The sequence below is a fragment of the Megalobrama amblycephala genome, linkage group LG7 (genome assembly GCF_018812025.1).
Source record: "Megalobrama amblycephala isolate DHTTF-2021 linkage group LG7, ASM1881202v1, whole genome shotgun sequence".
NCBI classification, from domain to species: domain Eukaryota; kingdom Metazoa; phylum Chordata; class Actinopteri; order Cypriniformes; family Xenocyprididae; genus Megalobrama; species Megalobrama amblycephala.
In genome coordinates this window covers 57,990,226-58,062,314 of record NC_063050.1, presented here as the reverse complement: position 1 = coordinate 58,062,314, position 72,089 = coordinate 57,990,226, and the positions used below count along the sequence as shown (strand labels likewise).

At 39.7% G+C, this 72,089-nt stretch overlaps 2 protein-coding genes and 1 long non-coding RNA gene across 3 annotated transcripts; 2 read left to right on the top strand and 1 right to left on the bottom strand.

Moving 5' to 3' along the window:
* Nucleotides 1-18,019: 18,019 nt before the first annotated feature.
* On the bottom strand, nt 18,020-20,711 carry LOC125273061. Its single transcript, XR_007185998.1, has 3 exons — nt 20,584-20,711; nt 18,234-18,273; nt 18,020-18,088 (listed from the first exon to the last, which is right to left on the bottom strand). It is a non-coding gene; the product is annotated as an uncharacterized LOC125273061 (long non-coding RNA).
* Nucleotides 20,712-22,981: 2,270 nt separating this feature from the next.
* LOC125273056 (E3 ubiquitin-protein ligase RNF19A-like) lies at nt 22,982-24,910 on the top strand. The gene is made up of 4 exons (XM_048198317.1): nt 22,982-23,159; nt 23,256-23,356; nt 23,967-24,137; nt 24,241-24,910. Exons 1-4 carry the CDS (start codon nt 23,081-23,083, stop codon nt 24,682-24,684), a joined length of 795 nt encoding a protein of 264 aa, XP_048054274.1. The 5' UTR covers nt 22,982-23,080; the 3' UTR covers nt 24,685-24,910.
* A 16,976-nt stretch (nt 24,911-41,886) lies between these two features.
* On the top strand, nt 41,887-44,625 carry LOC125273178. Its single transcript, XM_048198440.1, has 2 exons — nt 41,887-42,382; nt 42,874-44,625. Exon 2 carries the CDS (start codon nt 43,783-43,785, stop codon nt 44,623-44,625), a length of 843 nt encoding a protein of 280 aa, XP_048054397.1. The 5' UTR covers nt 41,887-42,382; nt 42,874-43,782.
* The last annotated feature ends 27,464 nt before the right edge of the window (nt 44,626-72,089 follow it).

Genomic DNA, 72,089 nt, shown 5'->3' with positions numbered 1-72,089 from the left:
AACAAAGCAGCAGCATTGAAGAATGTGTGATGGATCCTAAAATCAACTTTTCCTTCTAAAAAGATTTAAACATTAAATTATTTACCACCTAAAAATAGTATAAACCTTAGTAGTAATAGTTAGACATACCTCCATGTCGTCGCTATAGTCATGAGTCCGTCCGCATGCACAATCGGACATCAAACCCACAAAAAGGCAGGATTACAGCAGACGCATGTAGAGTAAGAGGGCAGCTGTTATGAATGATTGTTCATCTGAAAACTACAATCCAAATAAAACCAGTTACCTCAGACACACATCTCGATGCTCACTAGTTAGCAAACACATACCTGAGAGACAGGAAGAGCCAAAACCGGAATGGGCGGGCCTCGGGCAGTGACGCACAGCGGTGAGCAAACACACAATAGTGCTTTAAAAGTCCCCTTTTATATAGCCGTGAAAGTATATGATTGGACAACTCATGCATTAGTGGCCAGTTTAAAGAACACATCCAGTTCATCCCACTAGACATGTAAACATAGCCAGTGTGTTCACTTTGCTTCTGGCGCTCGCTCTTGGATTTGTTTAAAGGTGCCCTAGAACCTAATTTCACAAGATGTAATATAAGTCTAAGGTGTCCCCTGAATGTGTCTGAAGTATCAGCTCAAAATACCCCATAGATTTTTTATTATACAATATTTTAACTGCCTATTTTGGGATGTAATTAAATATGCGCCGATTCAGTGCGTATCCCCTTTAAATGCTCGTGCTCCCAGCCCCAAAGCTGGCAAGAGTTGCAACTCCATAATACATTGTATAAACAATAGAATAAGTTCACAGAGCTCTCTCAAAATGGATCTTTACAAAGTGTTCGTGATGCTGCATATCAGATCATGTAAGTATGGTAATTATTTTTATGGATGTTTACATTTGATTCTGAATGAGTTTGATAGTAGGCTATGCTCCGTGGCTAATGGGGCTAATGCTGCACTTCATTCTTTATAAAGAATGAAGATGCGTTTATACAGACTGCAAGCATTTAAAAATTAAAATAACGACATGGCTCTGGTCTCTGTGAATACAGTAATAAACGATGGTAACTTTAACCACATTAGCAGTACATTAACAACATTCTAACGAAACATTCAGAAAGACAATTTACAACTAGAAGATAAAGTTCGTAAACAAACTTTGATGTTGGCTTGGCACAAGCCTCGATGGGCAGCCTGAGGAAAAAGAGCCAACGCACATGTCTGTTCGGCCACAGAGAAATAAATAAAGAAAGAAGGCATTCCTTGTATTTAGTGCTGTAACAAACAATTTACAACAATTTCTCCTTAAGAGGAATGGCCGCTTTAAGAGGCGTGGCTCGTGAGCTCTGAATGGATAACATCATATCAGGCGATCAACTATTCTGTTCAATAAACTGTGTAAATCATGCAATCACTCGAGAAATACTGATATTGTAGATGGCTTTTACTTTATATTTACATTTTCTCATAGAGGGTTTGTGGAAATCGCTCCCTGCTGCTCTCTTCTGTCTCTATCTATCTGCTCATGCTGGGGGCAGCAACGGCACCAGCGCTTATGCCACACATTATTTACACAGTAACATACTCATACACATAAACATTCAAAGAAAGAAGCTCTTTGATGTGTTCTCATTTGAATGAGATTCGCCATGTATTTGGGACATGATGAAGCAAGAATGGACGGGCACGAGCTTCACACGATCGGTGTCTCATGTGCAGCCCCGCAGGCCCTGCCTGGGTTACATGAGACTCACAAGAGTGTCTGTACTCATTAAAGTAAGCATATTTTAAGCATATTATATATTTATCTACATGGATATTAAAATCACCAACAATAAGGACTTTATCGGCAGAGAGTACTATCAAATTCTTTGATAAAGTCTGTATGGTGTCCTGTATACAGTAGCCAACACAAATGTCAAAAGGGATTTGTCACTTACATTACACAACGTTACATAAAGCACCATCAATTCAAATGAATTGTATTTGAAAGACTTATGAGTAACACTGAAAATATTACTATAAATTACAGCAACACCTCTCCCTTTGCCTTTCTGTCGAGGATTGTGTCGATAATCATAACCTTCAGGGCTAGACTCATTTAAAGTAATGTAATTGTCTGGTTTTAGCCAGGTTTCTGTCAAACACAGCACATCTAGATTATTGTCTGTGATAATAGCATTTACAATAAGTGCTTTTGAAGAAAGGATATAATATTCAGCAACTCAAAATCATTTGTTTATGAGAATTATATCTGTTTTTTATTTGCTGAACATTTTTACCATTTAAATGGGTTTGGAAGTTTTTTGTTTTTACTAAATCGGGGTACAGACAGGGATGGGCAGTATTTCTGATACATGTATTTCAAATATGTATTTCAAATACAAAATAGTATTTTGTAATTTGTATTTGATAGGGCTGATGAAAATGGCTTTGTATTTTGTATCAAAATACTTTAGTGTTTTGTATTTTTGTATTTTTAAAATACTGTAAAATATTTTGTAAGAATTCTACATAATGACATCATAAAATTGGTGCTTACTCAGTAGTTTGAGACTTGTTGAGATAAGAACAGAGAATTGATCCAAATGGAAGAAGGTGGTCAAGAAACGTCTCAGGTTACGTATGTAACCATAGTTCCCTGAGAACCAGGGAACGAGACTCTGCGTATGATTACGCAATGGGGAACGTCACGTGACCCAGGTGTCTGAAAGCAACTATCCAAAAACTCCAATCCTTATTGGCCGGCGACAGCCTATGACGTAATATGGCATGACCCGGAAGTATAAAAGGAGCGCCTGGAGAAACAGAAGACATCTATCGTCTTGAGGGACTGTTCTGCAGGCAGGCAGCCCGAAGCATGGCAAGGAAACGCAGAGTCTCGTTCCCTGGTTCTCAGGGAACTATGGATACATACGTAACCTGAGAAGTTCCCTTTCGATAGGGAACTCGCTCTGCGTTTGATTATGCAATGGGGAACGATATACCCACGCCGCCATGCTTGAGGAGAGTGCATGCCAAAAAATATGGCTGACAAACGTCAAGCAGTTTCGAAGGAAATGCTAGCAATTCACCCTCGGGTCACTCCAGGCTGTCAGTGACAGCATTCCCTATGGCCAACAGCCCAAGCTGAGCCTACAGAAGGCCTTCCAGAGAGAGAAGGCCTACTAAGGCCGCTAGAGGCATCTGAGACCAACTTTTCCGCAGACAAAGTGGTTTCTTTAAGGGAATGAAGCCAGGGAACCGAAGGGAACCCCGTCCAGTCACTAGAGGGGAATGAAGTCACCCCCAATGCCACCAGGGAGGCCGACCTGGTCTGTCAAACTTAGTCTTGGCCAACCCTGTCTGAGTACAGAATCTCCATAACGCATTCTTCGTAGAAGAGAGCAGGTAAGAGTGACTGCAGAAAGGCAGGAGCAACTCAGACCCACGCGTAGAGACGGGCATCCTGGAGAGCAGAACTCAGCTGAGTGCTATGAACCCTCCTATTGAGGGGAGATAATCTGCTCATCCTAGGATCTACTCAGCGCTTAACGCACTAAAGGAGGCTGTGCGCTAAACACCTGTTCATACAGGGGAGCACAAACCAGCCTAGGGCTGAATCTTAGGAGGAGGCCTGATAAGGGCCTACCACCATGATCAGCTTAGGGAACTAAGCACTATTACGTACATAACCCAAAAAGGGAAGTACCAAGCTCACCTAACAGGTAAACCATGCAATGGGCACATAATCATGGAGGCCAAAGAGGGGCCTACAGCATGAAAGTAACTGAATATGATACAGAAGTATATTCAGAAAGTGGCCTGGAGGGGCCACCCTGAACACCTGTCTTGCTGGCAGCAGACAGGCAACTTCAATGGCAGCATAAGAGGCGGCAAAGCGCCCGCATGATAATCTACCCAACACAATCCAATGAGCAGTGTACTCAGTAAAAACACCTTTTTACTCTTTCAAGCAAGAGGAGTACAACATACGCCAACACATAGTCGAGGAAGGCCCGTGCGGGCCTATCACCTCAACAAACACGTGGCATCAGCTCATGGCAGTGTTCTTAGGCACCGAAGAACGATAAATAACCGACACAAAGGAGGTTAAATATCATCTGGGCCCCTGGCCAACCAGAAGTGTATATAAGGGTTCTCAGAGAGAAATACACGTCAACATATACCACTATGTTGAAAAAGGCGGCCCATAGGGCCTAGCAACCTTTAGACATATGGCATAAGTCCAGTGGCCATCTCTAGGAGCATTGAATAGATCCACCTTAGACATCTAGGTGGCTATTAGCTCAACTAGCGTAAGATCAGGCTCAGGGAGACGGATGCAGTTCAAACCAAACCTCAGTAAGGTTTCACCACAGCATACACCCTGAGGGGCTAGCCACTCGAAGTACTCGGAAAAGCACCATAAATTCTCACAGCGAGAAGAGTACACAGCGAGAAGAGTACACAGCGAGAAGAGTACACAGCGAGAAGAGTACACAGCTGAACTCCAAATGCTACACATGGAGGCCGAGAAGAGGCCTACCTTAGTAAACATATGGCATCAGCAAGTAGCTGCCATAACCAGCCCACCCAAAAGCCATGTATTTAGTATTGAAACTTCCTCAAAAGAAATACATAGAACGCTGCCACCCAACGTGACCAGGCCTGATTAGGGCCTATCCGTCGAGGTTGGGCGTGGCCTTTTTAAGGTGGTCAGGTCTTTTCCAAAGCATCCTGCCAACAGATGAACTAAAAAGGAGGCCTAGTGGGGCCTACAATCTCAGTGACAAGTGGCGTTCAGCAACTGTAGAGCAAAAACACAGACTGTGCGCTAGAAACCCTGATACAAGGGAGCACAAACCAGCCTAGGGCTGAACCTCAGGAGGAGGCCTCATGGAAGCCTACAACCCATGATCAGTCATACTGTGGGCACATAATCATGGAAGGACATTCAATGGTGGCTTGTGAGGGCCACCTTGAACACCTGTCTTGCTAGGAGCAGGACATATGACTCAATGACAGTAGTTAAAACTGCAAAGTGCCCACATGACAACCCATCCAGACTCAAGGAGGCTGATGTAGTTATAACCAAACCTCAGTAAGGTTTTACCACCAGAACTCACCCTGAGAGGTCAGCCACTCAGAAACAGTACTCGGAAAAAGCACCTTTTTACTCTCAAAGCGAGAGGAGTACATAACTGAACTCCAACATGCTACGCAGGAGGCCCATAGGGCCTACCTTAGTAAACACGTGGCATCAGCAGGTGGCGACCATAACAATACCAACCATTAGACCATGCATTCAACGATTAGTTTCTAAAAGGAGTGCATATTACACCACATACTCCAAGAGAGGCCTGCTTAAGGCCTACTCAACAGAGGTGGAGCGTGGCCGATGGTGGTATTGGATTCACAAGCATCCTGCCAGTATGTCAGCTAAAAAGGAGGCCTTATAGGGCCTACAACCTCAGCAACAAGTGGCATTCAGCCCGTTTGTCCATATAACACACACTGTGCCAACATGTAAACTAAAAGGAGGCCTTATTTGGGCCTACCGTAGTAAACACGTGGCATCAGCTAGTCCAAGACCATATCAACCATCCGGCCATGCATTCAGTGGAAAACCTTTCACGCACTACTTAGAGAAGGAGTGCGCATTACGCCGCCATACTCCACGAGAGGCCTGCTTAAGGCCTACTCAACAGAGGTGGGGTGTGGCCGATGGTGGAATGGGTTCTCAGATTCCTAGGCATCCTGCCAACAAGTCAGCTAAAAAAGGAGGCCCCGCGGGGCCTGCAATCTCAGCAATAAGTGGCGTTCAGCCTGTTTGCAGAATAAAACACAAACTGTGCCAGCATGTGAACTAGAAAGGAGGCCTGTTGGGGCCTACCATTCTAATGACACGTGGCTTCAGCTCGTGAAACACTTGTAAACTATGTGAGCACACTATGATCAGCTAACAGCACTTGTTAGAAATACAATCGCTAACTAGAAGGAGGCTAATTAACCATAAGAGCCTACAATCAAAGTTATATGCAATATAGCTGTTAACAAGATCACAAAAAGGGAGCTAATAGAAACCAGCTTTTCTCAAAAAGTGGTTCTATAGTACCCTGAGTATGCAATCCAACAGGTGATGCACTCAGTAACACCAATAAACCTACTAATGGGGAATATTAGGTCACCAATGTCTCCAAAAGCAGCTACATGAAAAAGCCTGCTATTATGAGAACAGGTGCTAACCTGTGGCAGCATAAGTAAGCTCACATACAATGTAGGGCAAAAAGTCTAGAACTTCAAAGCAAATGCAGCGCTTTGATGTATATGCCATTTTCAAAGAGGAAAATAATTCTCTCCATACAGATTCTCAAAACTGTACTGAGCCATAGAGGACAGATGCTAAACACTAGCAACGTCAACTCAAACTTGATTAAAGAAAACAAGTGGCTCAGAGGAAAAAACACATTTTCCATAGCATAAAAGTAGGGCTGGACAATAATTCAATATCAATATATATCGCGATATAATTTTTTTCGATAACGGTGATATGATTTTTAAACAAATTTCCGGTATTTCGATATTACAGCATTTCTCACTGACTTGAGGCGCAGCGGTTAGAAAGAGCAGAACGCGATTGGCTATTTGCGTGATGACGTACACCACAGAGACACGCAGCCATCAGCCAGTGCTCAGCGTGTCTATTGGTTAATATGGTTTGTTTAAAATAGCAACGTGGAAAACAGACAGACAGAGTTCAGATAATGTATGTTTCAGTCGATGGATGCGCAAAACGTTACAACAACGATAATCAAAAAGTGTGGACAAAACAGTCACTCTTTGTAAACTGTTAACAGCTAGTGCCGTCTGCTCTAATGTCGTCATTTACGCCGTTATCACCCGGGTGTTGATAGCGCGCGAGCGCAGGTGAGACCTGGGGGGTATTCCAGAAAGCAGGTTATGTGACATACCTGGGTATGTTTAAGAGTAAGTAAGCGGATAACCTCAACTTTCGGTTCCAAAAACGGAGGTGACTTTTAGGGTATGTAAGTAACCATAGCAACTTGCTCTCTGAACATAACCTGCTCCGGAGCAGGTTATGTTCAAGGGTTAGTTAGCTTAAGAGGAATTTAGATGTGTGTTATATTATCAATATGGTTATATTAATGTATCTAAATTTGTTATATAGTTACAGTTATATACACAATGTTATATTATACAATATATAAATGTTTATTCAATTCTAATATATGAATTTTATTGTCATAGCACACATGGATCTACTTCTTAATCTTTATAACAGGACATTTTCTATGCTATAATTTCTATAATAAAATACATATCATATATGTGATATTTTATTAAATAATTAGCATCAACCAAACAATATTAAGATTAAAAATTATTGCACAACCACCCAATAGGTGGTGATGTGCACCAAGTAGGTTATGTAAATCGCCATTAAACAAAAGAAGAAGAATGAAGTAGAATGGCGCGCTTTTTCTTAGCGTCTGTTTCCATGGTGAATCATCGATTCGTCGCTCTGTTGAGAATGTCTTGTGTGTTAACCGGGAACATACTCTGGGTTGGCTGAACTTATTCCCGGATGCATTTTTGGAACCAGCATACCTCGAGTAAGCAAGGTTTGGGTTAATCAACCGAGAGTTCAGGGTATATGTGACAGTAAGTTAACCCTGCTTTCTGGAATACACCCCTGAACGGCACACGATGCTATCTGTGTTTAAACTAAACTCATTTAAGCCTTGCTGATTTAAACTTTCAAGAACAAGACGCGAAAGAGAACAAGACGCGAAAGAGAACTCGCGCGCGCTGTGAGAAGATTTGTGTGCGCTCATCCGAAGCGCGCACACGCTTATTTCAGTCAGCGCGCAAATACTGAGTTCTCTTTCAAGTCTTGCGCTTCGGCGGACAAATTCATACAAAAATTATGTCAACATGCCCGTCTTGTCGAGTATCCTAGCAAACATAGTCAGTTATGTCTTAAGTGAACGTATAACAGTCGAGAAAGAAAGCGCATGTGTAACAGTATATGTACTGGACCGTGCATGTCTTAAAGGGGGGAAAAAAACTATTCCTGCTGCCTGTTTTTAATGTTAAATCAAACAACAAATAACAAAGAAATCACTCACTGCTCTTGACTGAATAGTTTTTGTAACTTCAATAATGATTCATCTTTATTTATTTTATACAGTAAAGATAATATGCAGTGTTATTTTATATTTGATTACTTTATCCATTTTCTGTACCTGAAAACTACTGTTAGATACCTGAAAAACCTGAAAAGCACTGTTTATTTTATTTGAATATTTGCTTTATTGTACTTATTTGTGATGTTGCTTGTAGTTTGATTGTTTGTTCTTATTTTCTTTATTTTTATTTGACAGTAGTCCTATTTTTAGGGTCACGGTTTCGGTACGGTTCAGTATGTGCTAATAGCACGTACCAAAACCGTGACCCTAAAACCGTGATACGAACCAAACCGTGAGCAATTTGAACCGTTGCACCCCTAGTGTCATCAACACTCAACAACGTCCCTGCCCCAGCAATGTGTTTTTTTCTGTTTTTACTGTTCACAATCTTTATCTTGGCTGAAGCACTTTTGTTTTAATCTATATTAAGGATAATAAAATCAGCCTACATTATAGTTTAATGTTAAAGATATTAATATTACTAAAGTGATTGAGTCTTATGTTTATTTTTTATGTTTGTATGAAGGCTAAATACAAATAAAAGCTGAACATAAATTTATTTGTACTGTTTTTTTTCTAAAATATTATATAGTTTTATAGGAAGAGATTTCATAGATTTGGCAAATTCTTTTTTCAGACATTTGTAGGTACAGACATCCATTGTGGCCGTTCTTGGCAGTTTTTCTGAGGCTATTATATAGTTCATATCGATATCGGAATTATATCGTATCGACCGAAATTAAGAATTATATCGTGATATAAATTTTGGCCATATCGTCCAGCCCTACATAAAAGTTCTAAAAAGTGGGGCCTAGCACACACAGCATGACTTATCTACGCAAAGATAAGGGCCTACCACCTGAGATAACAGCATCAGGAAGTCTAGAAACAGTCTACAACCTAGCTGTTAAACTCACCAATTGCACCTACAAAACAAGGGGATAATGGGCATACGGCCTAACAACTCCCTCGGGAGGAGGCCAGAACTAGGAACTATACAACCTGACAAGGGATAGTATACATAGAGTTAAATGTACATAACACACCTAACCTAGCTCTAGCCTGGCCGCTAAGCTACGGGCCTTCTTACAGGGCCACAAGCCTAGTGAGGCCTGGGCTTCACCTCCAAATTTCATGGATAAGAGAAAGAAAGTGAAGCTCACAAGCAAACAATGTCATGCGGCCGATTAAGGCCGACCGAAACATGCATAATAACTGAAGTGACGAGTGCTATCTCAAACTACTCTAGAAAACAGCAGATGAGAAGCTACTCTAAACAACAGGTGGCTAAGAGGTGGCCGTTTTGTGGCCTGCACAACATATACTCTAGCCAGTCTGTCAACTTCAGTTTGCCCAAAACCCCCCCAAATTTTCCTGACTACATGCTCAGAAAACTATACAGGAGAATAAGGTCTTATTTTAAACACATAAAATATAGACCCTCCTGCGGCTCAAAGACCGAAGACTCCTAATGCTCCTTTTTTTTTTACATAAGGATGGAATCTAAGGCTCTTTTAAGCCTAAAAGTTCCTCTTAAGGCGGGCGTACACGGTGCGAATTCTGATGGTCGGAAGATCATATGTCCACGCACACGTAACGAGTGAGTTTATCTGAAAATCGTACGGACGAGGTGATATACCACACGATTTTTCGACCTGTCGATTTCCGAAGCAATCGCACAAAGTTCCGTGTGTGTGTGTGTGTGTATATGTGTGTGAGAGAGAGAGAGAGTGCGCGCATGCGAGCGCGAGCACAAATCAGAATACCCTTTGTGACATGCTGGATAGAAAATTAGCCTATGTGAAATAAGTTTTTTTTTTCTCATCGACTAGTTGTTCAAGCCATTAGTTGACTAACATTCAATTTCTTAAATACTGGAGAGAATAAACTATTATAATTAGCATCTATATAGCACTCAAGCGCACGCATAAAGCTTGCCATAAAGAACCGGCAAAAGAAACGATTATGAATTTGACAAAAAAAACCAGCAAGGAGACATTTTAATTGTTTTTTAATAATCTAATGCTTTCTAAATCAGTGGCAGCTGCAAAGATGAAGTTGACATTGCTGACTGTCATCATCTTCACAGTGGATGTGCAGAATGCACTTTTCACTCGGATTACATAATCAGAGAGTAGCCCATTTCTTGACGTTTTGAATTATTTAGTTTAAAAGACGACATTTCAAGCTTTCTATAGATATATTTCTCATGTCTGCTGAGTTTCAGTTCATTTAGCCTATAAGACGCGCTCCAGTTCAGGCGCCAGTGATCGCGCCAGTGCATCCATGAATATATTTGCTTCTTATTTATTAAATCAAGGCAGTTGGTTGATGAAACATTGATTAAAATTAAGATACAATTTTTACAAAACGAATTTCACTTTAAAGAAAGGCTTTCTACAAAACAAAACTTAATGAACTGATCAAAATCATGTGTGACCCACTCCATGCCTCCCGATATATTGCGCATCTTATGATGTATTCTATCATGCTGTTCACTTGTCTTAATCAAATAGATGAAATAAAAAAAATGAATAACACGATAATAGGCATATTAAAACATAAATATGAAACTAAATAGGCCTATGTTTTCTTTAATGGCTACCAACACGTATAGTACAGTAGCACAGAGAAATTATATGTCGTGATCAAGAACGGATCATGAGTCGAGTCGGATCAAGCATAATTTATTTTTTAACCTGATAACTGTAGCTCCTGGGCGATCCGCTGTAAAATATCATCTCGGACGACCCTGTCATTGCTTGACACATCATACAGCGCTCGCCCAAAATTCAGCGAGTTTATCCTCCTTTTCAAATTCGCCATGGCGCTGTCATCTTCATCTTTCTTCTTCTGTGGTTTTTCTTAGCTCCTGATTGGTCAACTTCAGATAGCTCGAAAAATTGGCTCGTTTAACCGCACACGTCACAAAATCAAACCGATAGCTCCCGAACTTTTTTGACATGTTTAAAAATAATCGGGAGGTCGGGAAGCGCTCGTAACACACTCTGCTCGGCTCGTAATTCCTCGCACATGATACGAGCCGCGACCATACGAGCATACACGATTTCCACACGATTGAGAGAGGAAAAAAAAAAAAAACGCATGCGAACTCGTACGACAGCAAAAACCGTGTACGCCCGCCTTTACTATCAAACAGAAATAGCGGGCCAACAGAAATTACTATGGGCCCAGCCATCAGTCTGACCATAAGAAGCATCTGAGCATGATGATGTATGTATGTATGTATATATATATTATATATATATATATATATATGTGACTGTGTGTGGATGGAATAAATTCACATGAAGAACAGGTGGATGGTCACTCGGGGTTGCTTTACTGTATCTGGAAAAACAGCACCAAATGGCTTATCAGCAAACAGTATACAGCGCATCAATGTCACAGTATAAGTCAACAGGACGAGCTATGAGATTCTGATTATATACATTTTCTCAAATTGAGCGTGAACATATAGTGGAAAAGTTCTTAATAAAGCATACATCCATGAAAATAAAATATAAAACGCTAATACAGACAATTCACATTAATACAGTGAAAATATAAACTCAAGTAACCATCATTTTATATAAAAGAAATGGAGAGAGAATAACGCAGTCCTTAGATGGCGCAGTTACACAGCAGAGCACGTGCGAGCTTAGAACACACATGTGCTAATAGCTAACACTCAGCTGGGGCTAATATTTTAACATAGAACATGACAAAAACTCGAATAAAACACATGCCTGGAAAAACAGCACCAAATGGCTTATCAGCAAACAGTATACAGCGCATCAATGTCACAGAAGTTCGGAGACCACAATTAGGCCAATCAACACACACTTCATCGTAGTCACAAATAACACACATTTGACTCAAACAACACAACCAGGACTTGACAGACAAAACGAGTAACCTTCTATGTGGTTTACAGTTCAAACTTGGCCCTGAAAATGATCCAAACTTATTTATTAAGACGGAGCAAACATTGATGCGACTTACCAGCAGGACGAGCTATGAGATTCTGATTAAATAGCTCCGCCCCACAATATCATGTGCACTAACGCAAGTGACGCAACAGCCAATGGCGAGTTTCCCAATTTAATTACAAATCTGAACGGCTAGGGGTTTTTCCATGCCCTCCCGATCTCAAACGCGGAGATCAGAAGGGAATGGAAAGTCATGGAAGCTGCTGCATTAATGGACAGAAAGGAACCGCTCGTCGAGCCGTCCGCGCGTGGCCCCTTTCTTAACGCACTCTCCCGGCAGCTGCAGCCCGCTGAGAAGCGCGTCCCAAACACACAGCAACTCCGCACACACACAACAGCCAGAGGAGCGCTCGCGCCGGACACGATGACGTCAAACGCGAACGTCATCATCATCCAGTCATCCTCATCAGCCGCGGGGAAGCCGAGACAGACAACTTTTCTCAAACTTCCCAACGAGCTCATCTGCGAGCCCTATGATTGCAGCCACCGTTTTGCCTCAGCACAAACGGGGCCAGAATCAACAGGCACAGATGCAGACAGCTCTTCCCTCGGGAAGAGTGCCGAACGAGAACGGAGCGTCCTGATAGGGAGTAGGGCTGGGCGATATATCGCATGCGATTGTCACGCACATTTCGTCAGTAAAGCCGGTTCCCTGATTACCGCTAAATCGCCATCACCTGCTTTCAAATGGAGCGGCATTTAATAGACAGAGCCGTAGATCACTGACAAGCCACGCAATATCGCGTTTATTATTGAAGGCGATTCATCTGCGATAATGAACGTGATATTGCGTGGCTTGTCCGTGAACTACGGCTCTGTCTATTAAATGGCGCTCCATTTGAAAGCAGCTGATGGCGATTTAGCGGTAATCAGGGAACCGGCTTTACTGACGAAATGCGCGTGACAATCTCATGCGATATATCGCCCAGCCCTAATAGGGAGACGCTCACAGTAAACAGACACCGCACTCAAGCACTGTCTAAGCGCGCTCCTCTCCAGACAGAAAACGCCCAGAAAATGTGTATATCAAGTGTCAAACCCTGGGACACGGATAAACACACTCTCTTGAATGTTTGTAAGGCATATATATAAAAACCCTACCGGAGTTGGTATAGTCGAAATCAGACAGAACAGGACCGAAAGACGATCAGATGTCTTCTGTTTCTCCAGGCGCTCCTTTTATACTTCCGGGTCGCGCCATATTACGTCATAGGCTGTCGCCGGCCAATAAGGATTGGAGTTTTTGGATTGTTGCTTTCAGACACCTGGGTCACGTGACGTTCCCCATTGCGAAAGGGAACGTGCAGGCTGACAGCTTTCCATCAATTTTTTTTTTTTTTTTTGCCTAAACTGCTATATTTTTTAAGAATTCATATTAAGTTTTGGTGTTCGTTTTGGTAGCCTAGGCTAAATAGTTTACCAATTTACATAGGCTGCGTCCGAAAACCTAGGTAGCTGTCTTGCTGCCTCGCTGTCTTATAAGAGAATGACTTGTACGGCAGCATTTGTGCATGAAGGCACCTCACGAAATTGATTTCGGACAGACTTCTGAGGCAGCGTAACAGTTTAATGATCTACAGCAATATAGCGCGAGCTTTGGTGAGAACTAAACAAATATTTAATTACTACAGTAGTAATTTCTCGATAGAAATGATATCAAAATTGAAATATGTTGATCAAAATCGTACATTTATACACAAACTGAGCAGCAAACGCAACTTTCGGACGCCATCTTTATTTTTTTAGCCCAACTGTCACAGAATGGAAAGCACAGGATTGTGGGATATCAAAGGCAGCTAAGGATACATCTATGCTTCCTTCAAAAATCGATCTGAGGAAGGTATCTCATGAGAGAGGAAGTGAAGCTAACACTGGATTCGGACGTGCCTTGATGCCTTACTACCTTGAAATGTGTCCTCGGAAGGCAGCATTTTCCAGTTTTCGGACGCAGCCAAAATGTTCTTGAAAAGTATTTTTATTTTTATATTATTTGCTATTATTATTTTACCCCAGTGCAGCTCAAGGATGTGCTGATCGCCTTTCTGATATTATTAATTTTCTCAGAGAAGAAGGAAGCAAACTCACAGCATTTGCTGTCTGAGAGCATTTCACTGGGGATCTGACTTGGGGGGTTTGTTAGTCTCTCTACAGTAGCAAAAAGAGTGCGGGTGTTGTTTAAGTTTCTGTTTATAATATTTGAGAAGAAGGTCTGTCTAGCTTTGCCTAATTCCACATTGAAAGCATGAAGAATATCTTTATAGATGTTATAATGGATTTCAAGTTTTGTCTTTTGCCACATGCGCTCAGCTTTTCTGCATTGTCTTTTCATATTTTGCACTGCTGTTGAGTTTCTCCACGGTGCTTTTTGTCTGCCACTCTTCTTCCTGACTTTCACAGGAGCAATGTTATCAATAACATTCTGTACTTTTGAGTTAAAAGAATCAAAGAGAAAATCAACAGAGTCTGCGGATATGCTTGGTGTTAAAGATATAGCCTTCATAAACAGTGCACTAGTATTCTCATTTAAGCATCGCTTTTTGACGGAGATAGATCTAGCTTCAACAGTCGGAGAGATCAATAGATCAAAGAAAATACAGAAATGATCAGATAGCGCTACATCCTTAATGACAATGGATGAAATGTTTAGACCCTTACTAATAATTAAATCTAGAGTGTGTCCACGATTGTGTGTGGGTCCATGTACATGTTGAGTCAGATCAAAAGTATTCAAAACTGTTAGGATTTCTTTTGCCATATTGGATTCTGCATTTTCTATGTGGATGTTAAAGTCCCCAGTAATAGCAAAACAGTCAAACTCAGAGGAAATTGCTGATAACAGTTCTGTAAAGTCATCCACAAAGGCTGGAGAGTATTTTGGAGGCCTGTAGATAACTATAAGTAGAATGCGAGGAGCACCTTTTAACACAATACCCAAATATTCAAAAGACAAGTAATCACCAAATGACACTTGCTTGCATTGATAGACATCTTTAAATAGAGCAGCAACACCTCCACCTCTCCTAACAGCTCTACAGACAGTACAGGGATATCCTGGACGAAAACCTTCTCCAGAGTGCTCAGGACCTCAGAATGGGCCGAAGGTTTACCTTCCAACAAGACAATGACTCTAAGCACACAGATAAAATAACGAAGGAGTGGCTTCACAACAACTCCGTGACTGTTCTTGAATGGCCCAGCCCGAGCCCTGACTTAAACCCAATTGAGCATTTCTGGAGAGACCTAAAAATGACTGTCCACCAACGTTTACCATCCAACCTGACAGAACTTTTCTTTTTTAATAAATCTGCAAAAATGTCAACAATTCTGTTTTTCTGTCAATATGGGTTGCTGTGTGTACATTAATGAGGAAAAAAATGAACTTAAATGATTTTAGCAAATGGGAACGGTGCAAGGCTGGTGGCGTGAATGTTAACGAGCGTCAGCTGCATGTTGCACCAGTTTCAAATCTCTCACAGAGGACCTCCGGGAGCATAAAAGGGGAGCGAAGACAGTGAAGGACGAGAGAGGACCAGGGCTAGATTTTATGTTGTGTTTTATTATGTTTGAATGGCCGGCAGTTGTCCGTGAGTGACTGCCGGAATTACTTTTGTTTTGTTCTTGTTTATTTTATCTATTAAAGTTTGTTTGAACGTTTGCTGGTTCCCGCCTCCTCCTTCCTGTATCGATGAACTGTGTTACATTGGTGCAACTCGTTAACACATCGCGCCACCGGCCTTGCCCTGTTCCCTCACCGTTCTCACCCGCCCTGCTCAGCACAGCCTCATCGACACAACAGCCAGTGCCACAGATCCTCAACAAACTGTCCCATACCGGCGTGATTAATCCAATCTTCAACTAGATGGAACTGGATTAAATATTTTGACTGTTGCAATCCCAAATCTGACTTTGTGACCTGTAACGCTGCCTGAATCATAATCATGCACTGAGAATGGTTTCTCCCAAGGTTTTTTTGTCCATTTTAACAACTGTTTGCCACCTGATGTCACCTGAGTTTGGGTTCCTTGCTGCTGTCACCTTTGGCTTGCTTAGTTGGGGACACTTGACATTTGATATTCAACAGTGTTTTGATCTGCCTGCATTGACACATTAATATCTATTGATTTTTACAATGGAATGAATCATTACTGAATTTGTTTAAGATGGATAATGACACCATTTTCTTTAAGAGCTGCTGTGAAGCCAAAATTATATTCCAGTTATCAATGTAAAGCTGCTTTGACACAATCTGCATTGTAAAAAGAGCTATATAAATAAAGGTGACTTGACTTGATATATAGGCTGGTGATGTCCTCTGTTGGGCCAATGGTGAGCACTGATCCATCATTCACCAGCACTTACTGCACAAACACAACGAAGCTCACCTGAGGACTGGCACCCGGCAGGCATGCTTTCTTTAACACATTCAGGCTGGTGTAAAAAGATGCACACAGAATGGTCAGGATAGTTTGTGTGGAAGGCCAGTTCTACAAATTCTTGGGTGTGGGAGAAGAGCACAGCCCTGGACAGCCAGTAAGTCCAGTTCTGTTTTTTCCATAGTCAAGTCAAGTCAAGTCACCTTTATTTATATAGCGCTTTTTACAATGCAGATTGTGTCAAAGCAGCTTTACATTGATAACTGGTACATAATTTGGCTGCACAGCAGCTCTTAAATAATAGTGTCAATGCAGGCAGATCAGAAGCGCTGTTGAATAAATGTCAAGAATACTATTGAATATAAGTAGAAAAGGGAAGGTGGCGAAAGCACTTGCGAGGCAATCATTTGTGTTTATAAAGCATATACATTTTTATTTTATTTTAGAAAATGTCCGATGTTTTCTCTAGATAAGACTCTTATTCCTTGTCTGGGATCATGTAAAGCTCTTTGAAGCTGCACTGAAACTGACATTTGGACCTTCAACCGTTTGGAGTCCATTGAAGTCCACTGAAGAAAGAAGGACATAGACATCTTGGATGACATGGGGGTGAGTAAATTATCAAGAAAATTTTATTTGAAAGTGAACTAATCCTTTAACAAATAACAAATTCACCAAGCATATAATGAGAGAGTATGTGATTTCTAATATAAATAAATGGCATTACAATTACATATAACATTAACACAATCTCTCACAGGAGAGATCAATTTTATTCTCAGTAGGTGTTCAATCCCAGTATTGAGACACACATTATGTTTTTCCTGACATTTTCCACTGTGTCAGCGTAGGATTAAGCCAAAAATTAAAGAACATGCTGGATCTATTCACAGGCAGCATCTTTTAATGAAAACAAACTCAAATTTACAGGTAAACGGGAAACAAAACTCTGATAGATAGAACAACCACAATGTAGACAAGATCGGACAACTAAAGAGACGAACACAGGGCTATAAATACTCAAACTAATCAAGGAAATGAGACACGGGTGCAGGGAATGAACCGACAATAAATCACCATAGTAATAAAGCAAACCTAGGAAACAGAACAGGAGAACAGTGCAAAACCACATCAAAGTCAAACTAAAACTCAAACTCAGATCACCTGTAACCCAATTAACTATTACTGTATTTTTTTCTTATGCAGAACATTTTCCTTTAATTTCTAAAGTGTGCAGCTGTTGGATTTTTGATGGGAAATGGTTTTACCTGAATGTAAGGACTCTTTTAGAGCAGTTTGATCAGTGGTGAGGGTACGGGACTTTCCCTCACTTAAGGCATCACTGCTGTTATTAGATGCATGGGAAATCAGTACACTGTCAATGTTACAGAACAGACAATTACATCTAATGTCTAAGAAGATTAATTAATGTGTCATCAATAAGGCCTTACCTTTGCCTGAAGGGTGGCCATGAGAAACATCTTTTCAGTGTTTTTACATCAGAGTCCAGGTTGAGACTTCTTCAAATATTTGAAGGTATAGAGCATACAGTGTAAGATTCTGCTGCATTATCCAGCATTTACCATGATACCAATCAATATGGGAGTAGTTCCTTCACATTTTCTCTATTCATGTTTTAGATTTGTCTAGTTAATTATCACTTACTGGTTTAGCACAGCTGTTTTTTCTTTGGACCTCATTTCATCTGTAGAATAAGGAATAAAATCGCCTTAGATTTAACATACCACAATAAAGTTTTTTTGCACACACACACACACAAATATATATGTTTTTTTAACTTTCATTCTGACCCTCTGTCTGAAATGATCCCTTTTTAAGGTGCAGCTTCTTTAAGTCTTGTCAGTAAACAGGCACTGTTATGATTGGCTAATGTCATTGCATAGGAAACTCACTATTGTACGCGAGTAAGTGTTCTGAAAACATTATCTGTGTAAAACCGTCATTTACAGAGAAAGCATTATGAAATAATTTTCTTATGGTTTGTGATGCAGCTGCTGTCAGATCCAATATTGTTAGCTGCTTCAAATTTAAAAAAAGGTTTCTTTACCAACACTCCATTACACTGTTCCTCATTTACAAAACAAAATGCTCCGAACAAACATATAATCATCTGATACAATCTGGGATGCCATTAAAATAAACCAAACATTTGTTTGTCATGCTGGGAAGTCTGTAGTCCTTGTAAGTCTTAAGCTGGCTTCTGCTGATGAAACTGCAAACTATTCTTCAGTAAAATTTCTTCAGTTTTATTTTTTTAAACTCTGACTCCAGGTCTTCATTCATCATATCTGGTCTTTGGGTCTTTAACTGTAAAATTCCCCTACACTCTCATCTCCGACAGCGAGTTGATACACAAACAGCCTCATTTAATTTGCTCCAGATGAATATTATTGGTGTTACAAGGCTTGGGATTGTGCATATTGCACATAATTTTACTCATTCCCGCAGATTTTTGTTCACCCAAAGTGCGATAATATTAAAAATATCTATATGGCAGTTTTTTCCCCATGGTATCGATGTCAAAATTGTGGGCAGTGAAAATGCTGAGTGGCTGCTGAACAAAAAAGTAACTATTGCTCGATGTTTCGCTCTGGAGGCGGTCATATGCAAATGTGTTTGTGATGTCACAGATATCGCAATATCAAAACAAGCTGTTATTTGGAGCTTGATTAAATAAATTCTTTGTTTAAAACGAGGGGATTGTTTTAAGCTCTGAAAATTGCAGGATTTTCTAATGGTATAAAGACATCTTGTATGTCAAAAGATCAAGGCAAATGTTTCATGCCATGACCCCTTTAAACCAGCTACCATTTCATTTTAATGTATTTTATCTTGTTATTTCTTTTATATATTTTTAATGCATTTTAAATACTGCTGTCTGTTTGAAAAAGTTGGGAGAATTAGGAAGAAAGCATTTGTGATTAGGTTAAAATTTGGTAAATTTGGACAAACCATGGGGAAATTTGAGCTGTGATGGATGGTTAAGATATCTCTGGATTACAGTCAGGACACTTTCCAAAGGGGAAATTTCCAAAGGGGAAATTTGAACTGTGTTGCATAGATAAGATATCTCCGGAAGGGGGATTAGGGCTGTGTGGCGCAGTTTGAGGTGTCTTGGCAAAAGAGGAGATTGAAACTTTGTTTATCAGTTTGAAGTGCCTTAACAGGTCGCTAGAGAGCAGTCCTGTCGTGTGAGGTTTAGATCCACTCTGACGGCAACAACAACACAAAACTCCCTAAGACTTCCTAGCTCTTCCATCCAGATAGCAAAATTATCTGTTTTACTGTTATTCCTTATGTTTTATCTTTATTATTCTTCTTTATGTAAAGCACTTTGAATTACCATTGTGTATGAAATGTGCTATACAAATAAAATTGCCTTGCCTTGCCTTGCCTTACCATCTGTATCTATCTATCTATAGGCTATATATTCATCCTTACAATTGTTTACGTTCTAGATGCAATGCAAAAAGTCAACAAAATCAAAAGCATGTAAAAATTAGCTACAGTTTTCAGAAACATTCAAAATGACAAACATTCAGTAAAACTGCACGTCAAATTCCATTTAAATCTAAATTGTGTGGTTGTTGCTTTCGTCAGGTCAAATGAATTTTCCTGAATCTAAGGACTTTGAAGGAGCAGGTTGCTGAATGCTGGGATGAAGGGATTGTCCCTCACTGAAGGCAACAGTATTCTCAATTGACGCTTAAACATCGCAACGCAAGTTAAATAAACAGAAATTGCTAAGTTTACAAAATATCTAGCATGCATGCGACCTATAAAGATGAAAGCATCAACTTTCTTTTATATGAGGAGTAGCAACATGTAACTTATTTTCAGTGGAATGACATCAAATATTTTGGAATACATAAGGTCAAAATGGAGGACAGGTTATAAACAACGCAAAAATCTACTGTTGTCGGGCAAAGAAAATGTTCACCGCAGACAGACTTCGTTTTAGTTAGCATAAGAACAACGCTAAAACAACACTTACCTCACACACAGCACGGAAAGAAACAACGAAAGCCAATAAGCAGCCTAAGGTATTTGAATAAAGTCAGACCATCTGACCGTGTAACTCACTTTTATCAACAGATCACCAACATGAAAATCGAAACTACAGTTCGACCTTTGACTTAGAAAAACAATAAATAGTTTCAGTTATGGAAATAGTTCCCACCCGTCAGCAGGTGTTTGAACATATCCAATGAAGATCTCAAATCATGAATTTAGCTTTCGTTTTCACAAAAACGCATTGCTTACATGGAGAAAAAGTCCCCAGAAGAGGACGGGTTATTTAACTGCTTATAGTTGGACGACAGAGAATACACACCCAGGACCGGTTAGTATGTTCCCCAAAGCGATGTCTCATTCTCAAACAGAAAAAGCCTAGTACGTACCGTATACCGCCGTATACCTCTCGTGTGTTTCGTCTCATTCAGTTCGTCAGTTCATTGGCTCGGAAATGAAAGTGTAAAGCCCAGATTCCAAACAATGCTTCGAAATCACGCCTTTGATACATACGTCTAACGTTGTTTTACGCTTTAGGCTGTCTCGAGAAATGCGTCTCCCCAGCACGAAAACACAATCAATCATGAGCATTTTTATATAGGCGCTTAAAGTTGATAAACATAGCAAAATAAATAATTCTGGTGTTTGAAAGAGGGGTTTAATAACTTAAAAGGGACCCTTGGAACTGCACATTATATATTATTTCGAAGATAGCTGCGCAGTTTTGAAAAATAAAGGATTCTTCTTACCTTTATGTAGGTGTCTATTATTTTTATACCATGATAGCGTTATTCGTTAACTTCAACTTCTATCTTTGATTGAGGAAAATGTATTTTATTTAAAAGGTTTCATATTTCATGATTTATAAGAATTATGTGTCTCTTAATTCAATTCAATTCAATTCAATTCAATACACTTCATTGTCTCTGGTGCCCACAGACAAACACATACACTAACCAAAAACATACAAATCTATAAACCATGCACACATGCACATTATAGATAATTAAATAATTAGCAGAACAGGGAAGCAGAAAAAGTGGGTGTGACAGGCGAGACACTGTGTTGACTTCCTATTTGTTTCAAAACATTTATTTATTTATCTACAAACAGGTGAAAACTGCACAAAATCAATTAGGAAAAATCTGGTAAAAACTAGGCTGTATATCAGAGAGAGAGAGAGAGAGAGAGAGAGAGAGAGAGAGAGAGTTGTGACTGTTGATACATTTAGAAATCTTTATCAACAAAAATAATGTTAAGAAGAAACAGTTAATCTGTTGTAATGGCATCATCGATCTCAGAGGGAAAGCATAAAGTCTATATTTGTAGTTTATGAAGATATGAAGATGAATATACAGCAGACTTGTCTCTCCTTTGAATCTGACGACTTCTGGTTTATCTTCCACCCGGCAACCGAAATATAATGCAGATAGTGGCTTTATCCTTGATCCCATGGTCAGAAAACTTGTCTGTGTCATTTAGTTGTTTACTGGTGTAGAGTAATCGTAATCCAGACGGGTCTGTGAGGATTAAATGAAAAGTTAAGTTATAGCAATTACACCAGTTAGCGTCATAATGTTTATGATTCAGCTCTATTGCTCCTCATAATCGAACAAAATTGTCAAATCAGAATCACATTTATTGCCAAATACAGTGGTTTACATGTACAAGGGATTTGTTTTGGTGTAGTGCTTGTGCTTAGCAATAAGAGTTAAATACAAGAATAAAACAGCCTAATATTAATAAGAAAAACATTGTGAGGTAAGATAAATGTACACAGTACCTGATGCCTCCTGTGGCAGTCTTTCAGCAAGCTTTTTTTTGAATTCCGCGACTGTCATGTTGTTGAATTCTTCCTCTGAATTTGCGACGTCTATAACTTTCTTCTCGTTTTGCATTCCGACCACAGTCACTTGATATATTCTCCCCATATCTCACAGACACACATAGGCACACGTACTGATGTTAACTGTCAAACTCTTTTTGATTGCATGTGAACGAAACAAGTTTTGAAGGAGTGTCCTTATCAAAGTGAAAGACATTCAAGGTATTGTGGAAAACTCATATATAAACTCATATTCAAATAGCCCTCAGCTGATGTTTATCAGAAAGAGTGTGATTTCTCAGAAGTGCTTCATAAACAGAAAGTAGGACAGCTCGTGATATATCGAAGATAGCTGCGCAGTTCTGAAAAATAAAGGATTCTTCTTACCTTTATGTAGGTGTCTATTATTTTTGAACCATGATAGCTTTATTCTTTCACTTCAAATTCTGTCTTTGATTGAGGAAAATGTATTTTTCTTAAAAGGTTTCATATTTCATGATTTATCACAGTGATGGTTTCACTTTCTTTTTTATTCTGAACTGAAAGCGAAGGCATTATTTGTTCACTTCGTAAGTAAGATATCAGTCCACTTCCCAACTTTCTCATTCATGCTTGTAGTTCTTCTAGACGAACTGAACAAGGAGCCTTCATCAAGATGCAAGACAACCAAAGCAGTGGACAGTACGACGTTAATGATTCAACGCTGAAATTTGTCAGGCGGAAAGACGACATTAGTAAGTTTTTTTTTTTTTTTTTATGGGTAAATGATCTCTCAGGTTAAAACAATACTCAGAGAAATTAAAACGTGAAACTGGTTTATGAACTTTCAGCTTTAGATGATGACCCCGACGTTCTGAGAGCAGAAATGTCTTGTGGCCATGCTGTGTCCCCACAATCACTAACTGCCTGGTGTCGTAGTTTGCTGGACCAGGTAGGTCAGAAATACTCTATAATAATAATAACAGTAATAATGTAATATTATTATCATCAGTTTAACACGATTTTGCCAAGCATGTGTGTGGATCAATCCTTGTTGGGAATTTTAGAGTCAGGTTTAGGGTGAATCTTAAGGGCTGGGCGAGTTGATTACCTTGTTTGCCTCAGTTTTGTTGGTGTGCACAAACCTGTTAGACAGTACACAGTTAAATCCGAAAGCATTTTAATGTGACCGTGTGCCACCATCTGGCTAAAGAAACCAATCACAAGCTTCTGAGTCTATCTGCTAAATGTCAGCTCTGGGTGAAAGAGTGTTATATGCTCTTGACTAATGGATGGATCTTCAGTCTACAAAAAGACCCTCTTTGAGAAGTGGTCTTTTTCTCTCTAGATGTCTTTTCACGTTACACATTGCCAAACTAAGGCAAACATATTTGATTCTCATGCAATTTTTAACAATTATCAATAACTTGGAGGCAGAACTCGGCATCCAGAAGCCTATCATTCAGTATTTTTCAGTCTAGATTAAAAAAAATCAGTCTTGTACAAGAATGTGCCTGTACATTCAGTATATCATTTTTGTTTTATTCTGTCCTTTTTAACAGGGTCAGTATAAATTTCATTGCCCAGCTATCTTACATGGCACAGTAAAATGTGAAAAGGAGTGGTCATACTTGGAGGTCAGGAAATTGGCAGTGCTTAGTGATTCAGAGCAGGCACATTTTGAAGAAAATATGGCTCTTCTGGCAGCAGCTGAGTACTGCGAGTTCAAATCAGTGAGTATAAATAACATTTCAATACTCTTGTGTATTATATGTCTTCTGGATAATGTGAATTTATTGACAAATAATGTATGATTATGTCTCTCTATATTGTAAGTGTCCAAGCTGTGAGTCCTATGTTGAGCGACAAGACCTGACCAACCTCTGTGTGAAATGCACCATCTGCACAGCTGTAAAAAAGAAGACCTACCAGTTCTGCTGGCAGTGTATGAGGGAATGGAAAGGGCCAGCTGCTGATGCTGTCCGCTGTAGTAATGAAGACTGTATCAACCCAGATGTTGACAAGCTAGCAAAGTGTAATAATATGAGGCTGTCTTATGTGAACAATGTAGAGTGTCCTGCAATTCGTGCCTGCCCAACCTGTGGTCTCCTTTTAGAACACAATGGGTACGCTTGTAAAAATCTTATGTGTAAGCGCTGCAAGGTGGAGTTTTGCTTCCTTTGCCTAAAGCTGAAGAGTATTTGCAATCCAGTCCGTGGGCCTTATGATGTCTGCACAGTTGCACAACGGCAGACTGAAATTCCAGTTTGGAACAGATGATATGTGTTAGAGATATAATCAATCGATGTGGAAGACATGTGACTCGTCTGGCTCTTTAAATTACTACAAGACTATTTTTAATCAGTTGTTTATAGTTGTTTTTTGACAGAGGTGTAAACTATTTGAGTAAATGTAATTAGTTACTGTACTTAAGTATCTTTTTGGCTACTTTGTAGTTTTACTGAGAATCATTAGCAACTTTTACTCTCTACTTGACTACATTTTTTGAGTAAGTAAACATACTCTTTACAAATCAGTTGTTTCTTATTTTCACTTTTGTTTTCGTAAAGTGCCATATAATGTTGTGTTGATCAAACAATACAAAATAAATTGCAAAAGCTAAATCTATTGACTGTGCTACATATAGTTTTGTCATTGTTACATCCAATAAGCTATGTCCTTGCCATGCTATACTACGGTGGCCCAGTAGTGCACAACACAACGAAATTAAAAAAGCAAACATAAGTTCACAACACAACGAAATCGAGACACAACACAACAGAATCGAGCCACAACACAACGGAATAAAGCCACAACACAACGAAATCGAGCCACAACACAACGGAATAAAGCCACAACACAACGAAATCAATCCACAACACAACGGAAATGCTCCCGACCACTAGGGGGCTCTCAGAGCTCGGTAAAGTTAGTTTTCCTTGCCACTGTTCTATAGAGTCGGCAGTAATATCAATACCACGATTAGTTTAAACAGTATGTAACCACTGCATATCGACATGAAATATGAATTCAATATCACCTACGTGCAAAATAGCTTCATATTTAGGCCTATACTTGTGAATGATTTGACGCGCTACCACAGCGCATGATGAAGGGAACGTCTGCCAATCCCACTAAGTGGTTAAAACGTATAATTTGTATTCATTAAAATTACTTTTAACATTTAAAAACAGACATATTCAAATTCCAAAGCTTGTCAGTCTTACCAACAGGAACTAACAACCTTTGGAATTTGAACATGTCTGTTTTTAAATGTTAAAAGTAATTTTAATGAATACAAATTATACGTTTTAACCACTTGGTGGAATTGGTGGATGTTCCCTTTATCATGCGCCGTGGTATCGCGTCAAATCATTCACAAGTATAAATATGAAGCTATTGTGAACGTAGTTGATTTTTAATTAATATATCATGTCGATATACAATGCTTACATACTTAAAACTAATCATGGTATTGATATCTTTGTAAAACTGTCGACTTTATAGAACAGTGGCAAGTAATAGTAATATTACCGAGCTCTGAGAGCCCCCAAGTGGTCGGGAGCATTTCCGTTGTGTTGTGGTTTAATTCCGTTGTGTTGTGGCTTAATTCCGTTGTGTTGTGGCTTTATTTCGTTGTGTTGTGGCTTTATTTCGTTGTGTTGTGGCTTGATTCCGTTGTGTTGTGGCTTATTCCGTTGTGTTGTGGTTTAATTCCGTTGTGTTGTGGTTTAATTCCGTTGTGTTGTGGCTTTATTTCGTTGTGTTGTGGCTTATTCCGTTGTGTTGTGGCTTTATTCGTTGTGTTGTGGCTTTATTTCGTTGTGTTGTGGCTTGTTTCCGTTGTGTTGTGAACTTATGTTTGCTTTTTTAATTTCGTTGTGTTGTGCACTACTGGGCCACCGTACTATACAGATTAGAGTACTGAATATTTATACCTGCCATTGAAGAGAGGGGAAAGAGGATGATGAAGAGCTCATTCAGCACACTTTCAATTTATTTATTTAGGTTTGTGAAATCATCAGACCTTTGTGTCTCTCACATATATTTGTATGTTTAATGACCGTTGAAAAGATGTCCTTCTGACACGTCCCGTCATGGTTAAAAAATAGTTCCAAAATTAAATTTGAATGGATGTCTTAGACATTATCTTGTTAATTAATTAATCAATTCAGTATTATATATTGAACTACACTTAGCTAAAAGTCAAAGTATCAATTATACATGCAAGATTTGAGAATTGTATACATGTACAATCGTATCTGAATGCATTTTTAGGAAATGTTCTGTTACATACTTTTACCGATTTATGCCGTTCTACTGCGACAATTTTTGGCCAGGGACACAACGTTGCCATCGGACAAATGTTTGCTGGGTTCTCTGTTGTCATTTTATAATATGACAGGCTTGTATACCTTCTTGTCTGTCATGTTATTTCAGGCGTTATTTTAATCAGAACAGTAAAGACATCATTAAAGTAATCTTTGTTTAACCAGTGGTTTAACCTCAGTATTATGAAGCGACGCGAGTGCTTTGTTTGCACAAAAAAAAAGGAAGGCCCTAGAGACCAATGGGAGGTGAACACAGATGAAGGCCTGCAAGTCCACTACGAAGGCAGAGCAATGACTGACCAAAGCCTTGTTGGCCCCCCAAAGTTACTATTACAAACACAAGCCTAATGTGAAAGGCAAAGGGAGTTGAGTTAGAGTTAGAGTATACTTTATTGTCCTTTTCAGGAAATTTGTTTTGGACTCAAAGCTGCAATAATACACAATCATACACACACAGCACACAATAAACAGTAAAGAGAGGGGAGATTTTTTTTTTTTTTAAATGACAGGTGTTGCTGTAATATATAGTAGCCTACTATCTTCAACAATTTAACAAATTAATTAGCTAAAATTATGTGTGAAATATATATAATCAAACAATAACACGTTATGATCGTTTATAATATAAATCAAGGGAATTATGCATATATGGTAAATTAATTTACAATGGATTATAATTATCTACATATGTTCAAAATTTGTTCTAGTTTAAAGGTAATTTTAGAAAGACTGGTCTCGTTTGTCCAGCAAACTATCAGTCCAATTTTCCTTATCAATTATTACAAAGGAAATTATTCTTCTGGCCACGAGAAATAACTTATGGTGTTATATTACTATCAAATGTTGAGAGCGCATTATTGTGAAGCGAGAGCTCGATGCTCGAGCGCAAATCTCTCCGCTCGCGCGCGGATTTCCTTTGCTCTCGCTCAAAACTGAGAAGAGTCTGGCTGCAGACCATGGACGAGTGGAGCTCCACTCTCGAACAGGAAATATGTCACCTCCACTTGTGTTTTACTAACATAGGGTGACCATATTTTGATTACCGAAAACCAGGACAGTCGGCCCGGCAATACTCAAATGATACCTCGAAGTTTACTCAAAGATGCCTTATAATTTCAATACATATAAAATATGCCTCCTCTGTATGGATATAAAATTGTTATATTACAAAACACTATCTATAACCAAATACACAAATTCAGATAGGCTTCTCAGAGGTTATTCAACATGTTTTATTATCACAAGTTCATGTTTCTTCTGTATTAGAAAAATAAATAAATAATAAATAAATAAAAAAATACCTCTGCAATATTAGCAATCCAAATTTAACAAAAATAGCTCTCACAAACTTACAAAAACTAACAAAAAGTGTCTATATCTTTGATTTTCTTCATCCTCGTTTTCCTCTTCATCCTGTATTTCTTCCTCATGCTTCTTGCTTGCCCTTCTATATTTTGCTGTAGAGCTGATCTTTCCCAGCATTTTTGTTGTTGTTGTTGTTGTTGCTTATCAAATAGGCATGTTAAAAAGTTAAAACGCGAAATGTTAAAAAGTTAAAAAGAAATTTATATAGGCCTATCAGCTGTTACATCGCAACAAAGGAAGAGCACAACAGGCTGTAGACGATAGCTGAAGGTTGCTCTGCTGTTACACAAAGTGTCTGTCATTCAGTTACAATCGACTGCACAAATCGTGCATTCTAATGAAAACATTATAAACTGTTACCTAGAAGTAAACAGCTGTAGTTTAGGCATAAGTCAGCCGCGACGCTGAGAATATTTACCTTTATGGAATAATCCTGTCTTGAGATACACTGTGAACTAATTATTCTCAGTTGCAAGTGCAATCGCGCATGTTTGCGATTAATGTATGTTCCGCCTTCAGAAACCGAAAATCTCAGAAACCGAAAATTTCGTAACACCGGTCAATTTAATGGCCCAATGAAAAATAATAATAATAATTATTATTATTATAACCTTTATTTTACCAGGAAAAGAAGCACATTGAGATTAAGAATCTCTTTTACAAGAGCGTCCTGGCCAAGAGTGACAACAACACATTTCGCGTGGGTTTAACAGATAACATCCATACATACATTTTTAAACACATACATAACTAATCAAAACATCTACAAACGTTGTTTCTGTCTCCAAATCATTTAACATCACTTTAAAAATATCCAGTGAAACCAACTCCTTAAGTTTCAATGTCAATTGCAGGTTGTTCCAAGCAGAGGGAGCAGCAAATTTAAATGCCTTCTTCCCTAATTCAGTTCGTACCACTGGAACAGACAGAAAGAAGAATTCCTGGGACCGAAGGCTATAACTACCAACATGTTTTTTACTGATGTACATATGAAGATATGAAGGAAGTAAACCCAGAATAGAATTATTTCTACCAGAAAGACTCAGGAGGCAAAATAACATAATGATTTTAACACAATTTATTAACAACCAGAAAGTTATACAACGAGATAAAGTTCTTTGGCGTAGGCCCCGTCCGTAGCATGCATCCAAATGGTTGTAGGCTTGGCATATCCTGCCCGGAATGAAGATTGGCGTCAGCATCTGCGAACTCAGATAAGTGTAAGTGCCGATGCTTTATACCAAGTGTTCAATAATGATTGGTTAGATCAGATCTAATGAATGACGTAACATTAGAGTCTTCCTGGCAGAACTTACGCTAGAGCTTACATAAATAAAAATATGCCAGTGTTTTAGTCTACGGATGGACAAAGCAGACCATCCAACCCGAGCATACAACACACAATGATGAGTGAGAGATTTAAGATTTGTTATGAACCTTAGTGCACCATGATATACAGTGTCTAAAGCATGTAAACACCGAGAAGATGCATGCATATAACATCACCATAGTCCAGTACAGACATAAAAGTGGCAGCAACAAGCCTATTTTTAGCCTCAAAGGAAAGGCAGGATTTAATTCTAAAATAAAAACCCAATTTCACTTTCAGTCTTTTCACCAATTGCTGAACATGAGGGCCAAAAGAGAGAGCATCATCAATTAAAATCCAGAGATACCTATACTGAGTCACAAACTCAATCTCTGAACCTTGGGAAGTAGTAATAGAAAGAAGATTATTAGGGATTGTTTTTGATTTAGAAAACAACATGAACTTTGTTTTATCAGCATTTAAAACCAAATTCAGATCAAGTAAATTATGCTGAACAATATTAAAAGCAAGCTGTAATTGAGAGAGAGCCAGAATGGGTGTAGATGCTGAACTATATATAACTGTATCGTCAGCATAACAGTGAAAATTTGCATTATGAACATTTTGATCAATATTATTTATATATAGTGTAAATAGAAGTGGACCTAGGACTGACCCCTGCGGCACACCTTTAGTTACATTGAGTGAACCGAAGATAAAACCTTCTGCCTGAACACACTGAGTTCTATTTGAAAGATAGTTATTAAACCAATCAATAGCATGTTTAGATAATCCAATACTGACGAGTCGTTGCATCAGTAAGGTATGATCAACGGTGTCAAACGCTTTCGATAGATCAATGAATAAGGCTGCACAGTGTTTCTTGTTATCAACAGATTCAATAAAATCATTTAATACTTTTAAAGGCGCTCTAAGCGATTCTGAGCGGAGTAACGTCCTGTTGACGTTCGAAGTGTTGTCAAACAAAACAGAGGCTAGCTAGACCCTCCCTCCTACTCCTCCTGGCCCTCCCCTCCGTGCTTCCTGAAACAGTCATGAACGCGCATTTAAAATGTAAGTCACTTGGGTATTGACGCTGCTTATCGGTTATTGGCTGGAGCATGTTTATTATGTTAAGTGGTCCAGGCTGCACCAGTTTGTTTTTATTGCAGTTTTCGGAGCTTGTGGCGACTACAGAGACCGCGTTTTTTTTACAGTGTGTTCAGGGGACAGGCAGCTAGCGCATAGTGAGGAGATGTTTGCGGTATGTGACAAAAAAAAATTGGGCCTAAAACGCGTCAAATCGCTTAGAGCGCCTTTAAGGCTGCCGTGGTTGTACTATGTTGTTTTCTAAAACCAGATTGAAAATCGGAGAGAATATTATTAACAAAAAGAAAGTCCTTCAATTGATTATTGACAAATGTTTCAAGGACTTTGGCCAGGACAGACAGCTTGGAAATGGGCCTGTAATTGTTTAGGTGTGTGGGATCTCCGCCTTTAAACAGGAGAAGAACAAAAGCTGATTTCCATATAAGTGGAATTTAATTTGAGACAAGTGAAAGATTAAAATATGAGCCAGAGGTGGGGCAATAAAATCAGCTGCTAACTTTAAAAAGTAAGGTTCCAATTTATCAGGACCTGCCGATTTTGAAACATCTAAAGATTTAAGGGCTTTGCACACCTCAAAAATTTCAATTGGTGAAAAGCTGAATGATTGACTAGACACAATACTCTCTGACTGAACAATAACAGGGTTTGCATGAGCACCATTACTCAAACAAAAAACCTGAAGCTATGAAGTGTTCATTAAAACAATTAAGCATTTTTACTTTATCAATGATTGTATGAGAGCCCTTCTTAATACATGATGGAAGTTCTATACCTTTATTATTTTCAGTTAACGATTTAACAGTTTTCCAAAATGTTGATGAGTTGTTTAGGTTTTTTGATGTTTGCATAAGGAAGTGCTCAGCTTTGGCTTTTCTGACTGCAACTGTACATGCGTTACGCAGTCGCCTAAAATCAAGCCAATCTGAGTTTAAATCTGTTTTCCTAGCCTTTGCCCATGCCAGGTTGCGCTCATGAAGCATATTTGATAAAAGAGGAGAAAACCATGCATTATTTCGACCCTTCACCCTGTACCTTTTGAGGGGAGCATGCTTATTGACTAAGGCAGAAAAACTAGCATAAAATAATTCCCAGGCTATTTCAAGGTCAGGGATTAAATTAATTTGTTCCCACTCCAAATTCTTCAAATCGTGTAGGAACCCTTGTTCTGATAAATGTTTCATGTCACGCTTGGTTATTATGCGTGGTTTGGTTTTAGGTATTTTAGTATTTCTAACCGTTGCGATGACACAGTGGTCACTAATGTCATTCGCAAATATAGACGCGGTTGAATACTTGTGCGGAACATTTGTTAAAATTAAATCTATTAGGGATGATTTTTCTGGACATTTTAGATTCGGTCTAGTGGGACTGTCAACAATCTGAAAAAGATTCAATGCATCACAATAGGTTTTAAATTCATCAGTTGCTGAACGCAACCAATTCCAATTTAAATCACCAAGAACTATCAATTCTTTAGCATCAAGATCTGAAAAGAGTTGGAATAAAGAAGGGAGTGCATTACTATCAGCAGATGGTGTCTTATAGCAGCCAACAACTGTAATGCTTAGAGATTTAGAAACCTCAAGTTCGAGAGCTAAAAATTCAAATTGTTTACTCACCGATTTAGAAAGTAATACCTTAACATGAAACTTTTGTTTTATAAAAACTGCTACGCCTCCACCCCTTTTTGGTCGGTCAGCCCTATATACATTATAACCATTAATACAAATATCCCTGTCTAAGACAGATTTGTTCAGCCAAGTTTCAGTCAGAACAATCACATCTGCATCAGTTGATTGTGCCCAAATATGAACCATATCCATTTTAGAGATTAGACTCCTAACATTCAAATGAATAAAACCAAGTCCATACCTTGATTTAAAATCTGCAGGTGTTTCAAAACTTGAGGCAGAAATTGGGCCTGGATTCGGTTGAACATTTCCAGAGATCAAAAGTAATAAAACAATCAAACACCTCTTCCTAAACAATTTAATATTATAATCTTTAGATTTTGTCTCTACTATTTTAACCCTCTGGAGTCTGAGGCTGATTTGGGGCTTGGAGAAGTTTTGACATGCCCTGACATTTGTGCTTTTTTCAGTTGTTCATAAACATATAAATGACAAAAGTGTCATTACACTGTATTCAGCACAAACTAGGCTACAATAATATGTGAGGAACATGTATGTACATGTTTGTATTTTTGAAGAAATAATGTTTATGCGTGGTTATTGAAAAAACAAAAAACTTAAGTCACTGAAATAAGGCCAAAAAAAGTATATTAAATCTGTGTTCACAAGACTTTTGGGTATTGGAGGTTGTAGACTAGAGGTTTTGCTTCAGAATTATGTAAAAATTATGCTGCCTACTCCTTCATATAAAACAATATATTGATTTAGTTTTTGTAAGACACTTTTTGTCAAGAAACACAGTATGCGTGGAGGCGTGAATCTGCATGAATAATGGGCCATTTACACCTGATAAGACAAAAGAATCACATAATAATGACCTGAAATGACTTGCATATTAATGAGGCCTTTCAGTCAGGTAGGCTGTGAAAAAACCCTCTGTAATAATGTCTCAGCTCATCATAAACAGCAATACTGTGAAATATTATTACAATTTAAAATAATGGTATTCTATTATATTCTTTAAAGGTGCCCTAGAACTTTTTTAAAAAAAAGATGTAATATAAGTCTAAGGTGTCCCCTGAATGTGTCTGTGAAGTTTCAGCTCAAAATACCCCATAGATTTTTTTAAATTAATTTTTTTAACTGCCTATTTTGGGGCATCATTAACAATGCACTGATTTACACTCGACGCCGCCCCTTTAAGACGCGAGCTTCCTGCCACACGAGCTGTCAACTATATTACAGCGCATTTACAAAGTTCACACAGCTAATATAACCCTCAAATGGATCTTTACAAGATGTTCGTCATGCATGCTGTATGCATGCTTCGAATTATGTGAGTAAAGTAATTATTTTGATGTTAAAAGTTTTATTCTGAGTGAATCTGAGGCTGGGCTCCGTGGCTAACGGCTATTGCTACACTGTTGGAGAGATTTATAAAGAATGAAGTTGTGTTTATGCATTATACAGACTGCAAGTGTTTAAAAAATGAAAATAACGACAGTCTTGTCTCCGTGAATACAGTAAGAAACGATGGTAACTTTAACCACATTTAACAGTACATTAGCAACATGCTAACGAAACATTTAGAAAGACAATTTACAAATATCACTAAAAATATCATGATATCATGGATCATGTCAGTTATTATTGCTCCATCTGCCATTTTTCACTGTTGTTCTTGCTTGCTTACCTAGTCTGATGATTCGGCTGTGCACAGATCCAGACGTTAATACTGGCTGCCCTTGTCTAATGCCTTTTATAATGTTGGGAACATCATGGGCTGGCATTATGCAAATATTGGGGCGTACACCCCGACTGTTACGTAACAGTCGGTGTTATGTTGAGATTCGCCTGTTCTTCGGAGGTCGTTTAAACAAATGAGATTTATATAAGAAGGAGGAAACAATGGGGTTTGAGACTCACTGTATGTCTTTTCCATGTACTGAACTCTTGTTATTCAACTATGCCAAGGTAAATTCAATTTTTGAATCAAGGGCACCTTTAAAATAAAATGTTTTTCTGTGATGCAAGTGTCTGAACAATTATGTTACCTCTATGGTATTTCATATAGGCTTTTAGCTTAAAAGCATGCACATTTGGAGAAATATTGATGGATTCTTATATATTTATGTCAATTTTCTATACAGAGGAGTAATATTTATTGTCATCACTATGAGTGCTGGATACTGTGTTTTACACGAATGGATACAATTCATACTTGCAGCCGGAGGGCGCTCTCTGTACACCTTTAGTCCACAAATTATTCTAAAGAAGATGAGGACATTTCAGGAATGGTGTTTTTAATTCATACTTGCAGCCGGAGGGCGCTCTTTACACCTTTAGTCCACAAATTCATAATATAAAGAAGAAAAGGAACTAGGAACTAACGGCATGTCTTCTAGAGATCGCTAACCATTGCTTTAACATCCAAATAAACACTTTTCAAGACAATAAATACATGATTGAGATGATGAATGCATGTATTGCCTCTGAATTTGCGTCTGAATAGCGCTGGCTCCGTGGGCGTGGCCGCATTAGCGGATAATGAGCTGAATCACAGACTTCTGACATGGCTCTCTTTTCATACAGATTACATAAACACAGAATGTTTGTTTTCGATTTGACTTACACGATTTAAAACCTGACATTTCAACGTTTCCTTAGACGTAAGTGTCATTTTTTTTGTCATTAGTATTCATAAGTTACAGTTCATTTTCTGAGAACTATCAGATTGGACTTCATTCTTTATTTTACAAAAAGCACAACATTGTGTTTTTACTCTGAGTGTACACAAATAAAAGAAGACATTCTATAGTTTCAATTGATATATTACTTATGTTAGGCCGCTGCCATCTTAGCTGCGCGTCACCGCACGTCACTCCCGGATAACTGAAAATGGGCAAAGAGGCGGGACGTGGTTTGAGCTGCTGTGACTGGTTGCTGAAACCACGCCCGCCTAGCTCGACGTGACCATGTTAGCAGGAGCTATCTATCTATCTTAGATACGATCTAAAATATTAATGAAGATAAGTTTTATCATCAGAAAGTTCTAAAGGTTTACTGTCAATCTACGGTGTTTTTTTTAAGATATAGATCCTCCAACACCAGTGTTGGGTGTGCAAATAACAACATGTAAAATCAAATGGGACTTCATACCTTTATAATGAAATAGAGATCGCGAGATGAATCCAATCTGGCACTTGGGTAAAATATGAGTGTCCATTGCAAAACAAAAAAACAGTACTTTTTGTCCATGAAAGATTTATATAGGCCTATTGTCCATTGTTTCCATCACATTTCATCTGAATGATCTGCTCTCTGTCATCGTTCTTCAAGAAATAATGCAATCTGAGCAGCGTTTATGTTGTAAAACTCTATACGATCATATCTAACAAACAAAAGAGCCCGTGTCCAAAGTTTTTTTTTTTTTTTTTCAAAATAGTGCAGCAGTTTTAGTTATAATATCCAAGCAGTGCTGTCGGATTTTAATATTTTGATATTCCCGCCATTGTCATTGTAGTAAATCTCACAAACAAAACTTTCAGCCAATGCCACGATCCAACAACGTGTGTTCTGTTTCTTCCGCATGCATGCACATCTACACAGACACACATCAGTCTCGAATATTATGCAGCAAGCCATATTTTATAATTGTATAAAATAATTGTGCACAAATACGGCTGAGATGCCAAATTCAGCGGCTGGAATTAGCTGCTGAGGTAACATGACAGCTCACAGACAGCAGCGCAATTTACCTGTCACTCAAGTGACCACGCCCTTAATTATGCAGAACTTTAAGGCTTAATAGAATTTAAACGGATGAGTTATAAAAAAATTCACCCCCCTCAGAGTTGTCATGAAGGGCAAAATTAGCAGTATAGACCAAAACCACAATTTGAACCAACTTGTAAACATGTTTTTTTCTGCTGTAAACTTGGCCAATTTAACATGGGACTCAATGAGATTCTGCTCTCTTTTGGAGCCTGTCCCTAGCGGCCAGTCGATGAATTGCAGTTTAAGTCACTTCCGTATTGGCTTCACGAGAGACTGGGGGAGGTTGCCGCTAGATCTATACCTAAACCTACCCTCACAATAATGCAAATACAGTAATTAAACTAGTGGAGGTGACGTATTTCCTGTTCGAGAGTAGAGCTCCACTCGCCCCCTCAGGCTGCAGCTAGACCCTATTGGACGCGCGCTCTCAAATATACAGTGCTCTCTTATGAACTGCCTCTCGCTCAGATATTGCGCGTGCGTGCTTAAACTGTGTCCTGTGCACTTGTGAATCTCTCCGTGCTCTTGCAGAAATTAATTTGCTTCTGAATTAAACGCTGTCAAAAGTTATCAACCAATCAGAAGAGACGACTGATCCATGAAAATGCAACGTGGAATCTTATTGGCTGAGAGTGAACTGACAATGGAATTATTTTGATAAAAATGGATATGTAATTTCTTTACAATTTAATAATATTTAATAATATTAATCAAAATATAGGTCATATGTTAGAAATGGCTTGGAATGGGGTGCTTGGATGGTTTCTATATTAATAAGCTTGTTTGTAACTGCATCCCACAGGTTAAACCCCACTGAACATTTATCCAAAACCATCATATTAGCCAATATCATGGACCAAAACATTAAATTAAACATTAATTTAAAACAAAATATTAAACAACTAATAATGTTATAATAATGCTATTTAGAAATGTGTAATATGTTAAATTAAAAATATGTATTAATTTAAATGAATTATTACAATATCGTTTGAAATTAATGATGACATGTTTTGTCCAGTGTTTTAAATGAATTTCTTGAATTAATGATTCTGATACATCAAATACATTTTAACAGTCACTGGTCACCACCTACTGACAGAACAGTGTAATAACATTAGTTTCAATGTTCATTTAGCTACTCATTTTAAAGGTGCCCTAGAATGTTTTTTCACTAGATGTAATATAAGTCTAAGGTGTCTCCTGAATGTGTCTGTGAAGTTTCAGCTCAAAATACCCCATAGATTTTTTTTAATAAATTTTTTTAACTGCCTATTTTGGGGCATCATTAACTATGCAGGCTGCGTAGGCCCCTTTAAATCTCGTGCTCCCCGCCCCCGGAGCTCTTGACTGTAATATACAGTGCATTTACAAAGTTCACACAGCTAATATAACCCTCAAATGGATCTTTACAAGATGTTCGTCATGCATGCTGCATGCATGTTTCGGATCATGTGAGTATAGTATTTATTTGGATGTTTAACATTTGATTCTGAATGAGTTTGATAGTGCTCCGTGGCTAAAGCTAACATTACACACTGTTGGAGAGATTTATAAAGAATGAAGTTGTGTTTATGCATTATACAGACTGCAAGTGTTTAAAAATGAAAATAGCGACGGCTCTTGTCTCCGTGAATACAGTAAGAAACGATGGTAACTTTAACCACATTTAACAGTACATTAGCAACATGCTAACGAAACATTTAGAAAGACAATTTACAAATATCACTAAAAATATCATGATATCATGGATCATGTCAGTTATTATTGCTCCATCTGCCATTTTTCACTGTTGTTCTTGCTTGCTTACCTAGTCTGATGATTCAGCTGTGCACAGATCCAGACGTTAATACTGGCTGCCCTTGTCTAATGCCTTGAACATGGGCTGGCATATGCAAATATTGGGGGCGTACATATTAATGATCCCGACTGTTACGTAACAGTCGGTGTTATGTTGAGATTCGCCTGTTTTCCAGAGGTCTTTTAAACAAATGAGATTTACATAAGAAGGAGGAAACAATGTCTTTTCCATGTACTGAACTCTTGTTATTCAACTATGCCGAGGTAAATTCAATTTTTGATTCTAGGGCACCTTCAATTGCTAAAATCAGTGTATATTCGGAGTATAAATTGTTATTGCAATACTTGCGTTATTATTTAATGTTTACAACACAGAAGTAGCAGTAGTGTGTTGTTGAAAACACTTTGTGAAGCTGTTTAAAACATAAAGCTTACATGACCACTGCTTTCAGCGGCAATACAAAAGCAGGTTTAAATATTCTGGTATGATCGTAATTTCAAAGGGTAATAGACATAACCGAATTGTTGTCTTTTAGGAATAAGATCGCGTTCTTTTGATTAATTGTACATGCATAAGAGCTTAAGTATTTTTGTATGTCATTTTTTACCAGACCTCAAAACAAATTCACTATAGGTGGTATATTTGATCTCCACATTTTAAGTATTTAGGAATGATGATTTGACCCTGATCTTGTTATGTTTTAAATCAGAAGAGATTTTTTGGTAATTCTTTACAATAAGTGTTTGAGAGAAAGGACCACAGGTGCTTAGGAGGCTATAGTTCTCGCCTAGGAGCATTGGTCAGAACGCAGGACAGGAGGCAGGAATCAGTTTGAACAGTTTACTGAACTTTCTTTAGCAGCACAGACATACAATTTACAATATAGGTACACTTTACAATATAGGTGCAAATTTGGATGCAGCAGTTGGTACTCAGCTTATGTTTATGGAGATGGTAGGTTTACATCATAATCATAAGCATGTTGGGTGTGTGTGTTTGTGGCTGCAAATAAACAAAACAGTAATCAATGTTACATAAAGAATACTTATTGATGTCTATTAGCTTAACATCATGTCTAGCACAATACAACAGCTTAACCAGGCTGAATAATAACTTACAATTATTCACAATTAAGTCACAATTTCTTCAGTTATATATTTGTACAGAACAAATAATAATGTATCTGTTTCAATAATACAAGAGCAACACTTAAATCTCTTACAAACAACGTGCATAAACATTCTCCTTTGTAACAATAAGGTTTCATTAACATTATTTAACTGCATAAGTTATCATGAACTAATAATGAACTGCACTTCTACAGCATTTATTAATCTTTGTTAATGTTAATTTCAACATTTACTAATACATTATTAAAATCAAAAGTTGTATTGGTTAACATTAGTAATTGCACTGTAAAGTAAACAACCAACAAACAGCTGTATTTTAACTTAAAGATTAATAATTACAGTAATGTATTGCACATTGTTAGTTCATGTTAGATATTAATTAATGTTAACAAATAAAAACCTTATTTTAAAATGTTGCCTATTTTTTTTATATACATTTCTACAAGTACACAAAATGTATGACCACAATAAATTTGAGAAACTTTTTTTGTTTGTTTGTTTAGATAAATTGGGGTTTGACCTGTAATGTGATGCAGTTAGACTAGGTTACATTTGATTAATATTATTAAATTGTAAAGAAATTAAATATCCATCTTTGTCGAAAGAATTCCATGTGCAGTTCACTCTCAGCCAATAAGATTCCATGTAGCGTTTTCATGGATCAGTTGTCTCTTCTGATTGGTTTATAACTTTTGACAGCGTTTAATCCAGAAGCAAATTAATTTCTGCAAGAGCACGATCACAGAATGGCAAATTACAGACAGTTAAAAACTTTGAAAGCCAGCACAGAATCAGTTTAGCAAATGTAAGCTTTAAAATGCAGAGGAAGAAATGTTTCTTATACTTGCATAGGCAATTTTGGATGCTGTAGTTCAAAAGATGCATATCGTTCTGCAGAGGTTTTGTCACAGAGACGAACTTCGTGATTCCCTCCTCTGACCATCGGAGGGAACCCTCTCCCGAATACTGACAGACACACACCTACATTTCCCATCAACCCTGTACCTTGGACTAATCACCACACCCAGCTGAAGCTCATCAACCAGACTATTTAACCCTCAGGGGTCTGAGGTTTTTTTGGGCCCTGGAGAAGTTTTGACATGCCCTGACATTTGTGCTTTTTTCAGTTGTTCATAAACATATTAATGACAAAAGTGTCATTACACTGTATTCAGCACAAACTAGGCTACAATAATATGTGAGGAACATGCATGTACATGTTTGTGCTTTTGAAGGAATAACGTTTATGCGTGGTTATTGAAAAAACAAAAAACTTAAGTCACTGAAATAAGGCCAAAAAAAATATATTAAAACTGTGTTCACAAGACTTCTGGGTATTTGAGGTTGTAGACTAGAGTTTTTGCTTCAGAATGAAGTAAAAATTATCATTCCTACTCCTTCATATAAAACAATAGAGAGATTTAAATTTTCTAAGACACTTTTGGTCAAGAAACACGGTATGCGGGGAGGCGTGAATCCTCATGTATAATGGGTGATTCTCACCTGAGAAGACAAAAGAATTGAATAATAATGACCTGAAATGACTTGCATATTAATGAGGCCTTTCAGTCAGGTAGGCTGTGAAAAAAACCTCTGTGATCATGCTGATAACAGGATTAAAGTCCACTCAGGACAAAAAAAACCATGATTTTTGTGATCTCATGCATGCACGTACTATTGCACATGATATGAAGAAAATTTTGTATAGGCCTATGTTAAATTACACTACCAGTCAAAAGATTGAACACATTGCCATTATAATGTTTTTAAAAGAAGTCTCAAGTCTCTAACCAAATAATGGTTTTCTATTTTAATATACTTTAAAATATAATGTATTTCTGTGATGCAAAGCGTCTGAACATTCCTACCTCTAGGGCATTTCATATAGGCTACTATATTTGTTATATTATAGAGCCTAAATGTTGATGTGCAGTTGACAAACTATACATCATTAAAAAGATCTAAGACTCAAGCTTCACATTTTGACTCTTAAAATCTTATATTGACCATAATTTCTTAATATGCTTAAAAGCATACACATTTGGAGAAATATTGATGGATTCTCATATGTTTATATCAATTTTCTATACAGAGGAGTAATATTTATTATTCTATATTTATTGTCATTATTATGAGCGCTGGATGCTGTGTTTCTAATTCATACTTGAGCCAGAGGGCGCTCTGCCCCTTTTGTCCACAAATGCCTCAGTAAAAGAAGAGGCATATCATGTGACAATCAAGGAACTAACAGAGGCAAGAGATTGCTAAATATGGCTATTCAAAACACTTTTGAAGACAATAAATACACGATTGAGATGATGTATGCATGTATTGACTCTGAATTTGCGTCTGAATAGCGCTAACTCTGTGGCCGTGGCCGCATTAGCGGATAATGAGCTGAATCACAGACTTCTGACATGGCTCTCTTTTCATACAGATTACATAAACACAGAAGGTTTGTTTTCGATTTGACTTACATGTTTTAAAACCTGACATCTTAACGTTTTTTTTAGACATAAGTGTAATTTTTTTGTCATTAGTATTCACTAAGTTACAGTTCATTTTCTAAGAACTATCAGATTGGACTTCGTTCAGAGGGAGACGAGAGATCACGCATCATGTTAGTTTTCTTTATTTTACAAAAAGCACAACATTTTGTTTTTACTCTAAGTGTGCACAAATAAAAGAAGATATTCCACAGATTAAAATGGTGTATAACTCTTAATTGTATGTGCAACATTGACAGAGTATTTTGAGTCTCTTTCACACTGATAAGAAAAAACCACGGTGGTATCGCCGGCGATACCTTCAGACCTCAGAGTGTTAAAACTCTCACTTGCCCATCACCTTTGCGAAGTCTTGTGTTGCCACGGTGTACATTTCTGAACGTTTTCTTGTGTTGACTGCCTGCCTGTTATTGATCCTGTTTGCCTCTCGTTTACGATTCTCTGCTGCCTGCCTTTGAACTGTTTATTATTACCTGGACTGTGAGTGATATCTGCCTGCCCTGATTCCTTGCCTGTGTAGCCAGTTGACTGAAGCATATGTTTAATTTAATATTTTTTTATTTCCAAGGAGAAATGTTCTGTAAATTTAGTTAACTTCAGCAAAACTTGTATCAAATTAATTTTTATTTAGTTCTATACCCAATGGTTCCGGTTGGGAGTTCCTATCAATTGTTGTAGGTGGGGCCTTAATTAGTGATACACCGAAGGGAAATGTATCGCTTCTCCTTTAAGCGTTCGTGCTCAGACGCAAAGTGTATGCGGACTGAGAAGCAGGTAGTTTTCTCTCTCACATAAATCCTGCATTAACTGTCTCCTTATAGTGTAATCGCTACATTTATGATGTTAAAACACTGTTAAGAGTTTCTGTCATAACTGGTATTCGTGAGATTAGCGTATTTTCTTTGAAAGTAGTACTTTTAACCGTGTTAAAAGTTTGCACGTGTATTTTTCCATGCAGGAATGAGAGAGTAGGCCTGATTGTGTATATTCTAATATTGCCTCACACTACTGTTTAAGGTATGTTGTTTCAATCTGATCATTAATTTAAATGTTTATTTTATAATTTGAATTTATTTGCGAGTTGATTTAGAATGTATGTATACTTGAGTGTATACTAGACCATCTATACTAACTGCCTCGTGATACGTTTTCATGCAATGATACAGTGTGTTTGTGCAAAAAAAGAACTTTATTGTACACATAGTGATTTAACAATCAAATTTTGATGCAATTTAGAGTTTATTGTACGTTACATATGCATTTCTATGAGTTTACAGCATATTTGAATGCTAACTTTTACGAATGTTATGTATTTTCTATTACGTTATTTGCACTGTCATGTTGTGTGAGATAATTAAGCACTACATTTACTCTTGTTAAATATTTCTATATCGCTTCTCCTTTAAGCGTTCGTGCTCAGACGCAAAGTGTATGCGGACTGAGAAGCAGGAATGAGAGAGTAGGCCTGATTGTGTATATTCTAATATTGCCTCACACTACTGTTTAAGGGGAATAAACCCATCATCCCATCCGTGGTGTGGTTGTCTTTCCGTGGTGTCCACTTGAAGTCTGCTACATCTAACTGGTGCCGTGACCCGGATCCATTTGGTCAGCCGCAGCCGATCGCCGGGGTCAAGCAGTGTGCTGTGACGCGTAGATGCTGTACCGTGTGGCCAGAGGATCTATGCAGCGGATTTTCAAGTGATATTCAGACATTTGCACACACACACTTTCATCTATTTACAGTGAAGTTCCACATAATCCCAGACTGAGTCGTACACTTTACACGCACGTGCGTTTTGGACATTTGCACGTATTGGACGTTGACATTGACACTTACATTCCATCTGAAGACTGTGGGTTCTCAATTTCGATATTTCATTGAGTGTTTTCCACATCTGTAACCTTTGTATATTTACATATTTTATTAGTTTGTGTTCTTTTATTTGGAATTCAATTTGTTTTACCATACAGTATGGCTGGAAGAGGTCGAGATACTTCTGAAATATTCACTCCATTAGCTGGGAGGGGTAGAGGTCTGTATAGTGTAAGAGAGAATACAGGGACCCTACCAAAGCTGTTATTCCCGAATACTTTGTCAGTGACAGAAGTAAATCCTCATCCTGAGTTAGTACAGCCAACATGTTCCACTCCTTCTGATGGTAGCCCCAATGTCACACAGCAGCTACGAGAGTTAATAGGAGAGCTGGGTAGTCAGATTGGCGAGTCCATCATCAGCCATTTGCTAGCTAGTCCGTGTGTAGCCAACCCATTACTCACTAGTCCATCAGAGTTAACAAAGACTGAGCTCCCACCTGAGTCCCCCAAAGTCAACCTTATAGTGAGGTCTGACATCAAAGAACCACCTATGTTTAAAGGAGATGAGAGTGACAAGTACACAGTCCAAGAGTGGATAGATGTCATGGAACTGTACTTACAGAAAAGCAGCTGCCCCGAAACAGGAGAAAGCCGACACAGTCATGAGTCACCTCCTGGGAAGAGCTAAGAATATAATCAAAGTGGGACTAAAAAGCACTGCTCCTTCTACTCCAGCTAGTGTCGAGAAAATTTATGACATGTTAAGACACTACTTCAGTGACCACCCTGTGTCACTTCTGCCATTGGCAGATTTCTACGCAACACAGCCTAAAGCTAAAGAAAGTCCCGTAGACTACTGGGTGAGATTGAACTCTGCAGCTGAACGAGCTAATAGCCATTTAGAACGTAGTGGAGGTAATATGGAGAACATGAGTGCAGAAATAGCCATGATGTTCATACGAAACTGCCCTGACCCTGAACTGTCCAGCGTGTTTAAGTGCAAACCTATGAGCAAATGGTCAGTCGAAGAGATACAGGAGGCTATTGATGAACATCAGAGGGAAAGTCAGTCTCGCAGAATTCCCAGTACAGTTAAGCCCCGCACCTTTCAAGTATCAACAGCTACTGCAGTCCCTAGCGTTGAAGTTATGGAAGGTGAAATCACTGCCATTAATGCTGCCGCATTCACTCCAAGTAGCCATCCCAAGACAGTTGATCCAGTCTCACCCAATTCTGATGCATTAGAACGTGTCCTCAGCATGTTAGAGAGAGTATTGGAACGAACCAGTCAGCCGGTACACAATCCCTTCAAGGCCCTTTCAAACACATGGAGCTCGCATTCAGTCTTGCCGTGTCTGTGGGGACACAACACACTCCACTCGCTCACACTGCATGCGAGAAAGGCGGTGCCTTATCTGCATGAGGGTTGGACATCAGCGTAAAGACTGTCCTAAAGTTACAGAACCAGCTTCCCAGCCGATCGTTGCATCACATTCTCAGGAAAACTAACCTGCTCGCATTGTGGAGGGGACGATGTGAGCAGGAAGAGTGAAACCCTCAGCGATGAAGATGATCTTTTGTTGTATGAAGAAAGCTGCAAAGCAATTCCTGATAAAAGTGTCTTATATCAAAATGTGATGAAGTTGGAAAGAGCTGACAGCCTATTCTTACACTGATGTTGTCATTGCAGGGGCCCAAGTTACATTACGTGCACTACTTGACAGTGGGTCCATGGTCTGTACCATGAATGGGGAGGCTGAACGCAAGTTGAAGAGTGCTGGAGTTGTGCTCGCACCCAGTGAAACACACCCTGATATCATCCTTGTTGGTTGCGGTGGTGTTAGCATTCAGCCTGAGAGCATTTACCAGCTTGAGATGGAAGTGTACGGACATGCAGTTAGTGTTCCCACTCTAGTTGTTCCTGGTCAGCGAGATGAAATGATCTTGGGCACTAATGTTATCAAGTACATTATCAGCCAGATGAAGAGTACTCACGGGTATTGGCGTGTCCTGAATCGACCTGAAAGTTCAGGTAATGAAGACATTATGCAGTTTTTAGACATGTTGTCCGGTATCCACAGATGGAATGGGACTGAGATGCCCAGCAAGATAGGAACGGCTAAGCTTACCCAAGCCGTAGTGCTGTGCCCTCAGCAAGAACATCTCGTTTGGGGCAGGTTACCTGCTACTGTACCTGTTTCCAAGGGAAGTGCCATCCTCGTTGAACCTGCAAAGTCACAGTCACATAAGAACATTGTCATCGGGCGGGTGGTAGCATCCATGAGTGATGACAGATGGGTCCCCGTCAAGGTGCTGAATGCTACTGACAAGCCCATAACTTTGCGAAAGAATACAAAGTTAGCTGATGTATTCCCTTGTGTAGCTCTGGAGGACTTGGACATCAGTCCCCAGCATCCAACCAGTCATGAGCTGAAAGTCATGCACCAAACGACACACGTCTCAGTTGTTGACGGTATGCCCCCTGAGTTAAGTCTCTGTAGTAAACTGAGTAAACTCGGTCTAAGCGACCTTGATGTTGATTCTTGTGAAGTGTCACAGCACTGGAAGGAACAACTTGTGCAGCTGATATGCAAATATGAGGATGTGTTCTCAAAGAATAAACTCGATTGTGGCAAAGCAAAGGATTTCTTTCACCGAATACATCTTGCAGATAGTCGCCCCTTTAGACTGCCTTACCGACGTGTGCCACCAGCACATTACCACAAGCTCAGACATGTTCTTTCAGAAATGGAGGAGCTTGAAATAATTCGTAAATCCTCCAGCGAGTGGGCCTCCCCGCTGGTGCTCGTCTGGAAGAAAAGCGGAGATCTACGCATTTGTGTCGACTATCGGTGGCTGAATGCCCGTACTACTAAAGACGCACATCCCTTGCCACACCAGGCAGATTGTCTAGCTGCACTTGGCGGCAATGCCATATTCAGTGCTATGGATCTTACCTCAGGATTCTACAATATAGAGATGGCTGAGGAAGATAAAAAATTTACCGCGTTCACAACACCTATGGGGCTCTATGAATTTAACAGGCTTCCTCAAGGATTGTGTAACAGTCCTGCAAGTTTCATGCGTCTCATGATGGGCATATTTGGAGACCAGAACTTTCTGACCATTCTTTGTTATCTTGACGACCTCCTAGTATTTGCACCAAATGAGAGTGTGGCGTTGGAGAGGCTTGAGCTGGTGTTCGGCCGCCTGAGAGCCCATGGTCTAAAACTTGCCCCGAAGAAGTGCCACCTGTTCCGTCGGACTGTACGGTTCCTTGGGCACGTGATCGATGAGAGAGGTGTAACAGCCGATCCCGACAAAGTACAAGCCATTACAGCAATAACTGAAACGGATCTTATGATGGAAGACGGAGTTACGCCATCTCAAAAAAAGATTAAGTCGTTTCTGGGTATGGTTATGTTTTATCAGCGTTTCATACAAAACTGCTCTAGCATAGCTAAGCCTTTATTCACACTGACTGCAGCACCGAAGGGACAAAAGAATAATGGAACAAAGCCATCTGTCTTTAGGAAGCTGAACCCAAGTGATTGGAAGAGAGAACAGCGTGACTCCTTCAATCAGCTTAAGTCTGCCCTTTTGGAATCTGTAGTGCTTGCACACCCAGACTTCAACCGCCCGTTTGTCCTGTCAACAGACGCCTCGTTGGATGGATTAGGCGCTGTGCTTTCTCAAGTTCCGGAAGGCGAAACTAGAGCTCGTCCTGTCGCTTTCGCCAGTAAGGCCCTTACACGTGCCCAAAGCAATTACCCTGCTCACCGTCTGGAGTTCCTGGCCTTAAAGTGGTCTGTCTGTGACAAATTCAGCCACTGGCTGAAAGGCCATTCCTTCACTGTATTGACGGATAACAATCCATTAACTTACATCTTGACGAAGCCGAAGCTCGATGCGTGTGAGCAGAGGTGGGTCGCCAGGTTGGCACCATACAACTTTAGTATCCAGTACATCCCCGGAAACAAGAATGTGGTGGCGGATGCCATGAGCCGACAACCTTTTGTCCGGGCACGTGCAAGTCAGAGGTTGGTAACGGAACCTTACAAAACCCTGTTGGAGGAAGCCAATCACTTTAAAGAAGATGTAGTACAGCATGCCTTCCGAATTAGTGCTAAAAGTCAGAGTGTTGAACCTGCATTCTCCGGCCAAGGTCCAAATTGTTCCTCGCTCTCCTCAGATGAAGTGTCGGCCATACTGATGAGCCAGGTAGAGTGGAATGCAGGGCCGAAGGGAAAAGTACATCATTGGCTGGCTCAGGATGTGCACAACTTGGTTCCAGCTGGTCAGAGTGTGTTGCCAGTATTTACACTGAAAGAGCTTCAGGGTAAACAGACAGAAGATCCTGTTTTGTCACAAGTTCTTTCCTATGTCTCTCGTGGCAGGAGGCCATCAAGACGCGAGAGGACAAAAGAGACACTGAAGACCCTGAAAACTCTTAAACAGTGGGAAAAATTGAAAATGTTAGATGGAGTTTTGTACCGTGTGTGCAAAGATCAGCTAACAGGACAGAAACGTTGGCAGTACATCGTCCCAGCTTCACTGACCGAACAAGTCCTGCAGGGGACACATGACAATGCTGGTCACCAAGGCCAGGCCAGAATACTTCATTTGACCAGAGAAAGATTCTTCTGGGTAGGCATGGAGCGAGATGTCAGAGAGTATGTTAAGTGCTGTAAGCGCTGCGTGGTAAGCAAGACACCTGAGCCAGAAGCGAGGGCACCACTCGAAAGTGTAAAAACAACCAGGCCTCTGGAGTTGGTGTGTATTGACTTCTGGTCTGCAGAGGAACGCAAGGGCGGGAGTGTAGATGTGCTAGTGGTCACAGACCACTTTACGAAGATGGCACATGCCTTTGCTTGCAGCAATCAGTCAGCCAAACAAGTAGCCCGCCAACTGTGGGACAGATACTTTTGCATCTACGGGTTTCCAGAGAGGATCCATGCTGATCAGGGTGCGAACTTCGAGAGTGAACTTATTCAGGAGTTGATGCAGCTTGCCAGGTGTCAAGAAGTCGAGGACGACAGCCTACCACCCTATGGGGAATGGACACACTGAGCGGTTTAATCGCACACTAGGCAGTATGATACGAGCCTTACCCCCGAGAGTTAAGCAAAAGTGGCCTCAGACGTTGCAGACACTGACGTTTGCCTATAACTGCACCGCTCATGAATCAACAGGTTACGCACCATTTTACCTGATGTATGGAAGGATTCCTCGTCTGCCAATAGATGTTATGTTCCACAGTGTTGGAAGGAATAACGACATCACAGACTACGGCAGCTACGTTGCAAAGATGAGAGATGATCTCAAGGAGGCTCTTAACCTTGCTCAAGTTAATGCCAGTGCAAGTCAGCAACGACAGGCTGAATTCTACAATAGGAAGATAAAGGGGTGTGACATTGAGGAAGGAGACAGAGTGCTGCTAGGCCAATAAGGGCGAAAGGGGACGGAGAAAACTGGCTGATAAGTGGGAATCTGTGCCCTATGTGGTGGTTTCTAAAGACCCCAGATGCCACACTTACCGTGTCAAGAATACCAGTACAGGTCAGGAGAAGGTAGTACACCGTAACCTTATGTTGCAAGCCAACTTTCTGCCGCTTGAGGAAGGAGAAAATGAGTCTTTCCATGATGACTCGCTAAGCAGCAATGAGAAGTCAGGTGAAACCTTGACACAGAGTTCAGAACTGGGGAGCGACCTTCCTGAAACAGAGCGTACTGCTGAATGGGTGGCTTCCTTACCTGACACAGATGACTCTGTGGAAGGGAGAGGAGATACAGGGGAACAGGAGAGTGTAATGGACCCTGGAAAGCCTGAGAGTAAATCGGATGACCTTGTCCCAGAGTCTGAAAGTAAATGCCCTCATTCAGACTATCGAAACATTCCATCAAATCCAACAGACTCTCAAGCCAGTGTACATACAGTTGATGAAATGCCCGGTGCTAAAGAGCAGCCAAGATCCACTAGCACCTTATCCATTTCCAGTGCACCCCCTAATGTGTCTGAAGTAGTGACCCAGGTACGAACACGGGTTGGCAGGTTAGTTAGACCTGTAAATAGGCTGATTCAGAATATGACTCAAAGAACAAAGCACAACGCAGTCAAAGATGTTACTAAGTCCCTTTTATTTTAAGAGGTTTCAAGTTACATGAGCATAGTCATAAGAACATTAGGCAATCAGAAAAAAGTCATTTGAGTCAAATTGAGTGGTGTATAAGGCACCTCTTGAGCAAAAGAATATCTGAGAGTCTGATCAGCTTTCTTTCATTCTTTGTCCCGTGATGTTCGGGTAACATGTATGTTGCATGACGAAATGGTGTGGTCAGTAACAAATGACTTGCCTTATTTGCTCCCTTATTGAATTGACAGAAGTGTAGTAGCACAAGTTTTGTGAAGTTAAGGGGGGAGTATGTAGCCAGTTGACTGAAGCATATGTTTAATTTAATATTTTTTTATTTCCAAGGAGAAATGTTCTGTAAATTTAGTTAACTTCAGCAAAACTTGTATCAAATTAATTTTTATTTAGTTCTATACCCAATGGTTCCGGTTGGGAGTTCCTATCAATTGTTGTAGGTGGGGCCTTAATTAGTGATACACCGAAGGGAAATGTATCGCTTCTCCTTTAAGCGTTCGTGCTCAGACGCAAAGTGTATGCGGACTGAGAAGCAGGTAGTTTTCTCTCTCACATAAATCCTGCATTAACTGTCTCCTTATAGTGTAATCGCTACATTTATGATGTTAAAACACTGTTAAGAGTTTCTGTCATAACTGGTATTCGTGAGATTAGCGTATTTTCTTTGAAAGTAGTACTTTTAACCGTGTTAAAAGTTTGCACGTGTATTTTTCCATGCAGGAATGAGAGAGTAGGCCTGATTGTGTATATTCTAATATTGCCTCACACTACTGTTTAAGGTATGTTGTTTCAATCTGATCATTAATTTAAATGTTTATTTTATAATTTGAATTTATTTGCGAGTTGATTTAGAATGTATGTATACTTGAGTGTATACTAGACCATCTATACTAACTGCCTCGTGATACGTTTTCATGCAATGATACAGTGTGTTTGTGCAAAAAAAGAACTTTATTGTACACATAGTGATTTAACAATCAAATTTTGATGCAATTTAGAGTTTATTGTACGTTACATATGCATTTCTATGAGTTTACAGCATATTTGAATGCTAACTTTTACGAATGTTATGTATTTTCTATTGCGTTATTTGCACTGTCATGTTGTGTGAGATAATTAAGCACTACATTTACTCTTGTTAAATATTTCTATATCGCTTCTCCTTTAAGCGTTCGTGCTGAGACGCAAAGTGTATACGGACTGAGAAGCAGGAATGAGAGAGTAGGCCTGATTGTGTATATTCTAATATTGCCTCACACTACTGTTTAAGGGGAATAAACCCATCATCCCATCCGTGGTGTGGTTGTCTTTCCGTGGTGTCCACTTGAAGTCTGCTACACCTGTACCCTGACTATGATTCTTCCTGTCCCTTACCATTCCTGTTTGCCCCTGTTTGACCCTGCCTGTTGTACCACGCTTTCCTCTAATAAAAGCATGCAAATGGATACCAGCCTGAGTGACAAATCATTACAGAAGACTTCGCCATTACAAGATCCACCGGCTTTCTCTCCCCTGTGTGCGACCATGTCAGCCCAAGCCAGCCAGCTCGCTGCACACCAACATCAACTCAATTGCCTCACGTCACTCACTGAGGAACTGGTAAACTGGGGAACTGGCGCTACAAGGTCTCCAAACACCTGCTCCAGCAGCGCCTCCACCACCCGCTGCGGCCGCCCACGCGGCAGGAACGCCATCGCTGGGGAATCCACGACCTCTCACTTCCAGAAAAATTTGACGACGATCCCACTAAATGTAAGGGCTTCATTCTTCAATGCTCCAAAATTCATTAGTCAACAGCCTGCCTTGTACACCACTGAAGTTGGAAAGATCGCATTTGTCTGTTCATTGTTCACAGGGAGGGCTTTGGGGTGGATTACAGCTGTTTGGAGAGATGATGGGGCTGCTTTTCCCTCGTTTGAGTACTTTATGCAGAGATTTAGAGAGGTCTTCGATCACCCCAGTGACGGAAAAGAGGCCGGTGATCGTTTAATGCCACATACAAATCCAGACTCAAAACACATCTTTTTATCTATGCACTTGCAGATTGAGCACTGTGCTATGCCCGAACTGTTTACATTTTATTTCATACGCATTATCTTTTTATTCTTTTAATCACCTTTCCTGTTTTTATTTCATTTTTAAAGTATTTTATATCTTTTATGTATCATCTTTTTATTTCTGTTGGGAGAATTAGGAAAAAAGCATTTGTGATTAGGTTAAAATTTGGTCAATTTGGATAAGGGGACAAACCATGGGGAAATTTGAGCTGTGGTGCATGGTTAGATATCTCTGGATTAGAGTCAGGACACTTTCCAAAGGGGAAATTTCCAAAGGGGAAATTTGAACTGTGTTGCATAGATAAGATAAGGGCTGTGTGGCGCAGTTTAATGTGTTGGCAAAAGGGGAGATTGAAACTTTATCAGTTTGAAGTGCCTTAACAGGTTGATAGACAGCGGTCCTGTCGTGTGAGGTTTAGATCCACTCTGACGGACAACAAAAAAAACTCCCTAAGACTTCCTAGCTCTTCTATCCAGATAGCAAAATTTCTCTGTTTTTACTGTTATTTCTATCCTTATGTTTTATTTTTATTATTCTTCTTTATGTAAAGCACTTTGAATTACTATTGTGTATGAAATGTGCTATACAAATAAAATAGCCTTGCCTAATGGAGCTTACCCAGGGGCGTAGAATGGTGTCTGAATACGCTCTTACCTTCCGCACGCTTGCACCACAAACTAATTGGGTGAGTGACACACTTAAAGTATGTTTCCGAAGAGGATTGTCTCATGAATTACAAGCAGAGCTCGCCTGCCATGATGAGGGCAAAAGTTTGGACAAATTCATTGAACTTACCATTCAATTTGACAATCTCATGCGTTCCCATAAATCCAGTCATAAACGCAATGTTTCCTCCCGTGGACCCAGAGTATTCAGAACCCATGCAAATTAATTCCTACCATTTATCTGAAAAAGAGAGGAGTCGCAGGCTGACCCACCGTATATGTTTGTACTGGCCGCTGGGCTCCGGACATGTTAATGCCATCTCACAACAACTCACCATGCAAACCGGTCTGTTTCATACTGAAACCATTCAGTTCCACATCCTACCCACTTCACTTTCTCCATCATCCTAGGTCTGCCCTGGCTGCGCACCCATAACCCCCAAATCTGCTGGAGAGAGGGTCAAATCACACACTGGAACAAACACTGTCAAACTAAATGCCTGTCTCACTCACCTCCCTTATCTGTCAGAGCGATCCAGGCCACTGATCCTGATGTTCCCGCCGATCCTACTCCAGACCTCAATCTACCCAGCGAGTACAGAGACCTGGCCATAGCCTTCAGCAAGGTGCGTGCTTCTCAGCTACCTCTTCATCATACTTATGACTGTGCCATTGATCTCATTCCAGGAACCACACCACCCAAAGGTCGCATATTTCCCCTGTCACAACCTGAGTCGGAGGCCATGAGGAAATACATTGAAGAGGAGCTGGCTTAAGGCTTCATCCATCCCTCTACCTCTCCTGCCTCCACAGGGTTCTTCTTCGTAAGCAAGAAGGATGGTGGTCTCCACCCCTGCATCAATTACCAAGGGCTCAGCGACATTACTGTAAAGTTCAGATACCCGTTACCTCTAGTCCCAGCAGCATTAGAACAAACTGCCTTCTCTACAGCCACCGGACACTATGAATATCTCGTTATGCCCTTCGGGCTTGTCATTAGTCCTTCTGTCTTCCAGACATTCATCAATGACGTCTTCAGAGATATGCTCAACATATTCGTGATCGTATACATCGACGACATCCTGGTCTACTCAGACTCCATGGAGGAACATGTACAACAGGGCAGAATGGTCCTTGTATGGTCCTTGTATGTTTTCGGCTTTGTATGCCAAAGCCGAAAAATGCAAATTTCATCAGACTTCTACCTCATTCCTGGGTTACATAATCAGTCCAGATGGAGTGGCAATGGATGAAAAGAAGGTTTCCACCATCCTCAACTGGCCACAACCCAATACCCTCAAGGATCTGCAGCGCTTCCTGGGTTTCTCGAACTTCTACCTATGCTTTATCCGCAATTTCAGCACCATAGCCTACGCTCTCACAAGCATGGTAAAGAAAGGACATAATTACCTCAACTGGACCCTTCCGCCATCCAAGCCTTTCAACTACTCAAGAGCCGTTTCACCACAGCTCCCATCTTGCATCATCCCGATCCTTCACTCCCTTTCATAGTTGAAGTGGACGCATCCAGTACCGGTCTTGGTACAGTACTTTCTCAAAGGCAAGGTAACCCACCTAAACTCTTTCCATGTGTTTTACATTTACATTTATGCATTTGGCAGACGCTTTTATCCAAAGCGACTTACATTGCATTATATTATACATTTGTATCTGAGTATGTGCAATCCCTGGGATCGAACCCATGACCTTGGCATTACTAGTGCCATGCTCTAACCACTGAGCTACAGGAAAGCATTTTCCATTCCATTACTGGTGATGAAAACAGCTTTCGAGGAATGGCATCATTGGTTGGAGGGGGCCACACATCCCTTTTTGGTATTAACGGATCACAAAAAACACAAATAACTTCGGACAGCAAAGAGACTTAACCCCCGTCACGCCCGCTGGGCATTGTTCTTCTCCTGCTTCCAATTCACTGTCACTTACCGACCAGGCTCCAAGAACATCAAAGCTGATGCTCTCTCCCGTCAGTACGAAGGTGAGCTCACACCACAGAACCCTGAGACTGTCTTACCTGCCTCTCTTGTCATTGCACCCATACAATGGGATATTATGACCGAACTGGAACAGACCAACGCTCAGAACGAAATCCCGTCTGACTGCCCATCTGACAAAGTCTTCATCCCAGAGAACTTCCATGGTTGCATACTGGAAATGGTACACAACCTACCGTTGTCTGGTCATCCAGGCATCACCCCCACCATCCACCTCCTGCAGAACCGCTTCTGGTGGCCTACATTTAAATAAGGACTCGACCCAGTTTGTTAAACAATGCCCTACCTGCAACATGAACAAGCCATCACATCAATTACCCGGCAGTCTCCTGCAACCCTTACCTCTACCTCAACGCCCCTAGTCCCATATTTCCATCAACTTTGTGACCGACCTTCCAGCATCCAGTAGTTATACCACCATACTCACCATCATTGACTGCTTCTCCATAGCCTGCCGCCTCATTCCTCTGTCAACAAATTATTCTTAGGAGCTGGAATTCAGAGGAGGCCCCTTCCTTTCAGAAATGGATAGCAGAACTAGATAGAGTGGCTGCATTTGAAAATATGTCTTATAGACAGATGGATAAATAAAATTTATTTTGTAAGAAATGGTGCAGATATTTATCTTATCTGGAAAAGGGGCAGTAAAAATTTTGTTTGAGAAACATGTTCACATGTTCTTGTTTTTATTTATTTATTTATTTTTTATTAGTGCTATTATTCCCTTTTATCACCAATATATGCTGGAAGTTATACTTATTGTATTGAATTGTATAGCCAAGTTGTGACCTCAAGCTGTAATTGGGGATTTCTTGTGTGGGTGGGTGGGTGGGTGTTGATATTTGGTTGAAATTGTTGATTTTTGTACAGATGCATTATGTTGTATTCTGAAAAGCGCCTGAAAATCAATTAAAAAATCACAAATATCACAAAACATCTCCACTCCTCTCAGGTTTTGACTGGCCAATCACCAGTGTGAATCTATAGTGGGAAATATCTTCTTTGTCTGGTTTATGGTCTAATTTGCATAACTTATGAGGTATCAGATCTGGGTACATTTTTCTCAAAAGTACTTTAAAAGTAGAATAAAACATTTTATAGTAACATAACATACACAGTTGATTAGTCAAGTCACCTTTATTTATATAACACTTTTTACAGTGCAGATTGCATCAAAGCAGCTTTACATTGATAACTGATATATGGTATCAGTTCGCATACAGTGGTGTCAATGCAGGCAGATCAAAACACTGTTGATTAGCAAAAGTCAAGTAATAGTGCATTTGTAGGGCTTTAGAACAAAACTAAACATGATAGGATGACAAAGACATTAAGAAAGCACACATATGATTACAAGCATTTAAACTTATTCTTAAATAACTAAAAATCACAACTAGGCATGCATACATAAAGGGATACACCATGTACTTTCTAGAAAGGATGGTTAACTTTGGAGTTAATCCAACTTTGTTAAAGTTGGATTATGAGAGTTTTTCTCTATATAGGTATGTGTGTGTATATTGGGTTGTCTCCTGGCGTCACCCAGTCTGTCTCTAGCCCAACAAGAGGTCACTCTGGAAGCTGCCATAGGTGTCAGGGGGTAATAAAATGTGACAAAAGGCTATGTGGTCCAGACCAGTCAGAGCCATGTGGTGAATTACAGCCGTTCCCTCACATCTCTCGCCCGCCCTGCTCGCCACACAGCATTTCCAGGCCATCATCCAAGCCCAGCGGGAGGATCGGGAGAGGTTCCAGAGCTGGATGGACTGGGAGGTTCGAGACGAAGTCGCGGTGCAACAGTTCCCGCCCACCCACCTGCCATTGAATAAAATGGGGCCACAGGACGACCCTGAAGCTTTCCTGGACCTCTTCGAGAAATCAGCGGAAGCTAGTGGATGACCATGTGAACAGTGGCTGATGCGGTTGGTACCATTGTTATCTGGCGAATCTCAGATTCAGGCCGTGCAACAGTTGCCCGTGCAGAACCTCCTGGTCTTTGACGATCTCAAGAGGGCCATCATCCAGCGGGTCAGCTGGAGCCCAGAGCAACACTGCCAGCGTTTCAGAACAGTGGAGCTAGGCGAATCTGGCCGGCCCTTCATGATGGCCCAACAGCTCTGGGACTCCTGGCGCAATTGGCTGCTGGCTGAGGGAAGCAACGTCGAACAGATCATTGACCATGTGGTACTGGAGCAGTTTATCACTCGTCTCCCCAAGAAGACAGCCGAGTGGGTCCAGTGCCACCGACCGACGTCGCTGAACTCAGCCATCCATCTCGCTGAGGACCACATGGTGGCATAGCCAGGAGTCGGCGACCCCCTACCATCTGTCTCTCTCTCTCCCTCTCTCCCCTCTCCATCTACCTCTCTTTCTCGACCTGTCCCTCTACCCAGGTCCCGTCCGCCAGGCCCTCCTCGAGTCCCGCCCTGGAGGCGGGGTGGGACCGGTCAAGACCATTTTTTGAGTCCACGAGCCCCGCCCAGGGGGGCGGGACTGACCACGGCTGGGATAGATACCACTTCTGCTTCTCCTCTCTCTCCACACCAACCCCTTAACCCACTTCCTGCCACTAGGGCGGCGGGGAGGTCTGGGCCGGCCTTTCAGGCTCATCCTCTCGGAGCATGATGACTTCCCCTGGAGCAGTCTCAGGATGAGTCATTAAAACATGCTTTTGAACAGGTCCGTTCCATCGACGGTCAGCCTCTCCAACCTCTCTTATTCGTATTTTGCAATTATAAAAGATCGGTTATATCGAGTGACCCAAGATGCTCAAACAAAGGAAGATACAACTCAGTTGTTAGTTCCAAAGAACCATCGGGAAATGCTTTTCCAGGTGGCTCATTCTAATCCTATGGCTGGGCATATGGCTGGGGAAAATTGGGCCATTTTTTTTGGCTGGGCAGGTGGTTCGCGTCTTGTCCTGAATGTCAGTTGGTAAATCCACCGGCCTCTCCAAAAGCACCATTGCGCCCCCTCCTATTAATGCAGGTCCCCTTCGAAAGAATTGGCATGGACCTCATCAGGCCATTAGAGCGATCAGCAAGGGGACATCGTTTTGCATTAGTCCTGGTGGATTATGCAACACGATATCCTGAAGCAGTGGCTGTCCGCAACATTTCCGCTAAGAGTGTTGCCGACACACTGTTTCGTTTAATCTCCCGAGTGGGGATTCTGAAGGAAATCCTCACTGATCAGGGCACGGCATTTATGCCATATACATTACGCGAACTTTACGACTTTACAGGCATTAAATCGATTCGTACCAGTGTCTACCATCCACAGACCGACGGGCTGGTCGAACGTTTTAATCGCACCTTGAAGACAATGATTCCTAAGTTCGTTCATGAATACGCCAAAAATTGGGATAAATGGTTAGAACACCTGTTGTTCGCTGTATGAGAGGTCCCGCAAGCCTCCACCGGGATTTCCCCCTTTGAGCTTCTCTACGGACGTCAGCCTCATGGGGTATTAGATGTCCTGAGAGAAACTTGGGAGGACAGACCATCTCAAAGCAAAAAGGAAATTCAGTATGTCCTGGACCTGAGAACAAAACTCCACACTTTGAGGTGGCTATCTATGGATAATTTGTTACAGGCCCAGGACAAACAGAGCCGGCTGTACAGCAGGGGAACTAATTTGCTTAAAATTTCACCGGGAGATAAAGTGCTTGTATTACTCCCAACTTCGAGTTCTAAATTACTTACAAAGTGGCAAGGGCCGTTTGAGGTCACACTGCAAATTGGAGAGCTCGATTATGAGGTAGTACGGGCAGATAGGAGCAGGGCACATCAGATTTATCACCTTAACACTCTGAGGTCTAAAAACGCGCCGGCGCGTTTTGCAGTTTTTTTTTTCACATTGCAGCAAAACAGACTTAAAATACTCCGTCATTTTTTATCATAGAGACATAAGTAATATATCAAATGAAACTATAGAATGTCTTCTTTTTTTTGTGTACACTCACAATCAAAATAAAACTTTGTGCTTTTTAAAAATAAATAAAATATACAGGGTGTGCTGTCCTGCCATCTCCGTCTCTGCAAACATCATTCTAAAACGTCACTAAAAGTAACTAAAATAGACGGCTTATACATGCTACATGGACATGAGAGATATGTCTTTGCAAAGCTTTAAGTGTCTACTTTTAAACGAAACAAATAAATTCAAAAAAAAATATTCTCCCTTTATGTAATCAGTATAAAAGTAAAGAGAGGTACTGTTTCTCCTGTCTTACCTAATTATCTTTAATGTGTGCCCGCCCACGCGCAGAGCGCTCTATTCATAATATAATGTGCTAAGGCGATCTATGCAAACTGTAAACGCCCCTAACAGCGTCTTAAAAAGCATCAAGTTTCATCAGATTCATTCGCTTTCCTGCGCGTTTGGAAGATGGCACGCTACTCAGGTGAGCAGGCTCTTCAGATGGTCCTGGACAGTGAGGAAGAGTTCACATTTCCTCGGAAGAAGAACACGACTCTGACGATGAACGTCTGCATTTTGAAGAGCGACTTGATCCAGCTGAAGATACAGTTTCTGATGAGTAAGTGATTTAGTTTTACTTAAATTATTTGACGTGTTTTTTCTATATAAGCGTACATATATATTTGCCTTATATTTACATCTAGGCCTATCTATATAACTCTATATATCTTTATCTCATAAAAATGCTTATAAATAGAATGCTTTTCTGTTGATATACTTAAATTATTTGACGTGTTTTTTATATAAGCGTACATATATATTTGCCTTATATTTACATCTATCTATATAACTTTATCTCATAAAAATGCTTATAAATAGAATGCTTTTCTGTTGATATTCGACTTGTTATTAATATGCATAGATACGTTGGATACACGCGTTAGATCGATTAATTGCATGCAGTTGAATAGCATATTATGATAGACGTGAATGTGCTAAAATATGCTTGGTTGTGAAATGCGCGAACGTGTTGCTATTCACTAAATGTGCTAACTGATATAGCAGACTGTAAACGTTTACACATTCGCACACTTTGTCCGGTAATGGCCAGTTGACAGACATATACAGCATGCTTGTATACCTGTTACTTTCCTGTCCGTTATGCATAGGTAATGGTATGAGAGTAGTATCTTATATGCTAATAATAACAGGTTTTTTTTTTTTTACAATTTGTTTTTTTTAGGAATGTGGATCCATCACTCTCACATTCACCTGCAATTCCCACTAAGAGGGCACCCAGCAACACAGGCGGAAATGAGAAAGAGTAAGTACATGTTCACCCACTATATGGTAGGCCTATGTACACTACCGTTCAATAGTTTGAAATCGGTATGATTTTTCATGTTTTTAAAATAAGTTTCGTCTGCTCACCAAGGCTACATTTATTCAATTAAAAATACAGTAAAAACAGTAATATTGTGAAATATTATTCCAATTTAAAATAACTGTGTACTATTTAGTCTACAGTGTCACATGATCCTTCAGAAATCATTCTAATATGAGGATTTGCTACTCAAGAGACATTTATTGTTTACAATTGTTCAGAAATGTTTCTTGAGCTGCAAATCATCATATTAGAATGATTTCTGAAGGATCATGTGACACTGAAGACTGGAGTAATGATGCTGAATATTCAGCTTTGACATCACAAGAATAAATGACTTTGTGAAATATATTTAAATAGTACACAGTTATTTTAAATTGGAATAATATTTCACAATATTCCTGTTTTTACTGTATTTTAATTAAATAAATGTAGCCTTGGTGAGCAGAACGTATTTTAAAAACATTAAAAATCTTAGTGATCCCAAACTTTTGAATGGTAGTGTATGTATATATGTGTCTGTATGGCTTTCTTTCTTATGCGTGCACAATATATTAGCATTAGTGCTTGGTAATGTTAATATATACAATAATAAACATTATATTAGTATTAGTTATTGATGATGCAAATAGTATAGCTCCTTGTGTAATAACCATCTCACTGTTTTTTTTTTCTCCAGCTATAGCCCTAATGAGAGTGCTCCAAAACCCCTTGCAAAAAAGGCCAAGAAAAACATTCAGACAAGCAACAGGCATTCAGCTCTGTCATGGAAAACAGATAATGACACTGACATGGTTCCACAGACTCTGAGATTCCTACCTGCACGGGAACCTGGACCACAGCTGCGTCCTGCTGATGAACACACTCCTAAGAGTCTCTTCAAAATGTTCAAAATGCAAGGAATAATGCCACCGCTGGTCGTCGGAACTGCATGCTTTGCAAAGTACAGCTTGGTAAAAGGCAAGACACACCTTGGAAATGCCAGGCATGTGACATTTACTTGTGTCTTCAGTTGAAAAGGAACTGTTTTCAAAAATGGCACACAGATGTGTGACTGTTCAGATTCTCTGTTCACCACCTCTCACTGACCATTGGGCTGCAAAGATTATCTATATGTGATCAAGCAGGTTATGTATAGGGTGTAAAAGTGGGCTTTTTTTATAAACCTTACCTTTATTTGCCTGTATACACAAAATGTGCCTTTGACCCTAGTTTATATGTGGATTATATTGTTAACTTTATTTTAAATAAAAAAGAAAAAAAACAATGATATGTCTTGTCTTTGCATTTTCTTAGTTGACTCAGTCACATTCCTGACTGAATGGCTCATTATGCGGCTCATTAGGGGCAGGGTCTTAATCTCCCCAGGTGTAAATCACTTCATTATTCATGAAGAGTCACACCTCTTCGCATATGCCCTACCTAAACAAAAAGTGTCTTAGAAATTTAAAATCAATACAATGTTTTATGTGTCAGAGTAGGGAGGATCATTTCCACATCATTTTGAAGCAAAAACTCTACACTAAAATATACAATTCTCAAAAGTCTTGTGAAAAAAACATTTAGTATGCATTTTGAGGTATTGTTTCAGTTACTTTTTTTTGTTGTTTTTTCAATAACCACGCATAAACATTATTCCTTTAAAAACACAAACATGTACATACATGTTCCTCACATATTATGGTAGCCTAGTTTGTGCTGAATACAGTGTAATGACACTTTTGTCATTAATATGTTTATAATCAACTGATAAAAGCACAAATGTCAGAGCATGTCAAAACTTCTCCAGGGCCCAAAATCAGCCTCAGACTCCAGAGGGTTAATCTTCTTAAAAAATGTAATGATGCAGAATCAGTGATGCTGGCAACAGTAGTGAGTGGAGAAGATGATCTCGGGCCAGAAGTGAATATCAAAACACAATCTCTCGCTCTGGCCCTGGGAGGAGATCATCTCTCGCCCTCCCAGCTTACTGATGTAGCCAGGTTGCAAATGGAATTTGCAGACGTGTTCTCACCCCTACCCGGTCGTACGAAACATATTCAGCACCATATCGAGACAGAGCCGGGCGTGGTGGTGCGCAGCCGGCCGTATTGCTTGCCTGAACACAAGAAAAAAGTGGTTCAGACAGAATTAGGCGCGATGCTTGAAATGGGAGTAATAGAAGAATCCAACAGTGATTGGGCAAGCCCGATAGTTTTGGTTCTGAAAACAGATGGCTCAGTTCGTTTCTGTGTGGATTATTGCAAGGTGAATGCTGTGTCGAAATTCGACGTGTATCCAATGCTGCGGGTTGACGAACTGCTTGATCGGCTCGGTACGGCTCGCTTTTATTCGACACAGGATTTAACAAATTCATAAATTTTATTTCAATTCTATTCAATTCAATTCTAATTTTATTTATCCATCTGTCTATAAGACATATTTTCAAATACGTCAAGGAGAAAGAGCTATAGAGGATTATGTCGTGAACTTTATTGGACTGGCGCATTTGACATGCTTTAATGAGGAATGTCGTATGATCTTCTTTCGAGGAGGACTATCTGATCCGCTCAGTTCCGTTATGCCACTACATGATCCTAGCGGGACATTAGAACAATATATAGAGCTGGCTTTGCAACTGAGCGGATCTCCCTTTACTGTGGGTGTCACGGAGGAACACGACAACTCGTCTCCTCATGTAATGGCTGCTGCTAAAGAGAACACTCACAAAATGGCAGCCACAACAACAACATCACGTCATGTCTCCGCTGATCTTCCAGAAACAAGTCACGTCTTTGCTGATCTTACAGAGACAGGTCAAGTCCAAGTTAAACTTTCTGAGCCAAGTCAAGTCACAGTTGTTTTCCCAGAGCCAGATATGCTCATAGAATATAAACCTAACAGATCACTCAGATCATCCGGATCAAGTCACTTAGAAATACCAAGGGTTCACTCAAAGCAAGGAGAGTCTGCTTTTAGCTGTTACGCCAGCCGCAGCTGGAACCAGCTTCCAGAAGAGATCAGGTGTGCTCCAACAGTAGCAACATTCAAATACAGACTCAAAACACATCTTTTTATCTATGCATTTGCAGATTGAGCACTGTGCTGTTTGCATTTTATTTTATATGTATTATCTTTTTATTCTTTTAATTCCTTTCCTGTTTTTATTTCATTTTTAATGTATTTTATATCTTTTATGTATCATCTTGATATTTCTGACTTTTAATGCATTTTAAATATTGCTGTCTGGTTGAAAGATCTGGGAGAATTAGGAAGAAAGCATTTGTGATTAGGTTAAAATTTGGTCAATTTGGATAAGGGGACAAACCATGGGGAAATTTGAGCTGTGGTGCATAGATAAGATATCTCCGGAAGGGGGATTGGGGCTGTGTGGTGCAGTTTGAGGTGTCTTGGCAAAAGGGGAGATTGAAACTTTGTTTATCAGTTTGAAGTGCCTTAACAGGTAGAGCTAGACAGTGGTCCTGTCGTGTGAGGAAGATCCATTTAGATACACTCTGATGGACAACAACAAGAACAACAACAACAAACTCCTTGAAACTTCCTAGCTCTTTCATCCAGATAGCAAAATTCTGTTTTTACTGTTACTTCTATTTCTTATGTTCTATTTTTATTCTTCTTCTTTATGTAAAGCACTTTGAATTACCATTCTGTATAAAATGTGCTATACAAATAAAATCGCCTTGCCTTACCATAGCCACTGCATTAATTGAAAGTATCCAGAAAAAGAGCCACATTTTTGTAGCATGAAAAAAATAATTAGAAAATTCGAAATCGGGTTTGATACATATAATAATAGATAATCAGCATAAAGTGATATTTTAATTTCAATGCCTGACCTCACCACTCCCTGCAATGACGGGGATGACCTCAAAGCAATAGACAATGGCTCAATGGCCATGGCGAAAAGCAAAGGGGAGAGTGGGCACCCTTGTCATGTTCTCCTTCCCAGCGTAAAATAGCTGGATCTATTATTATTGGTTTGCACACTCGCCTGACGAGAAGCATATAAAAGATGTATCAATTTAATAAAATTATCTCCAAACCCAAATTTTTGAAGCACAGTGAAAAGATACTCCCATTCCACACGATCAAAGGCTTTCTCAGCGTTGAGTGAAATAACAACCTCAGGTGTCTGGGAGGAATGTTTAAGATTAATTATATTTAAAAGAGTACAAACATTAAAGAATAACTGTCTTCCCCTGATGAAACCTGTTTGCTCCTCAGATATAATCTTTGGTAGTATGTTTTCAATGCGAGAAGCCAGCACTTTAGCCAAAATCTTTGCATCCACATTCTGTCACATAGCCACATAGCTCCTTATCTCTTTTAAGTAACTTTCTATGGTTTCTATAGGGGCTTCGAGATATCCAGCAACAGCAGGCTCAATTGTGGTAAAATTTAAGTTCTGTAAAAAGGAAGCCATATCACGGGCACCAGATGAAGATTCAGAAGTGTATAAAGATAAATAAAAAGATTTGAAGGAATCAGAATCAGATATCAAATTACTAGATTGGTCTTGAATCTGTGGAATCAGTCGGCTAGCTGCTTGATGTCTTAACTGATGAGCTAAGAGGCGACTAGGTTTATCACCATGCTCATAATAAGTGCTATGAGAATGCAAAAGAAGCCGGTCAGCATCATCGGTCAGAATAAGATCAAGTTCAGCTTGTTAATCGAGACGTTTTTTTAAATTGATCTTGTGAAGGGGAGTTGGAGAGCTGCTGATCAATCTGAAAAATATTGGAAGTGAGTTCACGTATCCTTGTGTTGCAAACTCTATTTAAATGTGCGAAATAAGAAATAATCTGTCCCCGGAGGTAAGCTTTAAGTATCTCCCACTGAGTCCCACAGCAATGAATAAGTGACCACCCCATCTTGATTTGTAGCTGAAAAAATTGTCAAAGGAGGTTGAAAAAAAATCAATGAATTTTTCATTAGACAAAAGAAGAGTATTTAACCTCCATGATGATGAATATCTTGGCTGCACAGACAACTGTATATAAACACTGGGCATGGTCAGCAATAACAATAGCATGGTAAGATACAGATGTAACTTTAGGTATTAGGGATCTATAATATATATGATATGTAATATAATATATATGTAATATATAGATCTCAAATCTCAAAATTTGGTGTATATACATTGACAAGAATAATAGGATTTTGTAATATGGTGCCAACAACAATATGTCTTCCATTTTTATTGCAACCCCTCTGGCTTTTGAATTGAAATTAGAATGAAAAAACGTCCCCGACCCAAGTGCACTTAAGCTTCAGATGATCTTGGTTTCTCAAATGTGTCTCCATGTCAGTATTTAACCTTTTCAAATGTGAAAATATCTTTGACCTCTTTATGGGATTTCCCATGCCTTTAATATTCCAAGTTAAAAAACCTTACTGTAGAACTGACTGGGTTTGTCAAATTACCATGAGAATTAGCCATTTATTAACTTATTTATTATTTATTAGCCATTTATAACAACACAGCAGATAAAGCAGTCAAGGTAAGTAGGCTGGGAGAGGGAATGTCTTGGTGCAGCTTATCTGTGAGTGATGCAGTCTTTGTTTCTATTTCAGGAGATCCAGTAACTGACGAGCATGGAGACGACGGAGTGCAGGTGCTGATGAGAACCAGGACTGCTGGTGGGAACAACAGGTTAGTACAGCGCAGGTAAGATGATTTGAGAAACACAACTAGGTAAGGTTGAGACCAGACAGTGAGTGAACCGGAGGAGTGCAGTTTTGTAGGGCTGACTGGTGATTGCTGACAGTTGCAGGGAATTAGTAGTCAGGTGATAGGGATCTGGTGAATGTGGTGAGTGGTGATGGTGGTGACTGAGTTGACTCACTGACACTCCTGTAAAGCAAAAAACAAAAAGAACAAAACACAAAAAGAAAAAACACACACAGATCAATCCCAAAACAACCCCACCCAGCCAAGCACATCCAATATCCGCATCCCCAATTGATGCAAACACATGTGCAGACTCCAACAGTAGCCAACCCATACAATTACTGCTCACGATTAGAGATTAACAAGGAACCCCCCATCGGGGGGGAAAACGGAATACGACGGCCTAGGCGAAGGGTTACCACATGGATGTCTTTTCAGCACCCTGTGAAGTTCACTTAATTTCACTCGTTTAATCTGACTCCAATTTCAAATGATTATTACTCTTAGATGGTGTTTCCAAATAGAAATTAATCATTGGTTATGTATTCATTTAGATTTTTGATTGTTCTGATTACCTTATATCTTCAATTATTTGTTTACTGCGGTCCCGGTATCACTTAGAAAAGTCACTTTGGCGATTGAGTGCTCTTCTTCACGATCACAAACTAGTCAGTTCTGACCTTAGACATTTAATGCAGGGTAAAAATCTACCTTTAAGTTGTACGCACTCTGCTTACTCATAACAAAAAGCATTGTTTTTGTATATTTACACAACTTATTTAAGGCAGCGACAGTGTTATGGTCCATGTCTGAGTTAACAGCTCGTTAAATAAAATAAATCCAATAAAGTGTGAATGGACCGCACACATGTAAGAGCCATAGACACTGATACGCTGTCAGAAATAGAGGTACAGTAGGTGTCCATTTCTGTCCCCCAAGGTACAATCTACACTAACGTACCCCATAGGGCTAATTATTGGACCATTTTTTGAGGGTCAAAAAGGTACATATATGTTCCCAAGCATATACCAAGGGTACCCTTGAGGGTACAGCCCCAGTGACAAGCCATTGTACCCCTAAAGGTACAATTATGTACATAGTGTAGTGAATTTTCAGGATGATAATCACCCTCATTTAATTATAATACAAAAAGGAATAAACAATAATTTGTAAATAATGTTACAAACAAGACCAGACAAATATTAACAAAAGAATTAACAGTAAACAGGTAGGGAAAAACAGCAAAAGAAACAAAGAACGCCTCTCTGGCTATTCTCACCAATAGTTCTTATCTGGCTTCTGATAAAGCAAAAAGAAATGAGTCTTCCAGGCCTCTGCTTCCTTCACTATACTTACTACATTAATAAACAGTGACCTGTTTAAAGGATTAGTTCACTTTTAAATAAACTTTTGCTGATAATTTACTCACCCCCATGTCATCCAAGATGTTCATGTCTTTCTTTCTTCAGTCGAAAAGAAATTAAGGTTTTTGATGAAAACATTCCAGGATTTTTCTCCATATAGTGGACTTCAATGGGCACCAAATGGTTCAAGGTCCAAATGACAGTTTCAGTGCAGCTTCAAAGGGCTTTAAACGATACCAGACAATGAATAAGGGTCTTATCTAGCGAAACGATCGGTCATTTATTAAAATTATTAAAAATTTAAGTTTTATAAGCACAAATGCTCCCCTTGCTCTGTTCTGCGATGCGCGTTCATGACGTCACGTAATACGCAATTACGTTGAAAAGGTCACACTTGACGTAGGCGGAAGTACCGACTCAGTGTTTACAAGTTAAACGTGCAAATACTAACCCTGCATCCCAATATGCATACTATCCAACCTGTCCGCCCTAAATAGTATTGAAAATTACTAAAGTCACAGTATGTCGCAGGCTCGGTCAAACGGCGTTTACAAAAAAAGGTAAAACAACTAATGGTTCTTATACATTTTTAGACTTTATTCAAGCTGTTAAACTAAAAGTGTAAAACTAATGTATCTTGCAGCACAGGGTGTAGTCAGTATGTACATTAACGACGATTTGAGAGAAATATAATATACATTTAATGTAAAACAATGTACATGTTGCCGCCGGTGTGTGTACACTCATAGAAAACAATGCATTCAAATTTTAAAGACGTGGCGCGGTGCCAGTGGCGTAGCGTCTGGGCATGCAAGGTATGCACATGCATATGGGCCCGGGAGGATTGGGAGCCCACTATTACGGGCTTAACCCCAAAGTCTACATCGGGCGTCCGCATCGCGAAATTTTCGTCATCAGGAGGGTTCGCAGACGTCCGCACTCCCTGTCCGCGTGCAGCCCAATTTTTGTGATGGCACAGACAGTGTGTGTACTGAAAACAGCCCAGGTGAGAGTGAATTGAGTGCTTGAAAACAAAAGTCCTCAGATAGTGTGCAGTGCACACGCCGAACGCGTCTTTCTGCAGCCAAATACTTTCAAAGTCTCGCACGCGCTTCTGTGCACAAGACAGAACCTGTGTACATATGTTCAGAAAAATGAAGTATAATAGAAATAATGTTGTCAATAACTTGCTATAGCCTATCTATGTTAAATGTACTGAAAATCATTAAGAATCTGAATAAATGGACCATAAAATGGTCCATGCCATGTCTTAGCGATGATCTATTTGACCGGTATTCGATTTTCTGTCATTTTTAAAGTGGGTTTCTGAAACTTATGCATGCAGTTATGTCAGTAATACAGAATTTTAAATGAGTCGTATTGGTTTTCTGAAAAAATGACTACGTCTGCACATTTTAAGATACTGCACAAAATTTGAATGTAACTCGTACTCTTACTGGGGTGGATAGGCCTACTTTATATTTAACGAAATATAATGCACATAAAATGTAATGGAAACAAATTTAGAGAAGAAACTTGTAGTAAATTTATTAGGAATAAAACATGTGCATTAAAATAATCTGCGACAGAATAATTAATTCATAACTGGAATAATCTTCGGACTCATCGCATCTGAAATGATGCTATGATCATTCTGAAATTCCAAAGTCAAATGGGTCGAATTCAAGCGTAGATTGTGTTGAAAAGCGGGTTTGTTTGACATTTTTTAAATAGATCCGCAATGCAAAGTAAAAATGATGGAGGAGCGCATAGTAGGCCTACTGTAGTGCTGTTAGTGATGATATCTTATTCATATTAAAGTCCGCGTAGCCAAGGGGGGCCCGCAAAAAATTTTTTGCATATGGGCCCGGGGCTGACTTGCTATGCCACTGCGCGGTGCTGAGCTTCGCGTCCGGTGTGCGACCCCCTTAAAACGATGTTGCTCAGTAACGGTGGAAATCCATTTTGTTCGGTAATGCAGCGAGATGGAAACAGGGACTCACCGACTGATTCTAATGGCGGGATTGAAATGGTCCAGTCGTGGCAGCATTGAGATTCTTCCTCTGTTGGCAATGGTTGGCATTTGCCACATGTGCACCACCACGTCTCGTTAGATCTTTGTCTGCCCGATGCTTGAGAGGTGTGTGTCGCCGCAGCAGTCTCTTCCATCTGCCTAATTTCTTCCTCTGTGTATTCCGGTTCAAAAAGGTAGGGCAGGGCAAAAAACTCATCTTCTCTTCGAAGTTCAAAATCGTCCGACATTGTTGTTTTACCTTTTTTGTAAACGGCGTTTGACGTAGTATTTGCACGTTCAATCTGTAAACACCGTCTCGGTACTTCCGCCTACGTCAAGCGTGACCTTTTCAACGTAATTGCGTATTACGTGACGTCACGAACGCGCATCGCAGAACAGAATTTGTGCTTATAAAACTTAAACTTTTTTATTTTTTTTAAATGACCGATCGTTTCGCTAGATAAGACCCTTATTCATCGTCTGGTATCGTTTAAAGCCCTTTGAAGCGGCACTGAAACTGTCATTTGGACCTTGAACCATTTGGTGCCCATTGAAGTCCATTATATGGAGAAAAATCCTGGAATGTTTTCATTAAAAACCTTAATTTCTTTTCGACTGAAGAAAGAAAGACATGGACATGTTGGATGACATGGGGGTGAGTAAATTATCAGCAAAAGTTTATTTAAAAGTGAACTAATCCTTTAAGTAACTCCAAGTCAAGTCAAGTCACCTTTATTTATATAGCGCTTTTTACAATGCAGATTGTGTCAAAGCAGCTTTACATTGATAACCGGTATATAATTTTTCTCTTAAAGAATAGTGTCAATGCAGGCAGATCAAAAGCACTGTTGAATAAATGTCAAGAATACTGTTGAATATCAAATGTCAAGTCAAATGTCAAGTGTCCCCAACTAAGCAAGCCAAAGGCGACAGCGGCAAGGAACCCAAACTCCAACAGGTGACATCAGGTGGCAAATAGGTGTTAAAATGGAGAAAAAAACCTTGAGAGAAACCAGGCTTAGTCAGGGGGCCAGTTCTCCTCTGGTGAACAGTGCTTTGTTACGATTCAGGTTGCTATCATAAGTCTGATAGGATCGCAACATTCAAAGTATTTATTCCAGTTCCGTCCAGTTGAGGATCGTATTCATCACGCCGGTATGGATGGTCTGTCGAGGAACTGTGCTACTGGCTGTCGTGTCGATGAGGCCTTCACAATGGATTATCTAGTTGACTCGATCTCTGCTGATACTTTAGGGCTGCGTTGTGATTGTGTCAAGGCGCAGGTCCTCAGTCTCATCTGGATACGGCCCGGATCCGGTTGACTACGGTAAACCTCGGGATAAACAGAAAGACCAATATTAGCGTAGATGCCATTCTTCTTCTGATGTAACGAATACATCTGGTGTTATAGGAAGTGTTCCTGGTTCCGGCTGACCTAATTTATGCAGCCTAATAATCCTTTAACGTATTTGAAAATATAAATTGATAATGTGTTATGTGTATGCCAGGTTAAAGAGATGTGTTTTTAGTCTAGATTTAAACTGACGGAGTGTGTCTGCTTCCCGAACAATGCTAGGAAGATTGTTCCAGAGTTTAGGTGCCAAATAGGAGAAGGATCTACCGCCTGCGGTTGATTTTGATATTCTAGGTATTATCAGCTGGCCTAAATTCTGAGATCACAATAAATGTGAAGTAAAATAATGCTTTAAGAGCTCGCTTAGGTACTGGGGAGCTAAACCATTTAGTGCTTTGTAAGTAATTAGCAAGATTTTAAAATCTATACAATGTTTAACAGGAAGCCAATGCAGTGATGACAGAACTGGGCTAATATGGTCATACTTCCTAGTTCTAGTAAGAACTCTAGCTCCTGCATTTTGTACGAGCTGTAGTTTATTTATCAAGCGGGAGGAACAACCACCCAGTAGAGCGTTACAGTAGTCTAACCTTGAGGTCATGAACGTGTAGGAATCAACCCAAATAGTTAATCAAAAGTGTAATTAATTTACGCTTTTGAAGAACTGGATTAATCGTGAATGATTCAGAATCAGTATTTTATTACTTTATCAATTATTCGTCCACCGAAAAATTGAGATTACAGTAATTTTACCAATTCTGGACAAATTATTATTCTGTGATCAGCAGCAATAATATTTGTTATTATGATTATTAATTCTGATTATGATTATAAGCAAGGTAGCATGATCTTTGTTTAAGGCAGCAATTTGGTAAGCACAGCACAAGACACTCATATGTATGGAAAAACAAACAAGACTTTATTTAACTAAATCTACTACGCACAAACTCTAATGAAAAAACATATACTTACACACACACATTCATTCAGTTACAGGGAAATGGTGAGGTTATTGTCTGGAGGTGAATGGATTCCCCAATTGTTTAGCTTCTTCTTTAAGTTTCTCTGACCGTAACCTGAGAGAATTAATACACTAGCAATTCAACCATAGTTTCATTTGCTAAATAAAATTGCACCAGCTCAGCAAAATTAGGAGACTTGTGTTACTTGCTTGGGCTGCTCCTTTAAGCGCGTGTTCCCTTCGTGATGGAGTTGAAGGAAGCGGTGTTGCTCGGTCTAGAGTTCTGAAGGACGACGTCCGTGGGGAAATTGTTGGCTTTGCAGAAAATGAAGTCTTCGTCGAATAGTCACAGGGTTTACGCGTTGCTGCGTGAGTGTCTCTCTGCGTCTCAAGGAGTTCCTGGAAACAAAAGACTTATGTCGAGTCCTCGGCTGCGAAGTTCAACAAAGGTTCTTGCAGGGGTTTGAGTTCTGGAAGGGGTTTTAGCTTGCAGGCAGGACGATGTTTGGTCCGCCGACTCAGCGAAGGCCAAGATAAAGTGCAAGCAAGGCAAAAGCAAAAGCAAAAGCAAAAGCAATTTTACAATGCGCGGTATTGAGTTTTGAACGGTTTGTTGGTTCCGCCTTTCCGATTGTTTTAGCAAATCAGGTCCTGTTTTGGGCAGGTCCAACACCCAGTTCTCCTGTTCTTGTATGCAATTAGCATAATGTCCTTACAGTCCTTTGTTCTCAAACTTAGGGATTTTGGTCAGAACTTTGAGAAGTTAATTTTGCTAGTTCAAAAGTCATACATCTTACATAAATCAATTTTGCATCAAAATACTGGAAAGCATTCATCCATCACAACCATATCAAACAGTACACACTTTCTGTAATTGAGGTAAATTTCCTTCAAATTTACCTGTAATCAACGTTTAAAAATACACAGAAAGAATTGCATAGGTTTCATAAACAAAATAAAAGCATGCTTGATACATATGAAATGTTAGAGTTTTGGGTGATAAGTTCATGTCTTTTGGCAATATTTCCTAAATGGTCTTTGTTACCCAAAGAGTAATTACACTTTGGAATGTCTTTTGAAATGCAAAGTTGTGCAGAAGGGAATGTTTCTTGAAGAAGATTCCCCTGATGACCTGCTGTGATTTTCACCTTGAGATGTGTCACAAGTCAGAGTTTCCTGATAACCGTGGGAATTTATGCCTTGTATCTTGGAATTTGTTGATCCATCTGTTCCTTGGTCAACAAAGTGAGAGATAGTCTGTTTAGATCTGTCCCTACAGTCAATGATCTCCAAATGGTGGCAATTGGAGAACAGGATCTTTCAGCAATATTGTGGAATGAGTTGATT

Coding starts and splice junctions, on each gene's coding strand:
- LOC125273056 (XM_048198317.1), top strand. CDS start 23,081: ATGCAAGACAACCAAAGCAGTGGACAGTACGACGTTAATGATTCAACG. Junction 23,160..23,255: donor CAGGCGGAAAGACGACATTA/GTAAGTTTTTTT, acceptor ATGAACTTTCAG/CTTTAGATGATGACCCCGAC. Junction 24,138..24,240: donor AGTACTGCGAGTTCAAATCA/GTGAGTATAAAT, acceptor CTATATTGTAAG/TGTCCAAGCTGTGAGTCCTA.
- LOC125273178 (XM_048198440.1), top strand. CDS start 43,783: ATGTCATGGAACTGTACTTACAGAAAAGCAGCTGCCCCGAAACAGGAG.